The sequence below is a fragment of the Dysidea avara genome, chromosome 2 (genome assembly GCF_963678975.1).
Source record: "Dysidea avara chromosome 2, odDysAvar1.4, whole genome shotgun sequence".
In the NCBI taxonomy this organism is placed as follows: Eukaryota; Metazoa; Porifera; class Demospongiae; order Dictyoceratida; family Dysideidae; genus Dysidea; species Dysidea avara.
This window is the reverse complement of record NC_089273.1, coordinates 25,460,946-25,532,651: the sequence shown is the minus strand read 5'-3', so window position 1 is coordinate 25,532,651 and position 71,706 is coordinate 25,460,946. Positions and strand designations below refer to the sequence as shown.

General features: G+C 37.5%; 2 protein-coding genes across 2 annotated transcripts; both read right to left on the bottom strand.

The window, feature by feature from the left end:
• Positions 1–1,298: 1,298 nt before the first annotated feature.
• Positions 1,299–2,326, bottom strand: LOC136243924 (putative carbonic anhydrase 3). Its single transcript, XM_066035469.1, has one exon. It carries the CDS (start codon positions 2,302–2,304, stop codon positions 1,420–1,422), a length of 885 nt encoding a protein of 294 aa, XP_065891541.1. The 5' UTR covers positions 2,305–2,326; the 3' UTR covers positions 1,299–1,419.
• A 47,945-nt stretch (positions 2,327–50,271) lies between these two features.
• On the bottom strand, positions 50,272–51,435 carry LOC136243912 (putative carbonic anhydrase 3). The gene has a single exon (XM_066035460.1). It carries the CDS (start codon positions 51,345–51,347, stop codon positions 50,463–50,465), a length of 885 nt encoding a protein of 294 aa, XP_065891532.1. The 5' UTR covers positions 51,348–51,435; the 3' UTR covers positions 50,272–50,462.
• Between the last annotated feature and the right edge of the window lie 20,271 nt (positions 51,436–71,706).

Sequence of the window (71,706 nt, the reverse complement as noted above, 5' to 3'; positions counted from 1 at the left end):
TCTTGGTTACAAAAACCTACATGATTAGCTACATAGACTACTAATGTGGAATAAATGTTTGGTGCTAAATTTCATAGTGGTAGCTTAATAATTTAAGGTGCAGAAATTTAATGAGTGATTGGCTTCCTAGTAGCTATCACTTACAGACCTCTATGGTTATACAAGTATACAAGTGTTGTATCAAATTTCAAAGTATACTAATTTGCATAGCTGTGTAGATATCTTGAAGTTCCACGTTTTTCTGTTGACATTTGTGACAAAAGCTGTGCTCAATTAACATTTAGTTTTATAACTATAGTTAATAGTCTACAGTTAATGAGTATAGCTCATAGACTTAGAATTTTTTTAAAATTAATTTATTTATTAATGCTTTACAGCACAAGTGCTGAAGGTCTGTAGGACACCTGGTCCTACAGCCCGCTCAAAGACTTTAGCTACTTAGACTTTAACTACTTAAGGTGTGTTTGAAAAGTTGGAGAAAGGAGAAAAAATCCATGACTGGACCTAGGTAGCCTCGAACCTGCAGCCATCCGATTTATGCTCGAACGCTTACAGGAGTCTACCAGGTGGTCAGGATGTTTTCTCCTTGTTGTTTTCATGTAATTATATCCATAGGAATTCTAGAGAGTAAATATACCCACATCAGTGAATATAGCTATAAACTACAGACAATAACCACATACTGTAGTTAAAATGTTTCATGGTTCTCCTGTCACTATGCTCATGCATGTATAGCCGAGATTGGAGGGAGGCACAGTAATATATGTATAATATACATATGCACTCAAGATCTATGTATCACAAGAAGAAGTACTACTTTTATCTAACTGTAACAGTTGTTTCTAAGTTTCTAAATTATTATAATTATGTGCTTGATATTTACCTGTAAGCATAGAGAACCAGTTTGCTACCAGCCTGCTATCAATGACCACTACACAGATGCAAAAAGTGTCACATTCTATCAAGCCAATAACACCCAGAGGCATAGCCAGCCTTTCATGATTACCAGGGCTATAAACCAGGACTTTTGGCTGATATTAGTCCTGATCAATCCTGGTGTGGCTACGCCACTGATAACATCAGTTGTATATGTTATCAAGTAATTCAATAACATAGTCAACTATACTGGAAATAGTACTAGCACATCTTTCTGCTGCCTAACAGTGTTTATATAAAGAAGTCATAATAGTGTATAGCTATTATCTTCATACAGTGTCACACAACATCAAAAACTTAATCTATATAAAGTGAGCTTATCTTGCTTGTGTTTCCATTTACTGAATAATTTTTATATAGCTAATACAAAAAATTCTAAACTATACTGAATATGCATGGAGTCTGCGAATAAAGGTGAATTTTACATAGCTATAACACAACTAACTTTAATGTTGCCAGTGACTTAGATATTACACACATTAGCTAATGGCAGAGTCCTAGTATAAAAACTGACAAAAGCACCAGAAGAATTATGCTGAGACTATCTTGTCTGACAGGTGATCCGCCAGTTCCTTGTATCATGACTTTTCGACCATTAAGAGGTTGTGTGTCTCGGTAATTCTGTTGTAGGACTGCACCGTCAGCATCTAAAACACTGGTACGCATGGCTTGCAGGAATTCCTCTGGGACAGTGACGGCATTTCTAAGTAAAAACCACTGGACAACTTCACTGCAGGCTGGTGTGGTCAGGGATCCTTGATAATAGTAGTAGCTTAGGTTTGCTGGTAACATATCCATTGGTCGTACTCCACTAAGTGACACAGAGTCTTCGCGTGGAATGTTATCAGCGAGCAAGCTCCATACCCCGGACAATGATACGGAACTGTCACCTCTTAGCAGTACACCCAAGACAGCAAACGCGTCGCCAGCTGTATCACTTCCTGTGGTCTTTCTAGTAACGAAGTGCAGCTCCCCGCCGTAAGTGCTCCCATCAACCTGGTGCTCCGATCCTACCGCACTAGTTCTTCCCCAATGGAAGTGAAATTGCACTAACTGGTAGGTACCCAAATGATTCTGGAATGTTGGCACAAGTGAGCTGGTATCTGGATTGAACTGCAAGGTATGGACAGTGTTTGTCCAGTTTCCGTCGTGGGTTTGGTCGAAATTCGTCAAGACTAAATCAACTAGACCAGATCTTCTAACCAAAGTAGAGGTGACAATATTGATAGGTGATTGGCGTCTACCATCACAATCCCAACCGTCTACAGTCTTCCAAGCGTCTTGGTCGGAGTAGTTCCACGCTACACCAATCGTATTTGCTGCTACCAGGGAAAGCAGAATGCACAGCGACACCTCTAACAGCTTCATATCCACTTCACAAGCTATAATCAACGAGCTGGAAAATCACATTATGCCTGTCTTTATATGCTAATATAACTTTTAATTACCGTGTTTTTCAGGTTTCTTGCGAAAATCAAAGCATTAACGTGATCAAACACGTGATCAGTGCTTCGAACTAGCAAGGCTTACATAACTTGCAGCATACTAGCAATACTTGATATACTTGAACGTGTACAATGATCGGCAAAAGGTGCGAATATTCACTTTAAATGCCTTGCAAGTTCGAGATATTTGAATTACAGATCACGTGTTTGATCACGTTTACGCTTTGATTTTCGCAAGAAACCTGAAAAACACGGTACATAACTTGCAGCACACTAGCAATATACTTGAACGTGTACAATGATCGGCAAAAGGTGCGAATGTTCACTTTAATTGCCTTGCAAGTTCGAGATGTTTGAATTACAGATCACGTGTTTGATCACGTTTATGTTTTGATTATCGCAAGAAACCTGAAAAACACGGTACGTTAAACGTGCAACCGCAACTTTCGCAGGGCAAGGGAAGAGCGGCATTAGTCTGGCATTATGGTGGCCGAGAAAGGTCACCCGCCCGCGCTTTCCGCCTTAGCGGCCGCCCAAATCTTTTAGACGGCCGCTCATGTCGCGCTTAAGGCGGCCGCCAAATTTTTTCGGCGGCCGCCCATCTCGCGCTTAGGCGCCCGCTTATGTAGGTCCGCTCAAGGCGGTGGAGCTACTACTGCTGCTAGCTGCTGCTGCCTCTAGCTGTTAGCTGCTGCAGATATGCTAACTGCTGCAGTTGCCGCTGCTACTGCTAGCTGCTGCTGCTGTTACTGGTAGTTGCTGCTAGTTGCTACTGGCTGTTGTTGCTAGCTGCTGTACTGGCTGCTAGCTGCTGATTACTGCTAGCTGCTACTGTTACTGGCTGCTGCTGCTAGCTGCTACTGGCTGCTACTATCTACAAGTTGCTGCTGCCTCTAGCTGCTAGCTGCTGCTAGCTGTTGTTTATGGCTAGCTGCTACTGCCAGCTGCTACTGCCAGCTGCTAGCTGCTACTGCCAACTACTAACTGCTGCTAGCTGTTGCTGCTGTTAGCTGCTAAGTGCTGCTTGCTGCTGTTGCTACTGACTGCTGCTGTCAGTTGCTGCAGATATGCTAGCTGCTAACTGCTGCTTGCTGCTACCTCTAGCTGCTGCTTGCTGCTACTAGATTCTGCTGTTAGCTGCTGCTGCTGGCTGCTGGCATTCTCAATTTCTCATCTCCATCTTATGACACTTGCTTTTGTTACTACTATACTGTTGGTGGCTGTTGCCTGTGTAGCTGCTGGTTGTTTTAATGTTTCCTCTTGCATGCTACTACAAGCTGCACCATAGTTATAGTATTAGCTAGATGACGACAGCTTCTAGTATCCGACTTTAGTTGGCTAACTACTGAATGACTGCTTGCTATGTAGTACTAGTATTTTATTTAATTCTTTATTAGTACTTTATAACCACATACATGCATGAGTTTGTACAGAGTACAACAATGCACATAGTGGGATACTATAGGTCTTTTAGTAGAGCGGCTTAGCTAGCAAATTGTGCACTTTGTGCAGAAAGTATGAAACTTTGTACATAGTACCTACCTACCATGAAGTGTATTTTGAGATGTGGAGCCATTGCAGATTTGACCTTTGGTATCCTCTACACTTCATTTTATGCTCAAAAATAGTGACCTTTGTCTATATATCACCCATACGACACTCAATTTGTTCAAACTAGGTGCCACATTGAAGATATTTATCCAAGAAACTTGTTGCAAGCTCATAGCCTATTCCATTTCAAAGTTATAGTAATTTTTACCAGCAGCAAATTCATATATATCCAACCACCCATACAATTACACTCTTCATCTACATTCTTGGTTGCCACTCAATTTTTGTATATTTTTTAGCTTACCATGAGCACTGCTGGTTGCATATGCAACCAAAAAGTGGAGAGAGATATCCAGGAGTGGGGCATGTACCCTCCTCTCTTGTGGTAGTTCAATAAAAGAGTTCATAATTATACATAGGTTGCTCTATCAACAGTTTTAACTACAATGGGGGTTCTGTAATAGTTCTTTGGGGGGGATCTTTTTTACCTCCGTTTACAAATGAACTCCTTAATCTATAAATCAAAATCTCAGTGAATACGTCAACAGCAACTGTAATATTTGAATGAAATACATGACATGTGTATTTTTCCTGGTACAATAGCCCAGAACTGTACCTGAGAATACAAGCATGAGATTACTTCTCGTCATTCTTAGGTACTGTGGGTCATTCTCAAGTACTTTAGAGGTTGCACCTGAGAATGGACCTGTGGGAGTCTATACAACATCCTGGATGCATGGCATGCCCTTTTAGATACCATGTGTATAAACTAGCTATGAACACAAAGATCTTTATACCATAATCCCCCATTACTCTCACTGTGACTCCCCTTTAGTCATTTCCTAGATGAAGGTCTGACTGATAGTACTGTTTCTAAAACCTGTATGCTATTGCTGTAAAACTTTGAAAAATGCCTTTTTTTTGAAGTTGTTAGCCTTTTAGTTACACTTACAAACATGGAACACATTTTGCTATATAGAACCAAATTGTGAAACACAACTGAATTGTCTAGTTGGTTATGCCCTCAGACTCCACCACATCTTGGATGTGTGTCTCTCTAAAGGCAAATAAATATTTAAGGGGATACAAGATGTGGGTATAGTTCAGGACCATGAATAATCTCCCCATAGTCAGTTCACAAAATGAGCTATCAATACGGTATGTTAGATAAGTATAAGACTTTTCAGCAGACGTGACTGATAGTAACATGTATAACCTTAGAGTTTGATGCATTAAAATAATATTGCTATATTTATATACAGAAGCAAAATTATAGCCATAAACAACCTTAAATTTGAGTTTAATCTGATGACAAAACTACATAAATTATGATGTTTGTTGATTTATCTCCAGAACGGTTGACTTTATATGAATTTGCTGCTGGTAAAAACTATCACAACTTTGAAATGGAATATGCTATGAACTTGCAACAATTGTTTTTTGTACAAAGATTTTCAATTTTGCGCCTAGTTTGAACAAATAGAATGTCGTATGGGTGATATATAGACAAAGGTCACTATTTTTGAGCATAAAATGAACCGTAGAGGACACCAAAGGTCTAATCTGCAATGGCTCCATATATCAAAATACACTTCATGGTAGGTACGTAGATACTATGTGCAAAGTTTTATACTTTCTGCACAAAGTGCACAAATATTTAGCTAAGCCGCTCTACTATTTAGGCTTGTGCCTATAGCCTAAAAGGGAATAATTATAAGATTACACAATAGATAAAATGTATACTATTACATATATCAGTGTGTAGTTTACAGAGAAATGTTTATCAACACAGACTGCAGGGACAGATGTAATGCAGTCAAAAAGGTCAAAGTTATGTGTAAAGTGATTCTAGGAGCATGACTTTAATCTGTTCATCACAGTGTTAACACATAGATAGGTTTTACATAATAGAAGTGCATTACATAAGCAGCATATCCTGACAAAGTGGAAGTGTCATTGCTTGTCAGTGGTGGAGGGGTTGCAATGTAGTTCAAAGCTACCTAATCTGGAGGGAGGTGAATTTTTTAAAGGAAAGGAGGCAAAGCCTTTAAATCTTTATCAAATACATAAATGGTTAGCACAGTGGTGGTAAGTATTCAAGAAATCAAAAGTTATTTGATTTGAAAAATTATCTAATAGATTCTTGAATTCATTATAGACCATGCTGTAACTAGGTAGTAAAGTAAACTGCAACCTGCTAGTGTGGTTGTAACTGCTAGCTTCTGTTATACCAACTTTTAACTGCAAGTTGCTAGCTAGCTAGCTATATACCTACTAATTTCACAAGTAGCTGCTACTGTTAGCTGTTATAGCTAGTGCTGTGTGGTTACTTGCAGCTAGCTGCTGACTGCTCCCGCTAATTGCTGTAGTGTTCACTGATGCATTTATTATGACTCCTGTCAGTTGCTAACTACATGCTGCTACTTATCAATAACTGCTAGATTTTACTACTAGATACTGGTAACTGCTGGTAACGTGTGCTGCCTTAGTTTCTACTGTTACTGCTATCTCCTGTTTACAACTACAGCTTCTAGCTGCTGTTAACAGTTCTTGATTTATTGATTATTAATCAGACTCCTGTATTCAATATAGCCAACCTTCTTTTATTATACACATGAAATACAGCAATGCTAGAAAGAATGTACACATAGTCAGCAATATTGTGACTTTAGAGTGAATGCTCTTGCTATTACAGTGTGTAAATACAATCTTTGTTGATTTTATTGATGCATAGAACAGTTTCAGAATGCTTGTTCACCAAATGAACTAAAGAACTTACTTTAATAATTAAGTACAACCAATGTCTTATACCTGTGCTATGAAAGGTATGAATATAACTTGAAAGTTTACATTATCTTAGCTGAATAAGCAACCAACTGACCACTAAAAGATGGCACTATATGTGACCGGATTTGCAAAAAGGTACCTTTTTCACACACAAAATTTGACCCATTTTTTGGACTTTAAAGCTTCATAACTTTTTGATCATGGCATATAATTGCTTGAAAGTTTCAATGAATGTAGCCATAGTATCTGGCTACATTTTGATGCTAAGAGCAAGTTAATTGGTATTAGAAGTCAAGTTTTACATCATTTTGTTTGCTGGTATGTCAAATGTGTGGAAAAGGTACCTTTTCGCAAATCCGGTCACATATTATGTTCTAGTATGTGAATGTAATAACAATTATTTTGATAAAACAGTTGATCAGGTTTTGATTACATTTTATTACAGTAAACAGTAATCATTTAAAGAAGAGATTAGCAGCCAACAGCTAGCAGCAGCAGCCAGTAGCAGCTAGTAGCAACTACCAGTAACAGCAGCAGCAGCAACTGCAGCAGCTAGCATACCTGCAGCAGCTAACAGCAGCTAGCAGCTAGAGGCAGCAGCTAGCAGCAGCAGCTAGCAGCTAGAGGCAGCAGCTAGCAGCAGCAGCTAGCAGCTAGAGGCAGCAGCTAGCAGCAGCAGCTAGCATACCTGCAGCAACTAACAGCAGCAGCAACTAACAGTAGCAGTCAGTAGCAGCTAACAACAGCAGCAACAAGCAGCAGTTACTAGCTAGCAGCAGCAGAAAATTAGCAGCTAGCAGCAGTTAGCAGTAGCAGCTAACATATACCTGCAGCAACTAACAGCAGTAGCAACTAACAGTAGCAATCAGTAACAGCTAACAGCAGCAGTTAGCAGCTAGCAGCAGCAACAAGCAGCAGTTAGTAGCTGGAAGTAGCAGCAATTAGCAGCTAGCAGCTAAAGGTGGCAGCAACTAGCAACAGGCAGTAGCAGCTAGTCATAAATAACAGCTAGCAACAACAGCAGCTAGCAGCTAGAGGCAGCAGCAACTAGCAAGTAGTAGCAGCCAATAATAACTAGCAGTAGCCAGTAGCAGTAGCCCCACCGCCTTGAGCGGGCCTACATGAGCGTCCGCCTTAAACGAGAGATGGGCGGCCGCCAAAAAAGTTTTGGTGGCCGCCTTAAGCGCGACAAGAGCGGCCGCCTGAAAAACTTGGGCGGCCGCTAAGGCGGCAAGCGCGGGCGGGTGACCCTTCTCGGCCAACATACTGGCATAGCCGACCCGCGCGCGTACTCGCGCTACGCGTCGGCTAGGATGGCGGGTTTCCTTCGAGAGGCTACAACTCCGCCTCTGGCGATTGATTCCGCATGAAACTTGCAAAAGAACATGGACAGAAGTTGGAAAAGACAAAGAAAATCGTTATTTGGGCATCAGGTTGTTTTTACTAGCCACGTATAGACCATGTGTGTGCTAAGGCGCAGCACTTTATTACATCATCAAAATAACGCATCCGAAATTTTTTGAGGAAAAAAATCGTATGCATGCATTCTATGCCTACGAAATTTTTTAATGCTAATACGAAGAAATCGTGCTAAAAGATAGAGTAGCGCTAGTAATTACTAAATTTTGGATAGAGGCGTAGCCTGTTCATCCAAATCATACACACAAATTAAAATCATACTTTATATTACTACAGAGCCTGTCCAGCAGATTCTTAAATTGATTAGGGGAGTTGGAGTCAATTACTGATTGGGGTAAAGAATTCCAATCGTTAATTACTCTAACTGAAAAGAAGGATGATCTTGATAAGCAATTTGTATGTGATTTTATGTTGTGACCTCTTGTTGTTGTTGTGATTGTAGAAAATGACATAAAGTTCTCTGTATTTATGCTATAGAAATTGTTTATCATTTGGTACAAAAATAGTAGATTTCCTCTGAGTCTTCAGTACTGCAAAGATAGTAAATTTAGATAGTGCAATCAATCATAATAAGACAAATCCCGACAGGTGGTAATCATTCTAGTGGCTCTTTGTTGTGTAGCTTCTATCTTATGTTTATCCATTATGTAATGTGGCCCCCACATTGTATTATTATACTCAAGCAGTGGACGCACTAGGGATTTGTATAGTTTAAGCATAATATCTGAGTCCTTACATTCAAATACTTGAGAAGTGAGACCTAAAATACAGTTAGCCTTATTTGTAGTAAAATCTGTGTGAATGTGGAACTTAAGTTTAGAGTCCATGCAAATTCCCAGATTATGTATGTCCTCCAAAAGTTTAAGCATAACATCATGTAGGGTATACTTGTGGTTGCAGTTAGCAGCAGGATTATCAATATTACACTTATTGACATTAAAAGACAAAAGCCATGTTTCAGACCACTGTTCAAGAATATCTATATCATGTTGTAACTGCAACCAGTCCTCATTGTAGAGAGTTCAGCTACAAAGAAACTACCATGTAGAGAGTTCAGCAGCAAACAAATTGCCCTGTACAGAATTCAGCTACAGACAAATCACCTTGTAGAAAGATCAGCTAGAAGAAGTTACCTTGTAGAGAGTTCAGCTACAAACAAATCACCCTGTAGAGAGTTCAGCTAGAAACAAGTCACCCTGTAGAGAGTTCAGCTAGAAGAAGTTACATTGTAGAGAGTTCAGCTACAAAGAAACTACCATGTAGAGAGTTCAGCTGCAAACAAATTTCCCAGTAGAGACAAACAAATCACCCTGTAGAAAGATCAGCTAGAAGAAGTTACCTTGTAGAGAGTTCAGCTACAAACAAATCACCCTGTAGAGAGTTCAGCTAGAAACAAGTCACCCTGTAGAGAGATCAGCTAGAAACAAGTCACCCGTAGAGAGTTCAGCTAGAAGAAGTTACATTGTAGAGAGTTCAGCTACAAAGAAACTACAATGTAGAGAGTTCAGCAGCAAACAAATCGCCCTGTAGAGAATTCAGTTACAAACAAATCACCCTGTAGAAAGATCAGCTAGAAGAAGTTACCTTGTAGAGAGTTCAGCTACAAACAAATCACCCTGTAGAGAATTCAGCTAGAAACAAGTCACCCTGTAGAGAGTTCAGCTAGAAGACGTTACATTGTAGAGAGTTCAGCTACAAAGAAACTACCATGTAGAGAGTTCAGGTGCAAACAAATTGCCCTGTAGAGACAAACAAATCACCCTGTAGAGAATTCAGCTAGAAACAAGTCACCCTGTAGAGAGTTCAGCTAGAAGAAGTCACATTGTAGAGAGTTCAGCTAGAAGAAGTCACATTGTAGAGAGTTCAGCTACAAAGAAACTACCATGTAGAGAGTTCAGGTGCAAACAAATTGCCCTGTAGAGACAAACAAATCACCCTGTAGAGAATTCAGCTAGAAACAAGTCACCCTGTAGAGAGTTCAGCTAGAAGAAGTTACCTTGTAGAGAGTTCAGCTACAAACAAATCACCCTGTAGAGAATTCAGCTAGAAACAAGCCACCCGTAGAGAGTTCAGCTAGAAGAAGGTACATTGTAGAGAGTTCAGCAGTTTAGCTGCAAACAAATCGCCCTGTAGAGAATTCAGCTACAAACAAATCACCCTGTAGAAAGATCAGCTAGAAGAAATTACCTTGTAGAGAGTTCAGTTACAAACAAATCACCCTGTAGAGAGTTCAGCTACAAACAAGTTATCCGGTAGAGAGATCAGCTAGAAGGATCACCTTGCAGAGAGGTCAGCTACAAAGAAATCACTCTGCTTCATCTTTTCTTCTTCCTGTAGTAAAGAAAAAATGACAGGTTAAAAAGCCCTAAAGCCGGCCATAGGCCGGCTTTGGGGTATACAAATACAAAAAGAAGTGAAATCTAATCCAAAACAGCCAAGCTGTAAAAAAAGAGTGCGGCCCTGAGAAAGGCTATGGTGAAAAAAGATGTGAAATCCAAGGTGGCTGCCAAGAAATGGCTGTGATGGTAGGTTAATGGTAAAAATTTTAATAACAACAATTCAGGTGAATTTGGTGCCGCTTGGTCTCGGCACAAAATTCACCTGAATTGTCGTTATTAAAATTTTTACCATTAACCTACCATCACAGCCATTTCTTGGCCGCCACCTTGGATTTCACATCTTTTTTCACCATAGCCTTTCTCAGGGCCACACTCTTTTTTTACAGCTTGGCTGTTTTGGATTAGATATTTATTACATGTCAATTAATCCCCATAGGATAATTTACAGCTGATCTCTCTACTGGGTGGCTTGAAATGTAGCTGAACTCTCTACAGGGTGATTTGCTTGTACGTAGATGAACTCTTTACAGGATTCTCTCTACAGGGTGACTTGACTCTAGCTGAACTCTCTGCAGGGTTATCTGCTTGTAGTTGAATTCTCTACAGGGTGGTTTGTTTGCAGCTGAACTCTCTACAAGGTAACTTCTAGCTGATCTGTCTACAAGGTGACTTGTTTCTAACTGGTCTCTCTACAGGGGGATTTGTTTGTAGCTGAATTCTCTACAGGGTGATTTGTTTGCAGCTGAACTCTCTACATGGTGGTTGCTTTGTAGCTGAACTCTCTAAAAGGTGACTTCTTATAGCTGAACTCTCTACATGGTGATCTTTTCATAGCTGAACTCTCTACAGGATGATTTATTTGCAGCTGAACTCTCTACATGATGATTTCTTTGTAGCTGAACTCTCTACAGGATGATGTGTTTGTAGTTGAAATCCCTACAGGTGATTTGTTTGTAGCTGAACTCTCTACAAGGTAATACTTCTAGATGATCTCTCTACAGGATGACTTGTTTCTAACTGAACTCTCAACAGGGTGATCTGTTCATAGCTGAACTTTCTACAGGGTGTTTTGTTTGCAGCTGAACTCTCTACATGGTGGTTTCTTTGTAGCTGAACTCTCTACAAGGTAACTTCTTCTAGCTGAACTCTCTACAGGGTGACTTGTTTCTAGCTGATCTCTCTACAGGATGATCTGTTCATAGCTGAACTTTCTACAGGGTGATTTGTTTGCAGCTGAACTCTCTGCATGGTAGTTTCTTTGTAGCTGAACTCTCTACAATGTGACTTCTTCTAGCTGAATTCTCTACAGGGTGACTTGTTTCTAGCTGATCTCTGTACAAGGTGACTTGTTTCAAGCTGAACTCTCTACAGGTGATTTGTTTGCAGCTGAACTCTCTACATGGTGGTTTCTTTGTAGCTGAACTCTCTACAAGGTAACTTCTTCTAGCTGATAATTTTACAGGGCATATTTGTTTGTAGCTGAACTCTCTACAGGTGATTTGTTTGCAGCTGAACTCTCTGCATGGGAGTTTCATTGTAGCTGAACTCTCTACAATGTGACTTCTTCTAGCTGAACTCCCTACAGGGTGACTTGTTTCTAGCTGATCTCTCTACAGGGTGACTTGTTTCTAGCTGAACTCTCTACAGGTGATTTGTTTGCAGCTGAACTCTCTACATGGTGGTTTCTTTGTAGCTGAACTCTCTACAAGGTAACTTCTTCTAGCTGATCTTTCTACAGGGTGATTTGTTTGTAGCTGGATTCTCTACAGGGTGATTTATTTGCAGCTGAACTCTCTACAAGGTGACTTCTTCTAGCTGATCTCTCTACAGAGTGATTGATTTTTTTTGCAGCTGAACTCTCTACATGGTGGTTTCCAGTGTTGGGCAAGTTACTTTGTAAAAGTAACTAGTTACATATTACATATTACTTGCAACAGAACTATTTAGTTACAGTTACATATTACCCATAAAATAAAGTAACTGTAATAATATTACATATTATATTACTTTGTGTCCACAGCCTTAAGCTGTCACGTGTGAAACTACCATTTTATCACGTGACATGATTGCGTTGTTGGATAATGTGCAAATCTTGGTTATAAGTAAGAAGCTAGTGAATAAGCTTCATTCAGTAGGCCTCGTTACTTCATTGTGGTTAGGCGTTACTCAGAGGATTACTAACGAGATTAGTAACTTCGTTACTTTTAGTAATAATATTTCGTCATATTAGACTCTAGTCTGGCGCCGCCCGCCCCTTCGCATAAAGTAAGGGTCTGGTGAAATACAGATACTAAATCATTTCTAGCGCCCAGATTCGGCGCTAGCCAATTAGTGCATGCCAATGACGTTCATACAGAAATCGCCTTGGCAACACAATGCTTTTGTTCGAATTGAAGTGCAATCATCTGACGTAACAAGCATTACGTGCGCTGTCTAATTGAATTCCTTTTGAAATGATTAGGTATTTGTATTTCTCCAGACCCTTACTTTTTGCGAAGGGGCGGGTGGCGCCAGACTAATTAGACTCGTTACAGTAATTATATTACTTAGGTAACGCGTTACGTTTGTAAGTAAAGTATCTTGCGTTATATTACCTGTTTTCATAGCGTATTTCGTTATATTACTTTGTTACCACAAAAGTAATAATATTACGTAACGCGTTACTCCCAACACTGATTGCTTTGTAGCTGAACTCTCTAAAAGGTGACTTCTTCTAGCTGAACTCTCTACAGGGTGATCTTTTCATAGCTGAACTCTCTACAGGATGATTTGTTTGCAGCTGAACTCTCTACATGATGATTTCTTTGTAGCTGAACTCTCTTCAGGCTGATTTGTTTGTAGCTGAACTCTCTACAAGGCAACTTCTTCTAGCTGATCTTTCTACAGGATGATATGTTTGTAGCTGAATTCTCTACAAGGTGATTTATTTGCAGCTGAACTCTCTACAAGGTGACTTCTTCTAGCTGAATTCTCTACAGAGTGATTGATTTTTTTTACAGCTGAACTCTCTACATGGTGGTTTCTTGTAACTGAACTCTCTACATGGTGATTTGTTTGTAGCTGAACTCTCTACAGGGTGATCTGTTCGTAGCTGAACTCTCTACAAGGTAACTTCTTCTAGCTGATCTTTCTAAAGGGCATATTTGTTTGTAGCTGAGTTCTCTACAGGGTGATTTGTTTGCAGCTGAACTCTCTACATGGTAGTTTCTTTGTAGCTGAACTCTCTACAATGTGACTTCTTCTAGCTGAGCTCTCTACAGGGTGACTTGTTTCTAGCTGATCTCTCTACAGGGTGACTTGTTTCTAGCTGAACTCTCTACAGGTGATTTGTTTGCAGCTGAACTCTCTACATGGTGATTTCTTTGTAGCTGAACACTCTACAAGGTAACTTCTTCTAGCTGATCTTTCTACAGGGCATGTTTGTTTGTAGCTGAGTTCTCTACAGGGTGATTTGTTTGCAGCTGAACTCTCTACATGGTAGTTTCTTTGTAGCTGAACTCTCTACAATGTGACTTCTTCTAGCTGATCTCTCTACAAGATAACTTGTTTCTAACTGAACTCTCTACAGTGTGGTCTGTTCATAGCGGAACTTTCTACTGGGTGATTTGTTTGCAGCTGAACTCTTTGCATGATTGTTTCTTTGTAACTGAACTCTCTACAAGGTAACTTCTTCTAGCTGATCTCTCTACAGGGCAATTTGTTTGAGCTGAACTCTCTACATGATGGTTTCTTTGTAGCTGAACTCTCTATTAGGTACCCTCTTCTGGCTGATCTGACTACAGCATGACTTGTTTGTAGCTGAATTCCCTACAGGATAACTTGTAATGTAATATAATTGAGTAAATTATAAATGCAGCTGAATACTTTATTAGGGTGACTGTTCTATTAGAGTATCTCGATCTCGCATTTGTTACACGTAGTTGTCTTTCGAATCATAACTCAGTGGTTTGTAATCCTATTCTTCTGTACTACTGCAAGGATTTTCTATGAGGATTATTCCAGCTACATACTGATTTTCAGCTCGTTGTTCTAAGCGGTTTGCCTGGTAGACACGAAAACTAATAGTTTTTTTATTCATAAAAATCGATCGCGTCATTTTGACACAGGTCGGGTTTTGTGTCATATCTCCATGGTCTTTATCTCGATTCCTTTCAAACCACACAAAGGCACTCCTACGACGGTTGCTCCATCTACATATCAATTTTCAACTGATTCCTCAAAGGAGTTTACCCTGTAGGCGTGACAGACCTTCGACCTTATTTTACGCAAATAATCGGTCATAACTCAGTGAATGTTCATCGGATTCCTACCAAAGTTGGTACGGAGATCCGCCTTAAGGCCAATGAAACTTGATTAGCAGTTTCGCGTCATCGCCCGCATGCTTTTGATACACCCGCATGGAATTTCATTATTGGTATTTCAGATCGAAATACTCTAATAGAACAGTCACTTTTACTCTAATAGAACAATCAGCTATACTATAATGGAAAAATCGCTTGTTATAGATTAGTAACGTACTTTAGCTATTTAATGCAAGAGTAATCAGTGTACATCTCACTGTTTTTTGGCAGAAATCTTCATGTTTGGATGTGTGTGTACTTTTGGAAAAATAATGAATAATGAATAATAACCGCCCGCCCGCATCAAATTTTCAAAAATCTTAGCGAGAAACTGGTAATCAAGTTTTATTGGCCTAATGAGCCCTTTAAGTGTGCCAAATTTCAGCCCGATCCGAGCATGCATTCATGTTTTAGGCTCCAACTCGGTGATTATTAGTTTCTCATCCAGCCTTTCTAATTATTGTGATGCGGGCGGGAGGGTATTACCATTATGCCATTATTTTATAATATTAACACACTAATGTACAGACCTTGTCCAAATTGTCTTTCTTTCTTCTACAAACATTTCCTTCACCAGCTGATTCTACTTTTCGTGATCGCCAACTGTTTTTCGACAGTCAACTGAAAGCCTGCTTTGATGAAGTCGATAGAGCACGATTGCAACTGACACTGCAGCAATTTGTTAAGGAAAACAACAGTTCTCCTGTCGATATATATAGCGCAGTGTAGCGTTCATCAACAAAAATTATAACAGTTTGGTATCGCGTGTTCTTCTGAGCATGCGCAGAGTAAATAATGGCTTACCATGCGGTAGCTTAAGAAGGATGCGGGCGGTGGATGAGAAACTAATAATCACCAAATAGGGGCCTTATGGCGGATTTTGCGAAGTGTGCGAGATTAAGAAGTAAAAGAAGAAAAAACGAAGAAATTAAAACGAAAGTTTGTTCGCTAGTATCTCGGAAATGGCTGGAGCGATTTTCTTCACATTGGTATGTAGACTCCCCTTGCTGGCCAGCACATCTCTAGCGAATTTGGTTCCAATCGGATAAGGGATCACAGAGCTACATAGGTGTGAAAATTGCGTTTTCTTTCTTCCTGTTAATATACTCACTCACGGGTGGCACGCCGGCTTCTTGGGCCGCACGACACACTACCGTGTGTCTTGATATAGATATATACCACTTCTTTTCATAATTTCAAAGCTGGCCTATGTCTGGCTTTGACTTCCTTTGACTTAGTATTTTTTCTTTACTACAGGAATCGTCAAACAGTAAAAGACTCCTTTTTGTGTACAACAATGCATTTATTGTATATTTGAAACTGAATAAAATAATACCATGTATTTATATAATTATTATGAGGGTGACTTAATGTACAGGGTGTCATGCATACAACAGTGTGATTACATGGTTGAATGCTCTACAGCATGACTTACTGGTAGCTGAACTCACTATAGGATGAGTTGTTTGTAGCTGATCTACAAGGTGACTTGTGCGTGGTTGAACTCTCTATATGCTGACTTGATTGTAACTGAATGCTCTAATAGAGTAACTTATTAGGTGGGGTGTAAACTACAGAAAAGAGTCAGGGTCTAAACCATGGAACCATAAAATGGAACACTTTCTTAACTCAAAGCTTGCAGCTTACACTTTATTAGGGACACCTCTAAGTGATCAAACTTGTCACATATATAATAGATGGAAATTATTAACAGATTGATTGTGAGTTTAGTTGCCATATAATTATAAACAAAATATTAATTGTGGGATTAGCTACTGACTGTCTCAGTAATGTCATCTCCTGACATATCAAGTAAGGATGATTCTCTTACAATACATGACAATGCCAATTTTGTTACTGCAGGAGCTATCGGTTGTTAATATTTTATGCTGATTGTTTCTGCTGATTTTGATGTGTTATTTAAAAACCAATCCAATTGGATCTCAATTCCAGCAAATTATTAATCAGTGTAATGTGTCCACAAAAGAAAGCAAATGACACTGGTGACAACTAAGTACACTGCTAAGTTGTAGTCTTCAGATGTCTTTGAGATGAAACCATTCTGGTGGATTCTCTCTATACTTATGGGCCCCAATTCAAACTTCCATATTCAAAAATAAGTTGTACTAGCGAATTTTGTATAAGTTTGTAAATATAAAGTGTGTATAGAAGTTCTTGTTATCTTCTTAATTACTGTATGCCAATGGGTCTTATTAGTTTTGTTTGTTGCTGCTTCTGCACAGAATTGCTATCAATCACAAAGCAACATTATAGAAAAAAAGTTCAGGACTCCTGTGGTGGCTATGTCTACAAAGGTTAGCTAATCTTGCAGTAGCTAGTGGTGTTCATAACAAATAACATCTCCCTTAATGGAAATCTTCCTTGTTTGATGTGCCCACACAATTCTATAGAAACCTAGCTGATTTATTTCATGAAAAATATTGACCAGTTTTAGCCCTTGTAGTGCATAACTCATTCACTTGGTTCAGGTGCCAAAACACATTAAGTACCCATGATGTGTAACAATGATATAACAATGTGTAACATGTAAAGGATGAGATGATATACTGTAATATTAGTCATCAAGTTGTAATGATATCAAGCTGCTGACATCAAGTGACATCACAATGATATGCTCACAAGATATTTATCTAATCCAAAACAGCCAAGCTGTAAAAAAAGTGTGCGGCCCTCAGAAAGGCTATGGTGAAAAAAGATGTGAAATCCAAGGTGGCGGCCAAGAAATGGCTGTGATGGTAGGTTAATGGTAAAAATTTTAATAATGACAACTCAGGTAAATTTTGTGAAGCGGCACAAAAGTTCACCTGAATTGTCGTTATTAAAATTTTTACCATTAACCTACCATCACAGCCATTTCTTGGCCGCCACTTTGGATTTCACATCTTTTTTCACCATAGCCTTTCTGAGGGCCGCACACTTTTTTACAGCTTGGCTGTTTTGGATTAGATTTCATTTCTTTTTGTATTTGTATACCCCAAAGCCGGCCTATGGCCAGCTTTGGGACTTTTTAAACCTATGTTTTTTTCTTTAATACAGGAAGAAGAAAAGATGAAGTAGATGTACTTTAAATATTTTATCAGTAAATGTACAAATTATATATATAATACATATGTGATCGGATTTGCGAAAAGGGGTCTTCCACACACATCCAATTTGCCAACTTTGACAATTGATAACTTCAGATTGCAAAGAGCTATTACCTTGAAATTTGGGCAGTGGTGATTTCTTTGCAGCTGAACTCTCTACATGATGGTTTCTTTGTAGCTGAACTCTCTACAAGGTAACTTCTTCTAGCTGATCTCTCTACAGGGAGATTTGTTTGTAGCTGAACTCTCTACAGGTGATTTGTTTGTAGCTGAATTCTGTACAGGTGATTTGTTTGCAGCTGAGCTCTTTACAGAATGGTTTCTTTGTAGCTGAACTCTCTAAAAGGTAACTTCTTCTAACTGATCTTTCTACGGGGCAATTTGTTTCTGGCAGAATTTTCTACAGGGTGATTTCTTTGCAGCTGAACTCTCTACATGATGGTTTCTTTGTAGCTGAACTCTTTACAAGGTAATTTCTTCTAGCTGATCTCTCTACAGGGTGATTTGTTTGTAGCTGAATTCTTTACAGGTGATTTGTTTGCAGCTGAGCTCTTTACAGAATGGTTTCTTTGTAGCTGAACTCTCTACAAGGTAATTTCTTCTAGCTGATCTCTCTACAGGGAGATTTGTTTGTAGCTGAACTATCTACAAGGTAACTTCTTCTAGCTGATCTCTCTACAGGATTTGTTCGTAGCTGAATTCTGTACAGGTGATTTGTTTGCAGCTGAGCTCTTTACAGAATGGTTTCTTTGTAGCTGAACTCTCTACAAGGTAACTTTTCTAGTTGATGTCTCTACAAGGTAGCTAGTTTGTAGCTGAACTCTCTACATGGTGGTTTCTTTGTAACTGAACTTTCTACAAGGTGACTTCTTCTAGCTGATCTTTCAATAGGGTGATTTGTTTGTAGCTTCACTCTCTACAAGGTAATTTCTTCTAGCTGATCTCTCTACAGGGAGATTTGTTTGTAGCTGAACTTTCTAAATGATGGTTTCTTTGTAGCTGAACTCTCTACAAGTTAACTTCTTCTAGCTGATCTCTCTGCAGGGTGATTTGTTTGTAGCTGAATTCTGTACAGGTGATTTGTTTGCAGCTGAGCTCTTTACAGAATGGTTTCTTTGTAGCTGAACTCTCTACAAGGTAATTTCTTCTAACTGATCTTTCTACGGGGCAATTTGTTTCTGGCAGAATTTACTATAGGGTGATTTCTTTGCAGCTGAACTTTCTACATGGTGGTTTCTTTGTAGCTGAACTTTCTACAAGGTAATTTCTTCTAGCTGATCTCTCTACAGGGAGATTTGTTTGTAGCTGAACTATCTACAAGGTAACTTCTTCTAGCTAATCTCTCTACAGGGTGATTTGTTCGTAGCTGAATTCTGTACAGGTGATTTGTTTGCAGCTGAGCTCTTTACAAAATGGTTTCTTTGTAGCTGAACTCTCTACAAGGTAACTTCTTCTAACTGATCTTTCTACAGGGCAATTTGTTCGTGGCAGAATTTTATACAGGGTGATTTCTTTGCAGCTGAACTCTCTACATGGTGGTTTCTTTGTAGCTGAACTCTCTACAAGGTAACTTCTTCTAGCTGATCTCTCTACAGGGTGATTTGTTTGTAGCTGAACGATCTACAAGGTAACTTCTTCTAACTGATCTCTCTACAGGGAGATTTGTTTGTAGCTGAACTCTCTACAGGTGATTTGTTTGAAGCTGAACTCTCTAAATGATGGTTTCTTAGTAGCTGAACTCTCTACAAGTTAACTTCTTCTAGCTGATCTCTCTACATGGTGATTTGTTTGTAGCTGAATTCTGTATAGGTGATTTGTTTGCAGCTGAGCTCTTTAAATAATGGTTTCTTTGTAGCTGAACTCTCTCAAGGTAACTTCTTCTAGCTGATGTCTTTACAGGGTCACTAGTTTGTAGCTGAATTCTCTACATGGTGGTTTCTTTGTAACTGAACTCTCTACAAGGTAACTTTTTCTAGCTCATCTTTCTATAGGATGATTTATTTGTAGCTGAATTCTGTACAGGTGGTTTGTTTGCAGCTGAGCTCTTTAAAGAATGGTTTCTTTGTAGCTGAACTTTCTACAAGGTAACTTCTTCTAGCTGATGTCTCTACAAGGTCACTAGTTTGTAGCTGAGCTCTCTACATGGTGGTTTTTTTGGAACTGAACTCTCTACAAAGTGACCTCTTCTAGCTGATCTTTCTACAGTGTGATTTGTTTGAAGCTGAACTCTCTACAAGGTAACTTCTTCTAGCTGATCTCTCTACAGGGTGATTTATTTGTAGCTGAACTCTCTACATGATGGTTTATTTGTAGCTGAACTCTCTCAAGGTAACTTCTTCTAGCTGATGTCTTTACAGGGTCACTAGTTTGTAGCTGAATTCTCTACACGGTGGTTTCTTTGTAACTGAACTCTCTACAAGGTAACTTTTTCTAGCTCATCTTTCTACAGGGTGATTTATTTGTAGCTGAATTCTGTACAGGTGATTTGTTTGCAGCTGAGCTCTTTAAAGAATGGTTTCTTTGTAGCTGAACTCTCTACAAGGTAACTTCTTCTAGCTGATGTCTCTACAAGGTCACTAGTTTGTAGCTGAGCTCTCTACATGATGGTTTTTTTGTAACTGAACTCTCTACAAAGTGACCTCTTCTAGCTGATCTTTCTACAGGGTGATTTGTTTGAAGCTGAACTCTCTACAAGGTAATTTCTTCTAGCTGATCTCTCCACAGGGTGATTTGTTTGCAGCTGAACTCTCTACATGGTGGTTTCTTTGTAGCTGAACTCTCTGCAAGGTAACTTCTTCTATTGATCTCTCCACAGGGCGATTTGTTTGTAGCTGAACTCTCTACATGGTGGTTTCTTTGTAGCTGAACTCTACAAGGTGATTTTTTCTAGCTGAAGTACAGTATCTCATTCCATGATTATTATTATTATTATTATTATTATTATTATTACTACTGATCAGTCAGCCCTGCTGGTGTGCTCAGATTTGCCCTAATACATGTAACACAATTACAATAATGATTGTAGTCCAGTTCTAAAAATTTCAGCATCTGTAACTTCAACAAGATCTACTGGTAAGGAGTTCCAATCATTAATTGTTCTTGAAAAATAACTATTTTTTTCATAGTTGCATGAACTCCCTACAAGGTAACTTCTTCTAGCTGATCTCTCTACAGGGTGACTTGTGTGTAGCTGATCTCTATACAGGTTTCTTATTTCTAGCTGATCTCTTGAATTCTCTTCAGGGTGACTGCTCTATTAGGATGACTGCTCTATTAGAGTATCTCGATCTCGCACTTGCTGCACCAAGTTGAATTTCGTGTTATAACTCCGTGGCTTTAAGTCTGATTCTTCTACACAATTGATGAGCCTTTCTAAGATGATTACTCCATCTGTACAACGATTTTCAAAGCATTACCCCTAGCGGTTTATCTGGTAGGCGTGGCAAGCAGTCGTTTTTTTATTAGCTGATCTCGATTGCGTAATTGTTACAGACTGTTGGTTTTTTCGTTGTATTTTCCTGGTTTGTAGCTCGATTTCTTTCAAACCACAAAAGGTTTGAGGTTCAATAGTTAACCTATTCACCCACCGATTTTCAGCTTCTTCCCATGCGCGGTTTACCCTGTAGGCGTGACAACATATTGGTGTTATTTTTCGTGTATATTTGCTTATAACTCTTTGCCTGTTTATCGTATTCCAGCCAAAGTTGGTACCGAGATGCGCCTTTATATCCCCCTTCTGTGTGCCAAATTTCAAGGTAATCGGATATGGCGTTCGAGTTTTATAGCAGTTATTGTAAGTGTGCGACAAGAAAAAGAAAAATAAGAATAAGAAAAAAAACGAAGAAACTGAGCCAATTGTTGAAGTCGCATATCTCGGGAACGCGCTAAGCGATTTCGCTCAAATTTGGAATGTGGAGTGCTGCAGTTGGAGGGCATGTCCACAGTAAAAATCGTCTTGTTTCATCAAGGAAGCATAGAGCTACGGAGGTGCGAAAATTGCGTTTTCTTTCTTCCTGTCAATATACTCACGGGTGTTACGCGCCGGCTTCTTGGGCCGCACGACACACTACCGTGTGTCTTGATTCTAGTGCTTCAGAGTAATCCCTATTCTATCAATACGAAAAATGCAAGGTGTCAATACAGGTGTGTAGTACATACATCACTCTAATATCTATGCATACATAATCAAAATGAAATTTAGTGCCAAATTTGTAGCAATCCCTAATTCTCTTACTACATGATATGCTATACAAGAAAACATAACTTCAAAGTACGTAGCTACTGAATATAATATACATATATTATATGAAAGTTACATAATAATATTGTTATTGACTTCAGTCTTCTATCCTATCCATCACCTCCATGAACGATTCCCGGTAGTAATCATGACTAGCATCATCTCTGGTGTTTGAAGGACTATAATGTAATGATGACAACATTATACACAATGGATGGTAACTGTTACAGTAGACTAAGTAACAGAAATGTTGAAACGTTGGTAAATCACGTACAGAAACTACAGTTTGTAGCATTAGACAATAAAGACATGTACATGTTTTTAAACATCTACTGTGGAATGTCAGTTATCTGGACCCACTAATCTGGATCCTTGGTTAACTGAACTACGGAAACGACTGTTCTATCAGAGTAGTGACTGTTCTATTAGGGTAGTTGAAAATACTGATATTTTTACAAATGTTCTTTATGCTATTTAAAAGTTATTTATACACAATAAATTTTGGACTTTTCAGACTTCTAGACCACCCCTGGTGCCTTCAGATAACTGAGGTTTCACCGTATCAAATATTCAAAATGCCAAACTGTGAAAAGAGATGAAGACCCTTCAGAATGTCAGAGTTCTTTAAAATTTAAAAGAGGCAGCCAAGAAATGGCTGAAATACATAGCCATAAACTGTAATAATTATTGGCATGGAGACTCTGCCACATTTCTTGCATATTTAATTTCAACTATGGTTAACACGAACTTCTTTGAAAGGGCCACACCTTTTTCACATCTTGCAGGTTGTCTTGTCACTTCCTTTTGCATTGTCAACAGGATATTTATTGAATAATCTATACTGTAGCTATTACAAAACAGCTAAATAGGCTATCTTACTAAAAGGCTATAGCTAAAGCCTTGAACAGTAAGAGACTTTTTGTACTACAGAATAATGTAGTCAATCCCCTTACCATTAAGCACATGGCACATGGCATCAACACCAGTAATAATAGAATTTGAGGCAATGGGGTGAAAAGTGATTTAGAATCAATTAATCAAATTTCCTTGCCAGGCCTTAATTGCACAATTTACAGTCATTAATTATGTATTGCTCATAATACACATAATTATTAACATTTAACTATACACTCAAATGTATATGAATAGTTAACACTGACAATTAGTACATGCTTACATTTCACAGATAATGGCATTCTTCCTCATACTATCATCAATGATAATACCAATTTCACACAGTGATGTCCCATTGTTATCATCTATAGTAGCGAGTGGCTTGGTCTTAAAAATAGCAGTTAACTTTTTGGTAATAGTCTTAATGGTTTCTTTGTGTACTATCAGTTCCAGAGCAACAAAGAAGATCAATGGTAGGATCATTATGGTAACAATAGTAACTGTTGATAATTGTTTGCTAACTTTGTCTGCAAGTGGTATCAGTGTAGCCAACACTACTAATTGTAAAATCAACCCATCAAAGATATACAATATTTTATGTTTATAAGGTTTTAGTGTTATTGGTATGAAAGCCAAAACTACACTTGTAAAGATTAGTAAAAATTGAGAGAGGTCACTATTGGATGGATTTGCAATGATTATCACAATGATCACAAGTCGGCAAATCATGTAATAAGCTGCGAAACATCGATACTTGTCTTTGTAACATCCTTGGAATTGATCTAACAGTGGCTTCATCCTGGCAAAGTTGATTTTCTGATTAAGGAATGGTTCAAGCAGGAGTAAAAGTGGTAGACCAATCACAATCACTAGTGTACATAACACTGCTACAATAAAATATGGTAGATGACGTCCATGACAGTACTCTATGTCAGGAGATGGGTAAGTGAAAACCTTATCTACATTATCAAATTTCAGTGATCTCAAGAGCAGCAATGAAGTTGTGGCCACAGATGTGTATGATAACAACAAAAGAAAGCACACAGTGCGGATAATACCTCTACTGATAAATGATGAAAACTTGTGAGATATTCTTGCTGACTGACATATTATTACTACAATGATTGAGACAGCAAGTGGGTGCACGTAATGGATGAACTGTTGGTCAATTCCACTCATGTTCCTTACTAAGCAAAGCTGTCCTAGAAATTGTGGAGTGATTTTCACAAGACTTGAAATATTGATAACAGTTGTAAATAATTCTTTCGATTGATATAAATTTTTGCTCAGTAATATATCCAGTATACTGTAATAGTATGTAATAGCATACAAATAACCAATCCCAACATGGTAGTATGTCATCACAAACACTAGTATAACTATGACTATCCAGTATATCATTGATAATGTGACTACCAGTACTGTCTGTTCAGTTGTACACTTTTTAATACTTACACATTCTACAGAATCAAATGAGAGAGTATAGCCTTCTTCACAACTACCACAAGCAGTACCAGATCTTAGTGAAATACACTGATTCATTCTCACTGGTGAAAGTTCATGAAATCCATTAGTGGTTTCACAACAGGTAAAGTTACAGTAATTGTTGGGACAAACTGTCACTGTTGGTTTGTCATTAACTTCTCCAAACCAATAATCTCTCCTAATAAATGATTTACTATCAGAACAAGTTATAAAATTGTTATCATCGTAGCATACACATCTTCGTATTGTGTTATCATAATAGAAACCAGGGTGACATGGTGATAGTTCAATTATTAGTTGCACTGAAATTCTTTTCAAGTCATACTGATTACCATTATGAGAAGTAAGAGTCATGGAAAAATTTGATGTGCTTGTAACTTGATTTCCGATTACACTGATTCCTTGTAGAATGTCACAGGACATTAGCACCTTAGTTGATGATTCATTAATTTGACGACCCTGATCATTACTGTTTACCAAGAATTGTGTTGCATCAGCTGGTCGATTAAAATAATCCAGTACACAGGCATCAATCATGATTTCTTGACCAAGCATTATGTTGTTCACAAGATATGTACTAGTATCATTGTCTATACATGTAGCTGGATCATGCAATACTAGTTTACTGGGAGGAGTATTAATGTATTTGCCATATTGTTCATAGGCTGAAGATTTCACATAACTTACAATGCTTTTATTAAAACAAACTTCGTCACAAGATGATGGAATATGGATATAAATTAAATCACCTACAAGAGCAGTGTTATTATTAAAGTAAATGTCAGTTGTATTTAGTGTTATTTCCTTGTCAAACCCATTTGTAAGTTCACCATAAATAGCTCCACCATTCCCAGTGGCAGTGTTATTACTAAATGTAATATCAGAACCATCATAAAATGTTGCTGTGAAGTTGTCACTGAGATGTATGGCTCCACCATTTCCTATAGCTGTATTGTTTGCAAAATTTGAAAAGGAGTGAGATGCAAAGCTTATACTGGATTGGACAATAGAAACAGCTCCACCATGTTTAGCTCTATTGTTAGTGAATACTGCTGTTGTGTTTTTATGTAAAAAGATGTGAGAGTTAGATTTAGAGGTAACAGCCCCTCCTGATGAATATATCGCTCTGTTGTTGTTAAATAATACCATTGAATTTCCTTTCAAAAAGATGTATGAACTTTTAGTACAGTCTACAGCTCCACCTGTTACTTCAGCAGTGTTATATACAAATGTTACCAGTGAGCATCCGTGGAATGATATGGTAGAATTACGAGTATACAAAGCACCTCCTTGTTTTGCCATGTTTTTATTAAATGTTACAGTTGAAGTTTCATCAAATGAGACTTTAGTACCCACACTAGAGCACATGGCTCCACCATAACTGGCAGTGTTACTGTTAAATGAAGCCGTAATGTTTCCTTGAAATAGTATGCTTGAATTATATGCATGTAAGGCTCCCCCACTGATAGCATTGTTGCCATTAAAAGTTATTAATGAATTTTCATTAAAGTAGACCAAACCATTAGCACTAGTCCTTATAGCTCCACCAAGTTCAGCAGTATTGTTATTGAATGTCACTCTTGTGTTTCCGTAATATGAAATGAAGGAACCAGCAATAGCATCATCATTGTAATTGTCTCCAAACCCCACACCTCCTCCTCTTACATCAGCTACATTACCATCAAATGCTACCATTGAATGTCCACCAAATAAAATACTAGAATTAGCATTGCATTGTACAGCTCCTCCTGTGTGAGCTGCCTTGTTCTCAACAAATTTTGCTTTAGAAAATCCATCAAATGAAATATTTGAATTAAAAGTTCCAACTACAGCTCCTCCCCATTTTGCATTATTGTTATTAAATGAAACTTTTGAGTTTCCGCCAAACAAGACACATGAATTGATTGTACATCCTACAGCACCCCCTGAACCTCCTAGGGCTCTGTTATTATAAAATGTTACTTTTGAGTAATCATCAAATAATACACAACTATTGTGAGTTGAGTACACTGCTCCTCCTCTACTCTTGGCAGCACTGTTTCCCTTAAATGTTGCTATTGACTCATCTTTAAATGAGATGGATGAAATTGCTGCAGAAAATATGGCACCACCTGACTGGACTGCTGAGTTAATTCTAAATATTACTGTTGCATTCATTTTGAAGAACATCTTGGAAGTAATTTGATAGATGGCTCCACCATTAGTACTAACTGAATTATTATAGAATCTCACATTACATTTGTCATTAAATTTTATAATAGAGTTATTGCTATGAATACCTCCACCAGCAGTAGCTTTATTATGTTTGAATGATACACTGTTATTGAGAATCAGACTGGTGTTTGAAATGTAAATGGGTACTCCACGATTTTGGATAAATGTAGAATTTTGCAGTAAAGATATGACTCTTGGACCATCAGTTACATTATTTGAGCCACCAATGTAAACAACACTTCTAGTGGGCCCATTCAGAGTAAAATTGCAATTGTTAATGGCCACCTGTACCTGAGTACCTTGTTCATGGCTAGATGTATAGTAAATAGCTGCTCCATGCTTTTGGTAGTATTTGTTGTGTGTAAACTGGCAATTGTTGATGTACACTTTTCCCGACACTTTTGACAGTACAACAGCTTGTCTTATTGAGTAACCAAAAGAACAAGAGTCTAATATAACATTGGATGAATGGTAAAACTCAATTCCCGGATAGGCTGACTTACGACCACATCTCTTGAAACTAATACCTTTAATAGTTACATTGCTACAAGAGTCAAACTTTATTGCTCCAACACCATTGCAATTCACCGTGCGATTCCCTTGTCCAATTATTGTAACATTTTCAAGTTTTTGTAATGTGATGATTGAAGACAGCACAGCATCACTTACCAAAGTAACAATAGCATTGCTAGTAACATTAGAGAGTACTTGAACAATTGAATTGAAATGGTGATTACCAAGTATGCAACAAGGAACTTGATTCTTGTCAGTTTGATTGCCTGAACTCTTAGCTATTATACTTGAAGTATTAGTAAGTCCCTCAATATTGCTTAAAAGCAGGATTAATATACCAACACTTATAATCCTTGTTATCAACATGGTGAACTTAAATGTGAGGCTATACAGCACAATAGATACTCTGTGTATTTATAGTCAGTGATAACCAGAAACTGCACTCAGTCAGTGAAAACCATCACTATGGTTTGATTTGCTCATGTACCATAACAAAAGCCTCACTTATGACCTCTCCCCCAATAATGGTGGAAGGGTGGTTTGTGTAGGAAGGCATGCAGCAATGTGTTGTGTTATGTTCACATGTGCTCAAGTTAGCATGTTAATTGGAAACACAAGCAATGGAATAAGTTGTATTGATTTCCAGTAAGACCATTTATCAGCATATTAGGTGCTCTCAACATGGTAGCATACCTGGTCCAGTTCTTCAAGTGAGGCAATACAAATTGTGACTGGATTTTGGATAATCAGCCTTAATATACAACTGGAATATTTATGATTAAAATAAGGCATTACAAACTTTACCCAGCCTTACAGTAATTAGATCAGTAGTCAGTACCCTGAATTACAAGAAATTCTGTGAAATATTTGCATAATTGCTTTAGTGGTGATAAATACAAGTGTAGATTTCTATGTATTTCACAATTGACATTAAGACTGATTTTCCTTAGCCTGGTCGCAATTCACCTGAATTCACCTGAATTCTCATTATTATATTTTTGCCATTTGCCATACTAATAGAGCTATTAGACTTAGGTTAAATATCAAAACCATGTAATAGTGTATCATTACCAATTTTTGCCAAGAAATGGTTGTGATGGTAGGTATAGGTCACTATCAGACTAACTGCAAATTGTTAGGTATAATAGTTGGCTCAAATGTACCACCTGATAGATACATACATATATATATACATACCAGCCATCTACTGTAGATAGGCCAGAAGAATAAACAAATAGGACAACTACTGCATAAGCGAGTTAGTAATTTTAATCCTCTTGTGCTCCATATTCAACTCTGACTTGCTACAGCAGTTGTTCAAACTACATAATTCGCTAGTAAACAGCAGCTAGCTAAGTACTTCTGGAAGTGTTGCAAGTGTTTTGTATATATTATATACTAAATAGTGAGTCTGTAGCTAAATCAATTCTGTTTGAATAAATTTGTACATGACTTCTGTGTTTGATATCAGCGTTGAAACTGGGTCGGGTCATCCGGGTCAACCGGGTCACATTTTCTCCAGGTCATCCGGGTCTGACCCGGTTTACAAATTATCCGGGTCTGACCCGGATTGGATCACGTGAGAAACGAAATTGATCGTTTGGCGACGTGGAACCTATAAACGCCAGTCGCGTAGCTCTTTCATGAGCCACGCCCACTTATTGCGTTACAAACATACGCTCAGCTACGCCCATTTATTAGTAAGTGCAGTCTGTAGCATGAAACTGTGTCCGTTTCAGTCTGCAAGTTAACGTGGAGCCCACTAATCGATTAATGTATGAGTTGTATATAGTCTAGGTCTAGTCTTGCAGCAGGATATTAAGTACTTTTGTGAGCCACACCCATTTTAATATAATGGGAAATTGCAATACTAAGTATGTATGAAGCCACACCCAATTGCTGTCTGTAAACTCACAGTAGCTACGTGGAACCAAACCCACTGACTGATTTTAAATTATAAACTTACCGGCTTAGTTATCACATAACTACTCATTTACTCAACACGAATCGAACGCTCAAAACGTAGTCTCGCTCGCTCGAGAATACCCGAAACATAGCTCTTATCGCGCGCCTCGGCTTAATTTAATCTGGGTCAATCCGGATTGCTATCCGGGTCAGTGGGTCATCCGGGTCAGCAGTAGTGACCCGGTTTCAACGCTGTTTGATATTGCGAGGGTTTCTGTTCTGGCAAGACACCTAGCATATCTTGTGGATTCCTAATTAAATTTCAGTCTCACAAGCCCAAACAACTACGTAAGACATGCATTGCTAGGATTAATCAGTGGATAAACCATGATGATGAAATAATCAACTCATAAGGACTTACTGGTATTATTTGAGTTGTTTTTCCACTGAAAAATTCTAGTATTATACTGTACTATAAATTAAAGTAATGACCTGATCTGCGAAAAGAGGTCTTATAGCCTTTCCAAACTGTCAAGTTTTACTAATCATAACTTCTCATGTTTTCAACCCATCACCTTCATATTACACCAAGCCATAGTGCTATGTTAGGGGTATAAGGGGACTAACGTTCAGGATGATACCACATTACAAGTCAAGTTACAGATTGCCAAGTACATGGATTTGAAAAGGCTATAAGACCCCTTTTCGCAGACCGGATCACTATCAATTTTATGATACTGACTGTGTCTAAATAGAACTCACAAATTTTAAGGATCTCTTATGGCAATGTTGACCATTGAACTCTTTTAAGCAAGCTAAACTGAAAATTGCTACCTAATATAATTATGGCATGAACTAATCCATTGTTTTAGTACTTGTATAAGATGGTTTCCATTTATGGCATGTGAATGTAGTATTATTATAGTCATGTGAATGAGAATACTTGTGAGTGTATACACCATAATAGTTAGACTTCAAAACACAAAGTTCTGTGGAATTCAACCCAAAGGCTTTTTGTTTTTGAAAGCACCTGAGGCTGCATGTCATGTACGTAATGTCATGTGTCCTGAACTGGTGGAGAGGATAATGTACATTGGTACCATACTGTCCCCCATCTATACTGTGTTTAGCAAATGTGTTGACAGATGACATTTACTGACATTTCCTATACAGGAAATTTGTATTTTGACACCACCTATCCTGAGTGCCGGAAATGCCAAAAATTTATGGAAATTTGATCTTTCCTGTGTTTCAGAAATGTCAGTAAATTTCATCTATACTGCATTAGGAAATGTCAAGAAATACCATCAATCCTGCTATTAGGAAATGTTATGGAAATTGTGCCCTATACTACTTCAGGAAATGTCAAGGAAATGTGCAAATTTCATGAACACCAGAAATGTACAGAAATATGGAATTTCTGTACATTTACTGGGGATTTCCGAATACCTGAAATGCAGCTTTTCTTCCTGTGATTGCATCTTGCAGATGATTATTGGCAGATTAAGGATCATGAAAATAGGATCATCCAACATGGATTGCATGACTTCAATGTGATGGAGTGATATGCACCTGCAGTGTTCCAACATTTGATGCAGGGAATGTTAACAAGGTTACGACTGGTCACGGTAAAGAATTTGTATCTGTTTTGTATCTGCTTAATCCAAAAAATGCAAACTTGTTTGTGAAGAAGTAGTCAACTGGTCACACCAGCTAGATTAAAATCAAACCAGTGCTTGGATTGTAAAATAACATGAAGGTATACTAATTTCTCAGTAAGTTAGCTATCACTTCAGGGTTGTAATTTTAACCATCAGAGTTTTAAGTCATCAGTTTGCAATATTAAGTACATATGTATGGTGTTTGTCTCAACATCTTACAACTACTCTATTAGAATGTATGTTTGACTGTTCCGTTAGAGTAAATCGATCTGGGACCAGATCGTGTATTCTTACATACACTGTTGGGGATAGCTTCAGATAGCTCTCAATTTTTCACCTGTGACATTAACTACAGAAAACTTTGTTTCATGAGTTTTTACATTATATTTTAAACTGCTGCAAACTTGCAATTGCCAAGCAGCTAACAGGGTATTATAATTTGTGAAAATAAAATTAACAAAGTATACTTTGTATACTCCCATATACCCTCAATTTGAGCTCTGAACCAAACTGCCGAAACCGACAATTTGAGATATTCACAACATGTTTTTGATTCTAACATTTCAGTATCAGCATTTAATATTTATGCTAAGATTGCTCATCCACTATATGTATTAACTAAGAAAGGAGCAATGTTTAATAGAAGTATAATTTAATAGGTGTTTGGATATAATAGTAAGTTATTAACAGCACTTGTGTATTTAAGCATGCCATGGCACTGGTGGTGGCAGAATATGTATTGAGCTATATCCAGAATCCAGGTGGCAGAATATGTATTGAGCTATATCCAGAATCCAGCTGCAGAATTATACTTAGGGAGTGTATAAACAGTGGAATGGACTACTGGAATGGTGGAATACTGGAATGGTGGAATGGGATTTTTTAAAGTTCAATATAATTTTTTACATCCAAATAAGTACAACTCCTCCCGTTATGTAAGCGAATAAATAGGATTCCCCTCAAAGTCAGCTCTTTTAGCATACTTTTCCTCAACACAACACTTGTATGACTTATAACTCAATACTTTATTACTTGTCTGAAATTAACTGTGGTTCAGTTCAGTGTGCAACATGGCACTGCCATGATGAAGTTTGGCTTAAATTTTGTTCTGACATAATTGTGGAAAAGGCCCATTGTAAATGCTTACAAGATAGTCGCATTTCACTTTTCCCAAAGATTTTCACTTAGGTTCCTAGGTTAGTGGTAAACAGCTCATACAGGCTCTGCCTTCTGTGTTTGTCCTCCAGTGCCTAACTGGTAAAGTTGATAATAAATGAATACCATTATACAGTGAATGTACTTTTACAAGCAATCAGCTAGCTAGCTATTATAGTAACTTTTTATCATTTGGGAACAAGGGTTAAGTCAGGAGTCTTCTTGATGTTCCCAATAAACTGCTATTGTGCATGTTCATAACTGACTTTACACTACAATATATTGGTAAACTTTGTCTATGGTGAGGTGAATTATGCTAAATAAGCTGACTTCAAGGGGAATCCTATTTATTTGCTTACATAAGAGGAGGAGTTGTACTTATTTGGATGTAAAAAATTATATTGAACTTAAAAATAATTCATTCCACCATTCCAGTATTCTACCATTCCAGTAGTCTATTCCACTGTATACACTCCCTTATATTTATGTGTGTTCAGAGTGGACAGACTCTGAAGATTATGTTATGGGAACATTACATAATTTTGGTGTATTATGGTACACATTAGGGCCCAAACGAACTTTGATGAATTCGAAGGTTCGTTCGAACGAACATTCGAATGTGGGTTGAACAGTTCGAACTATAGTTACTAATTAGATAGTGATACAGTTAAGCTATCCATTTTGCTTTGCTGCATAATGTTGTGGGGGAGGCCAGACATATGGTATTAGGAATTTAATTAAGTTATGTGTTGATGGTTTAGTGGTAGTCACAGGCCATGCCTCTATGAGGTTTTAAGGTTTCTATGTGGTGCCATCACTTGTCTCAACTGTATAGCAGTAATAAAATGTATTGTAATCACAAACATTTTTACTTGTGGTATTCAATTTCAAGTTTTCTCAGTAAAACTGTTGAGTCAGTACAACTGCATGTGTGTGTTGCAAACTTGTGAGACATGCATTTAACATTTAATATGCTGTGATTTATAATTTATAAACAGGAATCAGCTCCATTTAAAAGTTCAAAAGATTCGTGAACTTTAGTTGATGAATGTTCGAACCCTGACAATCCAAGTTCATTTGGGCCCTAGTACACATACCTGTCAGATGTCCTCTGGACTTTCTATTCTTTGGATTTGGTTGCCAATGAAGCTTCCACCTTCACTGAAGCTGACTGAAGTTGCAGATTATCCAGAATAACTGATGTTTCTTTGACAAAGAAGTCTATTTTGAAGGCTCAGCCACAGCAGAAGATATGGATTACATTCCACACCAAGTTAGGGATGGGGTCTTAATTCACTTCCCATTTGTAACTGTTTTGACAGCCTGCCAGGCTTAACCCACTTTGTCCCATACTAATAAAGTCACTAAGGAACCCTGCTGGACACCTATTTATGATTGATTGATCTGTATAGGAAGATAATTTGGGAAAAACATTTTTACTGTATGTCAAGAGGTAGCTATAGTACAGTTAACCAAGATCTCTACAATTTATGTTGTTTCCCTGTCTCCTCTAACAACTCAAAGAAGTAGATGTTCAATTTGGGAAATAGATGACAAAATAGTAATGGCAGAGATCATGTTAATGAAAAGGAGTGTGGGAACCAAAAACTGTTAGTATGAATTCTATACTGATCAAGGCATTGAACATTACTCATTGGATCCAGAAGATGATATAGCAGGAGAGAATCAAAGAATCTATCAGAGAGGTGATGTTAGGTGACTGCTGGTATCTTAACAATATTACAAATATTGTATATTATGTATTATGATGTCATGCACTTGTATAAAAGCAATTAACTGTGAGAGTGCTTGTGTAATTTGTAAGAATGTTTTGCTGTGCTGCTCTTTTGAACAAGAATCTTTAAGTATTATATTTTAGCTTGCAGCAGTAGAAACACCAGACTATCTTAGTTTGGTAGAGTAACAAATAGTTATACAAAATGAATGGGTAAAGGACAGGTTGTATAGCATATTACAGTGCAATAGGAAACTTCCATTGATTCTACAAAAGTGGAACAAGGGTATGCCTATGCTGCATAAAGATCTATTATATACTCTAGTAAAGCACTCATCTGTATTGAACTACTCTAATAAAATATAATGTTTTAAAAAATGAGAGTATAACTTGAAATTTAAAGAACAATCGTTTTGAGTAGCTATAGTTTGTGTAAACCAGTACATGTTTTTGGGACACTACTGTACTTGCATGACCAGCCATAAACCATAATATGACATTAATTTTAAGACTTTCATGAAACTAATATATACACTATCCTTGAAATTATGAATCTAATACATTTGGAAGCATTTCAATGATCAAAAAGTGGCAGAGGATGCGCCCAGGCTCCTATAACTCACTACCAAATCTGGAGACTACCTTGGGTATTCCCCTGAACTGTACATGTATAGATCATGTCTAAAAATAGCTGCCGACCAAACAATCTAGCAAGGTCACAATATTGTTTTAAAATAAGGCATTACAAACTTTACCCAGCTATACAGTAATTAGATCAGTAGTCGGTACCTTGAATTACAAGAAATTCTGTGAAAATATTTAACATGTGCGTAGTTGCTTTAGTGGCGATGAATTTAAGTGAAGATTTCTATGTATTTCACATTTGACATTAAGACTAAACCTGGTCGCAATTCACCTGAATTATGATTGTTAAATTTTTTGCCATTTACCTACCATCACAGCCATTTCTCGGCCAAAATTGATTACGATACACTATTAGATAGTTTTGATATTCAACCTAAGTCTAATAGCTCTATTAGTGTGATAGGTACACTACCAGGCTAACTGGAAATTTTTAGGTATCATAATTAGCTCAAATGTGCAACCTTATAGATACATACATATACATACCAGCCATTTACTGTAGATAGACCAGTAGAATAAACAAATAAGACAACTACTGCATAAGAGAGTCAGTAATTTTAGTCTTCTTGTGCTCCATATTCAACTCTGACTTGCTACAGCAGTTGTTCAAACTTACATAATTCGCTAGTAAACAGCAGTTAGCTAAGTGCTTCTGGAAGTGTTGCAATTGTTTTGTATATATTATATACTAAATAGTGAGTCTGTAGCTAAATCAGTTGTGTTTGAATAAACTTGTACATGACTTCTGTATTTGATATTGCAATGGTTTCTGTCCCGGCGAGACACCTAGCCACAAACTTTCACAAACACAGTAAATTACATATCTTGTGGATTCCTAATTAAATTTCAGTCTTGCAAGCCCAAACAACTATGCATTGCTAGGATTCATCAGTGGATAAACCATGATGATGAAATAATCGACTCATGAGGACTTATATACTGGTATTATTTGAGTTGTTTTCCCACTGAAGAATTCTAGTATTATACTGTACTATAAATAAATTAAAGTAACGACCTGGTCTGCTAAAAGAGGTCTTATAGCCTTTTCAAACTGTCAAGTTTGACTAATCATAACTCCTCATGTTTTCAACCTATCACCTTCATATTACACCAAGCCATAGTGGTATGTTAGGAGTATAAGGGGACTAACATTCAGGGTGATACCACATTCACAAGTCAAGTTACAGGTTGCCAAATACATGGAATTGAAAAGGGCTATAAGACCCCTTTTTGCAGACTGGATCACTATTTATGATACTGCATGACTGTGTCTATCATACTTTTGGGATCTCTTATGGCAGTGTTGACCACTGAACTCTTTTAAGTGCTAATTAACTGCTAATAACTGTGTACAAATAACATTTAAAATAGCACAAGCAAAAGTTTAAAAATATATCAGTATTTTCAACTACCCTAATAGAACAGTCACTACTCTAATAGAGAAGTCATTTCCATAGTTCGGTTAACCGAGAATCCGGATAAGTGAGGTCTGGATAACTGAGGTTCCACTTTATTATACTGTACTATTTATGATGCTGACTGTGTCCAAATAGAACTCACAAACTTTAAGGATCTCTTATGGCAATGTTGACCACTGAACTCTTTTAAGCGAGCTAAACTGAAAATTGCTAAAATAATATAATTATGACATGAACTAATCTATTGTTTTAGTACTTGTATAAGATGGTTTCCATTCATAGCATGTGAATGTAGTATTATTATAGTTATGTGAATGAGAATACTTGTGAATGTATACACCATAATAGTTAGACTTCAAAACACAAAGTTCTGTGGAATTTAGCAACCCAAAGGCTTTGTGCTTTTGAAAGCACCTGAGGCTGCATGGAACTATGTTTTGACATCTACCAACCATAATTAAGGCCACAGTTTGTTGTATCTGAACAGCTTCAATGAAAACAATGCAAAATGCAGCACTATTTACAACCATTCATATCAATTTACCATCCATGCGTTGCCAGTGTTGTGGGTATACGTTTCACATCACTTCATGTGGAGTACATGCAGGATGCTTAGATGAAAACATGGGATCTATATTTTGGTAGAATAAGTGCAAAGATGCCTGATAATTAGGAGACCATGTTCTTCAGAAGATAGAATCATGGAACAGTATGCCATGAAAAGAATTTGCTTCATATATAATTATGTACATGCATGTACAGGTATATGCACAGTTCGCATGCATGCACACACATACGCACATATGCACAACCCACGTACGTGTATTATTTAAATACATGTGTGTACACGTGTACATCACATTACAGTACCTCACAGTAATAATAATACAGCTGTACAATAGGATAGAAATACTGTTGCATAAGTACAAACTACATGTATTATAATAAGCATTAATATACAGTAACTGTGAAGCTGGGAGACATTTTTCCCTTCAAAGCATCATATGCAGTAGCTGTTATGGTCTGATTAAGTACCTATTCAGCCAAGGGTGGAGGAATTAAAAGAGGCTGACCAGAGTATAGAATCTCTGGCAGCAGGGGTCTGGGGCCCTAGAAGCTGTAGTCATATTAGCTTTCATGATGTCTCAAACTTCTCTGGGCTCTGGCATTAATTTATGATACAATTTGAAAGATTTCAACTAAAGCATCTACTTTTTAATAAGTCAAACATATTTAAAACTTTCAGAATACAAAGCTGTTGACCAGTGACAGGTGGAGGCCAAGGGCTACATTGGATTTGACTGAAATCCCCTCAGACAATAAGGCATACGTGTGTGCCCGTAATCAGTTTATAGAGTGGGTACAGGCATGTGAAACTATAGCTAGCTAGTAGCAGCCAAGTGGAAATTATAATTATGTACTATATATATTTATTAAAAAAGTAAATAAAAAGTTAAAAGTGATGTAGGGATCACTAATGCACATGCTACAAAAAGTAAGGAAAATAGTCAAACAAGATTTGATGGCTGCTTGCTAAAATGAGATACGTAAATTTTATAGCTGAGTTAATTGGTAAATCACAAAACTATTCAGAAGTTGCTAAAAAATTGTTCAATACAGAGGTAAAATTTACAGAGGAACAACTTAGCTTGTTTAGTTTACAGTCAGATAAAAGTATTGAGCAAATGAAGTGGAGACAGTATAATGCTTAAGGATTTGAAGAAAAACTTACCAGGAGAATACTTACCTTTAAAGCAGTTGTTAGCAGAATACCATGAGATATTTAGCTTGGAGGAAGGAGAGAGAGGTGAAGTAACATTATTTTGAGATCAATACTGGTGATGATCTGCAAGGAAGCAACCTGTTTGAAGAGTACCTAGGCAGGAAGTGGCTGCAGACCAATTGGATAAGATGCAAAGGAATGGAGTGATAAAACCATCTCAGAGTCCATGGTACAGTCATGTGTTTTAGTGAAGAAAAGGGATGGAATACTGATTTTGTGTTGATTGTATCGTGTACTGAATTCTATAACTAATTCAGATGCAGTATTACCTTTACTCCTTGGGAAGATCCAGGTATTTTACAGCATTGTATCTCGCAGATGGTTATTGGCAGATTAAGGATCATGAAAACAGCCAGCATTCATCACCCAACATGACTTCAATGTGATGGAGTGATATGTACCTCCAATGTTCCAACATTTGATGCAGGGAGTGTTAACAAGGTTACAGGCTGGTCATGGTAAAGAATCCGTATCTGTTTCATACCTGCTTAATCCAAAAAATGCAAGTTTGTTTGTGAAGAAGTAGTCATCTGGTCACACCAGCTGGATTAACATCAAACCAGTGCTCGAATTGTAAAACATGAAGGTACGTATACTAATTTCTCAGTAAGTTAGCTAACACTTCAGGGTTGTAATTTTAACCATCAGAGTTTAAGTCATCAGTTTGCAATATTAAGTACATACAGTATGTATGGTGTTTTGTCTCAACATCTTACAACTGTTCTTAGACTATTAGAACGTATATATATGTTTGATTGCTCTGTTAGAGTAAATCAATCTGGGAACAGATCCTAGCTGTATTCGTTTCTTACATGCACTGTTGGTTGGGGATAGTTTCAGATAGCTCTCACTTTTCCACCTGTGACATTAACTGCAGAAAAATTTGTTTTATGAGTTTTACATTATAATTTTAATCACATATTGATTTAGTTTGCTGTACATTAGTCTCAATAGTAGGAGTGCAATTAATCCCAAATCCCATGGTCTTGTTTCTGTAATTGCACTGTAAAGTAGCCAATAAAATAGCAGAATAACAGAAGCCTTTTAAGTGCAACAGGAAAGTGATATGATGGATAGCCAATGAAATAAGCTGACAATAGAAGCCTTTAAGTGCAACATATGTAGACATTTTGAGTAGCCAATCAGAATTGCTGACATATGAAGCCTTTTAAGTGCAACAACAAATGATGTAATACAAAGAAGGATGATGCAATCACCTGGTAGAAGTTAATGGCCACATAGAACTGGATAGATGTGTACTACAAACCATGAAGGGTGGTCACTATGTGATTAATAGGCAATCACACACATTTGAGTGCAATTTTGGCTGTTACGAGTACAATTATTCCATAATTGCACGAAAATGTGTGTGATTACCTATACAAACTGCTGCAAACTTGCAATTTCCAACACAGCATAATTCATACACAAATACTGACTGTATTTATTCCATCTATGTTTAGGTGTTGGAACTAAAAGTCCAAATATTCAACCTTGTTTCAAACAAAAACAGACCACAGCCCCCAGTAATGAATAACATTAGAGTCATTTATAGATTTGAGGTTCGTTTTGTCTCGTTATAAGGAGTTATTAAAAATAGTTGTTCCAATACTGAATAAAGACGGGGTTAGAATATGTAGTATTGGAACACTATGTTTGCTGTGCAAGCAACTAACAAGGTATTATAATTATGTGAAAATAAAAATTAACAAAGTATACTTTGTATACTCTCAATTTGAGCTCTGAACCAAACTGCTGAAACCAACAATTTGATATATTCATGACATGTTTTTGAATTCTTACATTTCAACATCAGCATTTTGTAAAGGATTATGCTAAGATTGCTCATCCATTATATGCATTAACTAAGAAAAGTATAATAGTGTTTGGATATGATAGTTAGTTATTAAGAGCACTTGTTTATTTAAGTGAGGATTTTACACTAGAAGGGAGTAGTACTATCACAATAACAAGAAGATAAGAAACTACATCCAGTTGTGTATGCTAGCCACTCTGTGTTGGTTGCAGAATCCAATTATGCTATCATCAACATGGAACACTAGCTGTAGTTTTGACAGGTACTCATTTTAAGTACTACATTTTTTTATGGACATTATGTGACCCATCATTACAGACCATACTGCTTTTATATCCATATTAGGCACACCAAACCTGTCAGGATAACATGTTGATGCACTGTTGTGACAATCTGTATTACCAGCACCATCCATCTCAGAAATCAGTTTTGAAGTTCAAACCAATTCTGAAGTTCAAATTGCACAGATTTCTAGCAGTAAACCTGACTGCATTACCAACTTACTGAGCTAGGGTCATGATAACAATAATGAGAGTAACTTTCCTTATGAAAAGTTTGAAGGATCCAATTCTACAGCAGATCATTTTGCATTTGTTGAAAGAGTACTTACTTTCAACAGAACCAGTAAAGACAATTGCTCAATCCTCATTGCATACTATGTTGGATGGTATCCTTTATTATGTTGGACAGACAGACAGACAGACACCCCTGCAAGAGAAGTTGCACCTTGCAGAAAAAGCATGATGGAAAATTACCATGGTGGAATCATGACAGGACAATTTTCAGGTCCAAAGGTTTATAATTATAAGGCCATGCCACGGCAATGGTTGTGGCAGAATATGTATTGAGATATACCCAGAATTATGAATGTTCAGAGTGCTATAGTTTCTGGTTAAGGGAGGAAGCAGCAACCACTGATGCAGTATATTCCTGTGGACCATCCTTTCCATGTTATTGGAGTAGATGTTATGGAATTGCCACTAACAGCAAATAGCAATAAGTATATATACCATTGTGTTCCAGAATCTTTTCACAAAATGGCTATTAGTCTTTGCCACTCCAGATCTGAAAACAGAGAAGATTGCTATAAGCTTCTTATGGTACCCATGTTTGGGGTACGCGTACCTGAAGCATTGTTGTCTGATTGAGGCACAAGTTCTTTTATCTTATGCAGGATGTGTGTAAGTTGTTTGGAATCCAGAAACTTAATACCACTACACACCATTCCTAATGCTACAGAATGGCAGAACAGTTCAATTGGACTCTGAAGACTAGGTTATGAGCATCATTCCAAGGTGTATTATGGTACACATACCTGTCAGGTGTCCTCCAGACTTTTCTATTCTTTGGATTTGGTTGCCAATGAAGCTTCCACCTTAACTGAAGCTGACTGAAGTTGATCTAGAATAATTAATGCTATCACTGTCTTCTGCCAGGAATTTGACAAAGAATTCTATTTTGAAGGCACAGCCACAACAGAAGATATGGTTTACACTCCACACCAAGTTAGGAGATAGGGTCTTAATTCACTTCCCATAAGAGGAGATAATGTAATTGTTGAGATCTTGGCATACTGTACTATATCTAGATCTCCTAATATTACAGTAGTGAAAATGTTTTTCCCAGATGATCTTCCTATACAGGTCCATCGATCATAAGTGAATAGGTGTCCACCTTAGTAACTTTATTGGTATGGAAAAAAGAGGGTTAAACCTGGCAGGCTGTCAAAACCATTACAAAACAACTCAAAGAAATAGATGCTCAATTTGGGGAATTGGTGACAAAATAATATCAAGAGTACATGATTATGTACTCTTGATAATATTAATGGCAGAGATCATGTTAATGAAGTGGAGTGTGGGCACTGCAAAACTGTTAGTATGAATTCTATACTGATCAAGACATTGAACATTACTCATTGGATCCAGAAGATGATACAGCAGGAGAGAATTAAAGAATCTGTTGAACTTAACTGATGAGAGAGGTGATGTTAGGTCACTGCTGGAATCTTAACAATAAACAACTACTGTATATTATCAAGAGTGAACCTCTTTTATTATTCACTCTTGATATTATGTATTATGATGTCATGCACTTGTAAAAAAAGAAATTAACTGTGAGAGTGCTTGTGTAATTTGTAAGGATGTTTTACTGTGCTGCTATTATGAACAAGAATCTTTAAGTATTATATTTTAACTTGCAGCAGCAGCAGCAGCAGCAGCAGCAGCAGCAGAAACACCAGACTATCTTAGTTTGGTAGAGTGGCAAATGGTTATACAGAATAAATGGGTAAAGGACAGGTTAACATAACTACAGTGCAATAGGAAACTTCCATTGATTCTACAAAAGTGGAACAAGGGTATGCCTATGCTGCATAAAGATCTATTATATACTCTAGTAAAGCACTCATCTGTATTGAACTACTCTAATAAAATATAATGTTTTAAAAAATGAGAGTATAACTTGAAATTTAAAGAACAATCGTTTTGAGTAGCTATAGTTTGTGTAAACCAGTACATGTTTTTGGGACACTACTGTACTTGCATGACCAGCCATAAACCATAATATGACATTAATTTTAAGACTTTCATGAAACTAATATATACACTATCCTTGAAATTATGAATCTAATACATTTGGAAGCATTTCAATGATCAAAAAGTGGCAGAGGATGCGCCCAGGCTCCTATAACTCACTACCAAATCTGGAGACTACCTTGGGTATTCCCCTGAACTGTACATGTATAGATCATGTCTAAAAATAGCTGCCGACCAAACAATCTAGCAAGGTCACAATATTGTTTTAAAATAAGGCATTACAAACTTTACCCAGCTATACAGTAATTAGATCAGTAGTCGGTACCTTGAATTACAAGAAATTCTGTGAAAATATTTAACATGTGCGTAGTTGCTTTAGTGGCGATGAATTTAAGTGAAGATTTCTATGTATTTCACATTTGACATTAAGACTAAACCTGGTCGCAATTCACCTGAATTATGATTGTTAAATTTTTTGCCATTTACCTACCATCACAGCCATTTCTCGGCCAAAATTGATTACGATACACTATTAAATAGTTTTGATATTCAACCTAAGTCTAATAGCTCTATTAATATGATTGGTACACTATCAAGCTAACTGCAAATTGTTAGGTATAATAATGAGCTCAAATGCAGGGGCGGATTTAGGGGGGTTTCTGAGGTTTCCAGAAACTGGTCAAATGTATTCAGGTAATCAAAATTATATTTTACAGTGATTTGCAATGGTACAAAAGTTCAGATCGAAATACTCTATAATAGAGCAGTCAACCACTCTAATAGAACAGCCACATTTTGTATTTCTCTTAGTAGCTAGCTAGCTACTTTTAATTATTTATCTCTGCCAACACAGTAAAAAATAGCCCAAAATCTTATAACACAGTGTTAAAATCTTCCTGGGGGCATGCCCCAAGACCCCCAAAACAACATCCATGTCTGTTGTATGCTTCAATTGTCAAATTTTCTCTGTCCCTTAACTCTTTAGTTTGCACCTGATACTGTACCAGAAACAAGTACAATTAAGCAACCTACATTATGCCTAACATAATTCTATTTTTAAACTGTTAATATTACTACCAGATTCAATTTCAAATTACACGATTTTCTGGAAAGTCTTTCCCCCATACCCCCTAGATTTAAATTTGTGTAGAGCAAAAGTTTGGAAACTAGTCACCAAAATTCCTGGGGCTGCCCTTGAAATGTGACACCTTATAGATACATACATATATGTACATACCAGCCACCTACTGTAGATAGGCCAGTAGAATAAACTAATTACTACTGCATAAGAGAGTCAGTAATTTTAGTCCTCTTGTGCTCCATATTCAACTCTGACTTGCTACAGCAGTGGTTCAAACTTACATAATTCATGATCACTAGTAAACAGCAGTTAGCTAAGTGCTTCTGGAAGTGTTGCAAGTGTTTTGTATATATTATATACCAAATAGTGAGTCTGTAGCTAAATCAAATCTGTTTGAATAAACTTGCACATGACTTCTGTGTTTGATATTGCAAGGGTTTCTGTTCTGCATGGCAAGACACCTAGCATATCTTGTGGATTCCTAATTAAATTTCAGTCTCACAAGCCCAAGCAACTACGTAAGACACGCATTGCTAGGATTATAAACCATGATGATGAAATAATCAATTGCAACTCATGAGGACTTACTGGTATTTTTATTTGAGTTGTTTTCCCACTGAAGTATTATACTGTACTATTTATGAATTATGATGCTGACTGTGTCTAAATAGAACTCACAAACTTTAAGGATCTCTTATGGCAATGTTGACCATTGAACTCTTTTAAGCGAGCTAAACTGAAAATTGTTAAAATAATAAATGACATGAACTAATCTATTGTTTTAGTACTTGTATAAGATGGTTTCCATTCATAGCATGGTATTATAATCATGTGTGAATGAGAATACTTGTGAATGTATACACCATAATAGTTAGACTTCAAAATATGTGCACCCGAAGCTGCATGGAACTATGTTTTGACACCTAGCAACCATAATTAAGGCCACAGTTTGTTGTATCTTGACAGCTTCAATGAAAACAATGCAAAATGCAACAAAAATTAAAACCAATTCATATTAGTTTAGCATCCGTGCATTGCCAGTGCTGTGGGTATATTGTATGTTTTGCATCACTTCATGTAGAACACATGCAGAAAACATGGAATATATATATATATATATTATATTGGTAGAATAAGTGCAAAGATGCCTGGTGATGAGGAGACCTTGTTCTTCAGAAGATATATATAATCATGGAACAGTATGCCATGAAAAGAATTTGCTACACATAGACGTACATGCATGTATATGCACAGTACACATGCATGCACACACGTACGCACATATGCACAACACACATGTGTATTATTTATATCAAGAGTTCATAATATTAAAAAAGAGGAGAGTGTCCTACTACAGTATAGCCTGTATATTAAACGTGTATCTCAAAGTAATGCAGTAAAACTTTGATTTCCTTAGGATATCACGTCAACACGTAAAGTGTTAAGGAGTGTTGACAATGCCATCAGTGGACTGCTTATTGAAGCCATAACTACAACAGTTATTGAAACTTAATGCTGAGTGCATACCTGACCAACTAACACATTGAAAGTGACTATAGGTATTGCATCATAACTTCGAGATAGGCTTTTATACAGGCTATACTGTAGTAGGACACTCTCCTCTCTTTTTATATTATGAACTCTTGTTTATATGCATATGTGCACTCACATTACCTCACAGTAATAATAATACAGCTGTACAGTAGGATAGGAATATAGTTGCATATTAAGTACAAACTACATGTATTGTAATAAGTTTTATTATACATGAAGCTGGGAGGTATTTTTTCCCTTCAAAGCATCATATAGCTATTACGGTCTGATTAAGTATCTATTCAGCCAAGGGTGGAAGAATTAAAAGAGGCTGACCAGAGTATAGAATCTCTGGCAGCAGGGGTCTGGGGCCCTAGAAGCTGTAGTCATTTTAGCTTTCATGATGTCTCAAACTTCTCCAGCATTAATTCATAGATACAATATGAAAGATTTCAACTAAAGCACCAACTTTTTAACAAGTCAAGCATATTTAAAACAGGCTATTTGAAGTCAATAAAGTTAAGGCGCTTTTGGCAAAGTTTTTAGAATGAAAATCTCTTTTGGCAAAGCTTTCAGAATACAAAGCTGTTGACCAGTGGCAGGTAGTGGCCAGGGGTTGCATTGGATTTGACTGAAATCCCCTCTGACAATAAGGTGTGTGCCCATAATCAGTTTATAGAGTGGGTACAGGCATGTGAAACTATAGCTACCTAGTAGCAGCCAAGCGGAAATTATAATTCTGTACTATATATTTATTATTTTAAAAAATTAAAAAGTTAAAAGTGAAGTATGGATCACTATTGCACATGCTACAAAAAGTAAGGAAACAAGATCAACAGCTGAAAAGTGAATAATCCACACAACAAAAAGTAAGGAAACTAGTCAAACAAGATTTGATGGCTGCTTGCTAAAATGAGATACATAAATTTTATAGCTGAGTTAATTGGTAAATCATAAAACTATTCAGAAGTTTCTAAAAAGTTGTTCAATGCAGAGGTAAAATTTACAGAGGAACAACTTAATTATAACTTGTTTAGTTTGCAGTCAGATAAAAGTATTGAGCAAATGAAATGGAAAAAGTATAATGCTTAAGGATGTAAACAAAAACTTACTAGGAGAATACTTACCTTTAGAGCAGTTGCTAGCAGAATACCATAAGATCTTTAGCTTGGAGGAAGGAGAGAGAGGCGAAGCTGACTGGATAGCACTATTTTGATATCAATACTGGTGATGATCCATAAGGAAGCAACCTGTTTGAAGAGTACCTAGGCAGGAAGTAGCTGCAGACCAATTGGATAAGATGCAAAGGAATGGAGTGATAAAAACATCTCAGAGTCCATGGTACAGTCATGTGTTTTAGTGAAGAAAAGGGATGGAACACTTTGATTTTGTGTAGATTGTATCATGTACTGAATTCTATAACCAATTCAGATGCATGCAGTAGCTATTACCTTTACCAAGGACTAATGGTCTCTTCATTCTCTTGGGAAGATCCAGGTATTTTACAGCATTACATCTCGCAGATGGTTATTGGCAGATTAAGGATCATGAAAACAGCCAGCATTCATCACCCAACATGGATTGTATGACTTCAATGTGATGGAGTGATATGCAATGTGATGGAGTGATATGCACCTGTAGTGTTCCAACATTTAAGATGCAGGGAGTGTTAACAAGGTTACAGACTGGTCAAGGTAAAGAATTCGTATGTTTCGTATCTGCATGCTTAATCCAAAAAAATGCAAGTTTGTTTGTGAAGAAGAAGTCACCTGGTCACACCAGCTGGATTAAAATCAAACCAGCTAGTGCTCAAATTGTAAAATAACATGAAGGTATACTAATTTCTCAGTAAGTTAGCTAATACTTCAGGGTTTTAATTTTAACCATCAGAGTTTTAAGTCATCAGTTTGCAATATTAAGTACATATGTATGGTGTTTGTCTCAACATCTTACAACTGTTCTATTAGAATGTATGTTTGGCTGTTCCGTTAGAGTAAATCGATCTGGGACCAGATCGTGTATTCTTACATTCACTGTTGGGGATAGCTTCAGATAGCTCTCAATTTTTCACCTGTGATATTAACTGCAGAAAAATTTGTTTCATGAGTTTTACATTATGTTTTAAACTGCTACAAACTTGCAATTTCCAAGCAGCTAACAAGGTATTATAATTTGTGAAAATAAAAATTAACAAAGTATACTTTGTATGCTCCCATATACCCTCAATTTGAGCTCTGAACCAAACTGCTGAAACCGACAATTTGAGATAGTTACGACATGTTTTTGATTCTTACATTTCAGTATGAGCATTTTGTAAAGGATTATGCTAAGATTGCTCATCCACTATATGCATTAACTAAGAAAGGAGTAATGTGTAATAGAAGTATAATAGTGTTTGGATAAAGTACATTATTTTATTAGCATTATTTAATTTTGCTGTGAAAACTTCACAAACAGAAGAATATACACAGATATAATATAATAAATAATGTTAGCTATTGATTGCAAAATAATAGTTACGTAGCAGAGATTTGAATATGTCAGTGTTTTCCGCTTCAAAGATGTAGCGAGGTAGTACGTTCCATTGCCTTGATGTTGATGGTATAAAGGAGTATTTGTAGGTGTCAGTGTTACAAAATGGTTAGATGAGTCTGAACATATGGCATGATCTGGTCTGTAGCTGGTACTGTGATGTCTGTAGATGAAACTCAGGCATGTATTCAGGTGGTAAATAGACATTTTGTTTAGAATGTTGTATAGCATAGTTAAGGAGAGCTGTTCTCTTCGAGACTCTAGTGATTCCCACTTAAGTTCATTAACCATCTGTGTTACACTAGCATGATAGGAGTATATACCTTTGACATATCGTGCAGCACGCCTCTGAACTTTTTCTAAAGCGATCTTGTCAGTTGTTAAAAGAGGGTTCCAGACTGTAGTTGCATATTCAAGTTTAGGGCGTACTAGGCTAAGGTAGGCTCTTTCTCTAAGGTGAATAGATGATGTCCTCAAGTTACGCTTTAGCAGACCAAGCATCTGATTTGCTTTGGAGGTGATAGATTGGATATGTAGGTGCCACTTCAAATCACTCTGAATAATGATGCCTAAATATTTGTAATGTTCAACAGGTGAGAGGAGATGATTGTGTAGTCTGTAGGGAGTAATGATTTTATTTCTTCTAGGATGTAAAACAGTCATGGTAAAGCACTTTGATACATTTAGTCTCATCAGCCATCTCTGCTGCCATTCTTGTAACGCACATAAATCTTCTTGTAACCTCTCAGCATCTTCAGGGGTACGGATAGCCCTATATATTATACAGTCATCAGCGAAAAGTTTAATAGAACTATTTAAAATGGATTCCGGTAGATCATTGATATAGATGGAGAAAAGAGTAGGGCCAAGGACTGTGCCTTGAGGGACACCAGACAGTACTGGGCATCTGGGAGATGAAATACCATCTAGCACAACACACTGCGTTCGATGATTCAAAAATGAGGAGATCCAGTTTTTCAAATTTCCTCTAATGCCATACCAGTCTAATTTGTACAGCAGACGTTGGTGTGGTACTGTGTCGAAAGCCTTTGCAAAGTCAGTGAAGATAATATCTGTCTGTATTCCAGTATCATAGCAACAGGATAGATCATGTAATAGTGTGATAAGTAATGTTTCACAAGAACGAGAATGACGAAAGCCGTACTGATGATCACTTAGGATGTTGTTGGTTTCCAAATGCATTCCAGTTTGCCCTGTTGTACATGTAGATGGATCGTGGGATTTGTCTGGTATGATCTACTTTAGCATTTACTTCAAAGCAAACGATATCATGGTCACTAATTCCAGCCATGCTTTGAATGTTGAGTATGGTGGAAGGTTTATTTGAAGATACTAAATCTAGTGTGTTGAAATGTCGTGTAGGAAAAGTGACAAGCTGTTGAAGTCCATGATCTTGCAGGATTTCTAATGAATATTCATGTATTGCTCTGAACGATGAGCTATGTTTTACGAGGCTTTCTGACCAGTCGATACCTGGTAGGTTGAAATCACCAGTTAATAGGATAGTGGGGTTGTTCGTAGTTTCATTTAATTGGTGTAATGATAAGTCTTAGACTAGTTCATTATTATGCAAAGTAAGTTATTAACAGCACTTTTGTATTTAAGCAAGGATTTTACACTAGAAATCAAGAAGATAAGAACTACATCCAGTTGCTAATGCTAGCCACTCTGTATTGGCTGCATGCGGAATCCAATTATGCTATCATTAACTTGGAACACTAGCTGTAGTTTGACAGTTACTCATTTTAAGTACTACATTTATGGACATTATGTGATCCATCATTACAGAGTTAAAGCCATATTAGGCACAACAAACCTGTCAGGATAACATGTTGATGCACTGTTGTGACAACCTGTATTACCAGCACCATCCGTCTCAGAAATCAGTTCTGAAGTTTAAACCAATTCTGAAGTTCAAATTGCACAGATTTCTAGCAGTGCACCTGACTGCATTACTAACTTACTGAGGGTCATGATAACAATAATGAGTTACTTATGAAAAGTTTGAAGGACCAATTCTGCGGAAGATTATTTTGCATTTGTTGAAAGAGTACTTCCATAAGAACCTGTGTTTGCAGTAAAGACAGTTGCTCAATCTTCATTGCACACTATGTTAGATGGCATCCTTTATTATGTTGGACAGACAGAGACCCCTGCAAGAGAAGTTGCACCTTGCGGAAAAGCATGATGGAAAATTACCATGGTGGAATCGTGACAGGACAATTTTCAGGTCCAAAGGTTTATAAGGCCATGCCACAACACTGGTGGTGGAAAAATATGTATTGAGGAATTACATATGTTCATAGTGTTATAGTTTCTGGTTAAAGGAGGAAGCAGCAACCACTGATGCATATTCCTGTGGACCATCCTTTCCATATTATTGGAGTGGATATTATGGAATTGCTGTTATTTTATTCCAGGATCTTTCCACAAAATGGCCATTAGTCTTTGCCACTCCAGATCTGAAAACAGAGATGATTGCTATAGACTTTTTACAGTACCCATGTTTGGGGTACCTGAAGCATTGTTGTCTGATTGTGGCACAATTGCAAGTTCTTTTATCATAATTATCTTATGGAAGATGTGTGTAAGTTGCTTGGAATCTGGAAACTTAACACCACCACACACCATCCCCAATGCTACAGAATGGCAGAACAGTTCAATTGGACTCTGAAGACTAGGTTATGGGAACATCTTTCCAAATTAATTTTGGTGTATTATGGTACACATACCTGTCAGTTTTCTATTATTTTGAGTAGTTTATATAAACCAGTACATACACGTATTTGGGACACTACAGTACGTGCATAAACCTTACTATGACATTACGACTTTCATGAACTAATACACTATCCATGAAATTATGAACCTAGTAAATTTTGAAGCATTTCAATGTTCAAAGTTTGCCTGTGGCAGGGATGCACCCCCAGCTCCTGCAAAATCACTACAAAATAACTCACTACAAAATCTGGTGGGGGTATGACCATGAACTGTACATGCATAGACTAAAAATAGCTGCCTACCAAATAATCTAGCAAGCAAAATTGAGTTCAAAGGAAGGTGTTAAGAACAAACAGAATAAGAAGCCAGGTGTCTGTCTGTAGCATTACCGAGAGACAAAATTCCCTTACAACACAAAACTTGGTCGGAGTTGTCTTCAGCTTCATCTTTAGTTAGCCTCGTATTAAAAATCACATGTACAATAATAGTTTTACATGCTTTTTGAGTAATTTTACTGCAGTATAGTCTGACTGTTGTTGGTAAAGTTTGTATAAATGATACAAGTAATGTGATAATGACACGGCCTAACATATACACAATGGCCTAACATCTACATATGTATCTCTAATGCTACACAATACGCAGTTCTTTAGTGATTGAGTCCTTGTATCATCAATGAAACCAACACAAGTAGGGTGATAGTGAAGCTACTTTGTCCAAGTGGAGATCCGCTGCCTCGTATCATGACCTGGCGGCCATTGAGAGATTGTGTGTCTCGGTAATTCTCTTCCAGTACTTCTCCATCCTCATCGTTGACTGTTGTACGTAATGCCTCCAAAAAATCTGCTGGGACACTGACAGCATTTCTGAGAAGGAACCACTGAACAGCTTCACTGCATCCTGGCGTGGTCAGTGAGCCTTGGTAGTAGTAGTAGCTCAGATCATCTGGTAGGAGGTCCATAGGTAGTAAGTCTTCAAGCCATGTGTAGTCACCATAATCCTCTGGAATAGCATTTGCTAGATCTTCCCATATTCCAGACAATGACACAGAAGAGTCACTTTCCAGTAATACACCTATTACAGCATAAGCGTCACTATCAGTAGCACTCCCAGTGGTTTTTCTGGTGACAAAGTGTAGTTCACCGCTATAGGGACTTCCATCCACTTGATGCTCCGAACCAAGTGCACTGCTTCCTCCCCAGTGGAAATGAAACTGTGATAACTCGTAAGTGCCTAAATGGTTGACTACGGTAGGGGCATCATCGCTAGTGTCCGGGATAAATTGTACGGAATGTCCGGTGTTCGTCCAATTTCCGTCATATCCCTCATCAAAATAGGTCAGGTTTAGGTCGACTAAAGTGGAGCTCCGTCTCAAATTTGAGGTGACCACGTTGATGGGTGATTGCCGACTACCATCGCATTCCCAACTGCTAACAGACTCCCAGGCTTCCTGGTCGGCGTAGCTCCACGAAGTTGTTGCAGTCACTATGGATATAGAACACCAAAAAAGCAACATAATACGCAGCAGTTCCATCTTCGTTACCAGAGAGCTAGGTGTGACTATTCTATTAACACGTCTGGCATGGTGTCTTACATCTTTCCGATCTCGCAGTTGCCTAGTAACCACGTGACGTAAAAGTAAAACTCTCCACTGATGATACTGAGCTATGGGATATTGACTGAGAGTTGGAATAATAGCTGGATTATTTTCAACGTGTCACGCTGGATTAGCTATTTCCAATGTGTCTATTTGATAGGAATGTGGTGTTGCTACCCCAGAGATGTCAACCTCTGAACAATTTTAGGAGTGAGACCTCAAACACTACCAGCAATGTTGACCAGACTCAAGTGCAGCTCCAGGATTTTTTGGTAGTGAAGGCAAAAAAAATGGTCGCTACATGCTCAAAGTACAAAAATAAGTACAGGTCTGTCCAATTTTAAGCACAGGGCTAATCATGAAGCAGATCAGGTGTGAGAAATGCGTGAGAACTAAGCTGAAAGAGTGAGAAACAGAGGGTTAGGTGTGAGATTACTAGCCAAAGAGTGAGACTCACGCCTAATGCGTGAGAGTTGGCATGTCTGCTACCCTTTAGGCCACTGCAATGAGATAACTTGTTTCATCAACTGCCCGCACCAAAATTTTCTTTTGCCCATTCACACTCATTATCAGTTGCACGAGATTGTAGCATAACTTTTTTGAGTGTTGTGGTAGTAGGTTCATCACATAGAAAAGCACTATTTCCATGGAAAACTGCAATCCCATTGAGATACAAACACCATTTATGAGTGTTTTTTATTTATTTTTACTTCTGTGTTGATTAGAGTGCTTTCTGGAGCATCAACAATCACCAAGGCATCAACAGTAAGTGCTACTAGACTATACATTAGTATTGGTACTGTGACCTGCATGCCCTATGTGCAGGGCCATCGTATCTGAGAGTCATAGTAGCTTTAGTGTTGCTACTTCTGCCACAAGCTTGCACAGCCTCCTCCCCCCCCCCAGACTGACCAGCCTACACATGCTGCTGCTGCTGTACTGGGGTATAGTACATGACCCCAAGACTGGTGGAACTCTTGTAAAGGACTTGAAAGCTTTGTTTACTGAAGTCAAAGTTTATGTGCACTAAGAGTCTTATCCTCAGTGTGCACCAGTGCTTGGTGTGCACCCTGCCAATAACCTAAAATAAAGGATTGTTATACTGGTTTTGTACAAATATGCTATGGCTTGTGCAAAAATGAGATAATCCGCCCACCCGCATGTGTTAATCTATGAGAAGTTGATGAGAAACAAGTTATCTCATTGTAGTGGCCTTAATTTTGTTACTAGTCCAGGACCGGAACACCCATAACAGCAGGTTTGATTTTCTTACCACAAATAGCTACAGGAATACAGCATCAAATTTCACTGTCAAAATTGGCGGTTTGGCTGCTTGCCTAGTGGTAGGCAGCCAAATAAATGAAGATACAAAGTTGAGTAAGCTTTTATACAGTTAGCTATGGCTGTGACTTGGAAAACAATGGCTTAGAAAGCTGCCAATCTTACAATGGAAATGGACCATCTGCCCACATGCAAATATGCCTGGGGGCAGGATGATTTATTTGGAGTGGCCTTAAGGATTTGGGTGCTCAGTATGATGCATGGTCCCTGTTTCGAACTCTGGCAGGTTATTTTTTTATGTTTTTCAGGCCACCGGTGTCTGTTGTACAGAGAGCTATCACTTCATCACAATGCATCTTCTTTGCATGTGACTGTCCTGAATGGAACACTTAATTGTAATTTATAGCTTTGTCTTGTGTGTTCATTTGTATGTCATGTTCTGGTTTATTTTTATACTTTCCTTGCCATGTTTGTACTTTGCATTTTGCATGTGTAGTCACATGTGTCTGAGGTATTGTAACTGTGTGTTTTAAACATCCTAATGATGGTATTCTCTCTCTTAGAGTACTTCATGCAACCTGTGATTTACAGTGGTTAAATTTTTGCTTTGCATCTTTGTAGTTAGCCGTTACTTCTTTGTTTTTCAAACCACCAAAAAGGCACTGTTACAAACAGTGGCTAGCCTATGTACACACCTACTGTAATTTCATTTTATTCCCATTATGTGGTTTACCCTCTAGCTGTTTGATTGTTTTAACATTCATAACGCCATGGATATTTACTGTATCAGATTCATTGCAAACCTGATTCATCTTTACAGGTTCTTTATACTGTACCTGTATCAAATTTCAAGATACGTATACTATCAAATTAGAATGTGTGTTTGTGTTATAATGAAGTTTGCAAAGTGTTTGAAAACAATAAAGTGCACCTCCATAGACTCCTTAAGAAGATAAATGAACTTTGGCCATTAACATCTCACAAATATATGTGACCCAATTTGCGAAAAGGTACCTTTTTCACACATAAAATTTGACCCATTTTTTCAACTTTCAAACTTTGTAACTTTTGTATCATTGCAAGCACGTGTCTGTACTTTTTCATGAGTATGCCTACATTATGTGACTACATTTTGATACAAAAAGAAAGTCAATCAGTGCAAGGAGGCAACAGTTATGACATTTTGTTTGGTGGTATGTCAAATGTGTGGAAAAGGTACCTTTTCGCAAATCCGGTCACATATTAAGTTGAATGAATTCAATTAATATAAAATTTACTGTGTGGCCTACCCTACCTGATAAACAGTTGTAATGCAAAAATGCTGTACTTTGGGAAGTTACCACAAGCTATGGAAGTGTGAAAACATGCACTTTTTCTTTCTTCCTGTCAGTGTACACACAGTATGACATGCTGACTTTCATGGCCACATGACACTATCATGTGTTTTATATATGATTATTGGTTGTCTGCATATCTATATGTTCTCAGTTAACTTCATAGTGTTGTATACGTACTTGTTAATTTTCAACAGTAACTTTTTTAAAAATCTTGACATGTAGTGATGTAAAAATTATAAGGAGGGATCCAAGTAGTGCACAGCACATTAGCTAATTTTTGTCAGTGGGGACTGTTCAGTGGCAGAATCTTGTGTGAAAATTAGAGTTATTGTGTCATGTATTGAGATGATGGATCCCACTTGCCTGCATGGAGAAAACAGAAATTCACTAAAATCATGTTGAATAGTGGTCAAAATGGTAAAAATTGTGATGAAATTTGCAATACTAAGATAATGAATATAGTTAGTTATAATTATGCAGTACTCAGTATTAGTTTTACTACATAGCAACAATTGATAAATGTAACACTTATTTTGCCACTCTTTGTCCCACTGTTAACCTTATGCAGTAGCTATGAGAGACCAAAAATTGGCTCCTTATAAGAACCTGAATATTTCAGAATCTGAAATATTTAGGGGGCATTCCTCCTAGACTAACTGCCTTTGGCAGCATTTGGTTTACCCACTCATCACTTTTACTTTAATTTAAACATCATCCACACCTTAAACTGCACACTTTAGTACATTGAAATTTTCACTATCCACTTTTCATTCTTTCTTGACATAGCTATTGTAATAAATTTTTAATGCTGTTCTGCTATAACATGTAATTTACTGTAGTCCTTAAGGTTACTTTGTTGTAAAAGTTACAGCACGATATTTTGGTACTGAGATGCATCTATTGTGTGATGAGTTGTAGCAAGAGTAAACCAAGTTTTATCATGTTAAACAGCCAATTTGAGAGCAAGACTTCTTATTTTACAACATTGAGTTGTCACAATTTCAGAAATTATGAATAAAATGTACACAAAAACTATACAAGTTTCAAGAGCACAATTTTATCAGTCAATTACTCTAACAGAACAAGTCGCCACATACGTAAAATAATTACCAAGTATGTTTAAAGGTAGAGAACTGTCTTAGTGACTATTCTTACTCAGTATGTCATTGTGCTACAAATGTATGGTTGTCAATACATACCATAGCAGTTTCACTGATATGTCAAGTTTGCATTGAGTCTGACATGCACTAAATATAAAGCAGGAAGCATACGGAAGAGAGTTCCTGCATATATAATTTTTGGCTTGTGGGCTTGCAGCATATTAAATAACAAACAAATCAGTGCTATAAAGTGTACTGCAATGAAGAATAGGTTATGAATTTCTCTGGGGCATATACATAGAGGGGATTAATTAAAGACAAATGTGTCCACTTGCATCTCATTCATAAGAAAAATCTGTAGCTGTGCAGGGTATTGCATTACACGTTACAGTATTGTGCATGGGGGCCATGGCCCTCCACTTTTATTGTGGCAAAAGATCAAGATAAACCAATTAGTTGAGCAGTCAACTACTCTAATAGAATGGTGTGTCTTGTGAAATCAGCTTTCAAAGCACTTCTAAGACTTTGCTATAAGGCCACTGCATCTAAATGTTTGTTTTTCAGGCCAGAGATATAAAGTATTTGTGTTCACACAAAATCACCTTGCAAGTAGAGATATTGCCTAGAAGGGCCAGGATTGCATTGCCAAGTCACCTTTTGAGCTCATCACAAAGTAAGGAATACTTGATATTTCACCATACAGGTGCCTACTGAAAAGTGGTACAACAATCATAATGTAGCTTATGAGCTACGTACATTATGACGCAGATCATGAATTTTGTGAGTCAAATGAAAGCACTCATTTGACTCACAAAATCCATGATCTTCATTTAAAATTACTGGCCTACTGACCCTGTAGCTATCTGGCTGAGTTTAACCTAAGATTTAGTTGAAGTGCATGGCCTAAATGGCACCCATATCTGTTGTTTGTGTGCTTCAAACTCCACTATGTAACTTTCATTGTCAAAGTTATGGACACAATCTGGCAAAGGCTACCAGCCTATTAGCTAACTCCTTTTGTGTGCATGTACAACTTGTATGCACATGTTATGTTATAATAAAAAGTTGTCCTCTCGGTTTCCCCACCATGCATGACTGATCTCAAAGAACCTCCATGCAAAAGTGTGGCTTTCCTAGTTAGACAACTAGACAAGCATCCATGCACAATCCATTAGTCTAGTCTGGCAGCATCATAGAGAGAAGGCGCCACCAGGATTGATAGCGTCTTTTGCATTGTGCAGACTAAAAATCACGTGATTTTGCTGGGCGTGGTAGATAATTATTCCGTCACGTATTTACTAAGACACGTCAGCAACTCTGACCCGATGAGTATGGATCAGGTAACAGTTCTTCGTGTAAAACAAGACGTTAAAAGTGAAGTAGTCAAGTGTCCACAAGTTGAACTAGATAAGTGCATAAAATCGAATAAGATCACTGCTGAATCACCTGGTCATATCGTTCAGTTATCAGCACCAAGAGACAAACTAGTTTACGCTTCTCCTAAAGGATTAGTAGATGTCACTACTATAGCGTATAATCAACACCATGATCTCGTGTGGCGACCTGATGATGTGTGGCAAGCTATCCTCACTCAGTTTTCCTTGTATGTAATGAAGAATGCTGAGTCATTGCGTGACAAGTTTGTTGACTTCAAGGGAAAGAAAGAACTGACCATTGAGACAATTGGTACATTGTACACTGTTGACTTTGGTGATCTTGCTAAGAGGATGGTTGACGAGCAGATTATTAAAAACATCAAAGACCCAACTATCGCTGATTGGATCCTACCAAAATTCACAACCACAACCGAAAATGATCGTATTGTGTCTTCTGTGACTATGATGGCTACCCTTAAGGAATACTTTGAGTATAGTCTAATGTTGAGTTGTGGACTACCATCAGTTACTTTCCTTGGAACTGTTGATGACTGGAAATTGTTACGTCAGAAAGTAGACCGGCTGTTGGAGTTTGATAATAATGATGGACACATGACAAAATGGTGGCAATTATTGACGGTGGTTTTGGACGAGTTTATCATAACCAAAACTGGAGAGGACAATAGCAAATTTTGGGAGAATATTTGCCACTATTCATGTGGCAGTGGAGTTCCCTCACTGAGTGGCTGGATCAGTGTATTTGGAGTGTTTTGCAAAGACGGAAAATGGCAAGGAGATAATAGAATATTATTTATACATTTTCATCGCATTAAGACAGATTGGCCAGTCATTGAAATAGCTGATATTCCATCAGGAGCAATATCAGTTCCAGTTCACATTGATGACAATGGCACAGAATATGATGGGTGTATGATGGCTGGTCAGTTTGCATTTGATGGTGAAGGGACAAGCGTCCAACCAAGATCAGACTGGTGTATTGCTGTTAATGGTCCACCAACTGTGAAAGCTTAAACCATATTGCTAGTGGTTGCACATTAATTATCTTTTAGTTAATGTATTTTTCTTATGCATGATATTGTCTTGTGCTCCTTGCAGCATGCAAAAAGATAAATAATTATATGAATTGCACAGTGGATAAGACTAGCCATACACAGTGCACACACGTATATACCATTATTTACTTTGTTAAATACTATGGCATTTATTACCTTAGATCTTAAAAATCGATGCGGCAACTTCAAATTTGACTGCCACTTGATGTTCGAAAATTATGCTGAAGCCCTTATTCCCTGATTTTCAAAATCGACTACTCGAGTGTGGCTACTAGTATGGTGAGTTTTGAAGAAATTGTTACAAAGCGGATAGAAGCACCAATTTATTCTCAAGGTTTGTTGAAGCATTTGGACCATTTTTAGAAGGGGTGCCATGTCCCCATTATTGTTGGTTGCTGCTTGTAACAAACCACTCACAGATAATATACGGCGTATATCTCCTTTAATAAACTGTAGCTAACTACTAATTTATCTGTAAATACATGCAGTAAGAACAGTCTAGTAAAATGCTACCATAAATGTACTACACTGGGCTACTTTGTCCAATGTCCATAATAGCTGTTTTGTTTTTAGCCACGCATAAGTATAAGTTTGGTGGGCACTCCTTAGGGGGTTCATCTGAACCCCCTATTTCACAGTAGCATTTTTATTTATACATGTACGCCATCCAGTGCCTAACTGGTAAAGAGGATAAGAATAAAGAAGAATGATCATTTCAACTAATAATAATTTTATGCATTCTAGCATTCATTATGTGGCTTCCATGACATACCAGCCGAACTGCATAAGGCAGCTGTTATCTATAGCACTTCAAGGTTATCTGTGTAAATGGAAACCACTTTAGTCATGCCATGAATACAGACAGTGGTTTTTTCTATCATTAAGGTTACGGAATAGTTTAAAATGCGTGGGCGGAACAAATTACAAAACCTGCTTTAAACCAAGCAGGGATAAATAATTTCAACAACTGTGTTGTGTTAGCAATACAACTAATTGTGCTTGTTTGTTTTTACTACAGAACAACGACTGTTCTTGGGTGTGTGGTCTACAATAGAGCGATGTTTTATAAAAACGCGCCGCCAAAAACCAGACTAACAGATTACTGAATCCTTATAATTTCAACACAAGTGGCTAAACAACTAAAATATCTAGGTCCTGTTTAAGCGATTTTTTATGTTACTGGTAGTATAGACGTTTTATTGAACTTTTAGTAGTTTTTTCGGGTGAAACAAGCTCTTTGAAGGCTTGTATCCGAGTCACTTGGGAGAAACACGCCAAAAACGCTTCCACAGGACCTAACAAATTTAATATACAGTATCACTATGCCCCAGAAAAGCCAATAAAGCCTACAGCTTTTGCTGTATTTGGCGGAGGAAAAACATGGTAGTGACAGCTGGAGCTGAGCGATGTACGGGCTGGCTTACCTGTGTTACTACAACAAATTGTAGTGTTCCACCTGCCTCAAACTACACTGTAGCTACATAAAAACATTAAATATGAAGGGCTTCATCTTCATTTAAAACTTTTCACGCTGCTAGACTGGTTTTATGGGCTTCTCAAAAAGTATCGATAGGGATTCAAAATTTTGAATGTCTTGTCTTAACCAATCATGTGTATTTATATGCAGCATTACTTCCAATCATAGTTAATTTTGTTAAATATCTTTTAATAGCTAACAGTAATAAGAGCCCATATATAATGGACATCACTGGTGATACTGTTAACAAATGAAAGTATGATTTGCTGCATCCATTTTTCTCAATGATACTACCAAGAGTGTGTGCCTGTCAGTTGCTTTCATTATGTAGTGGTCATTCTAATCTTGTGGTGTGGACAATGCCACATTGGTAGTAGTACCGATGCATGTAAAGGATTAGCTGCCATAGCTTATAGTACAATAACAGGGGCGGATCCAGGGGGGGGGGGGCTTTGGGGGCTGAAGCCCCCCCCCTTCATATTTAGGTTTTACTTGATCAATATGCTGAGTATTATAATGAAATTTTGTCTTAGCATAATTATATGATCACTAATAATACAAATACTCATAAAACCACCTTATAAACATCTTTCCAAGGTATTATCAGTGGATTTATGCTAAAGTTTATGCAACAAGGACCCGGATCAGCATTGGAGGTGTAGATACTCTAATAGAGCAGTCAGCTAACTACTCTAATAGAACATTCACCGGAAACATGTAGTTGGTTCTGTTATGGAATTTTTCAAATCTGCCTGCACCTATACATACAATGAAGTGCATTGGTCTGTTTAAAGAGCTTCATACATCTACTTGTGTGGTTAATATATGGCAATACTTAATTCAGGTACACAATTTCCATTGAAAATGCTCTCAGATTCAATCTTATATTGTTCAAATTTCAAAATTTTCCACTTTCAACATTCTTATTCTAACATGCACCTATTCAGTGTTGTGCAATTGTGAGAGGGTGCATCATGTACTTGGTTGTCTGTACCTACCCAAACTTTTCCATTAGCAAAATGCTTCAGAGAGCCATACCTATAATCTAAAGGCAGTATATAAAATATCTACAGGTATGAATTTTATGTGGATATGTCTCCAAATTGCAGTATTTTAGCATCTATTTTTCAAAATTTTCCTGGGGGGGCATGCCCCCAGACCCCCCTAGTTCCAGCATGCGAAGCATGCTGGGAAGTGTGCTTTGCACACCTCTACCCAAGACATTAGTACCTTGAGTTAGCCCCCCCTTTTATAAATCCTAGATCCACCCCTGAATAACCCTGAGAAAAATGATGGAATGTATAGCATTAATTGCACCAGTGTATGATGGGTCCATGTCAAGAGTAGTTATTTATGATATAAATCAGTGTAATTATTTTTGCATTTGGGGAATTAGCTACTGCATTTTGAGGTTATTGTCAGGATATCTAACATTGAACGTTTCTCAGCGTCTGTGGACACAGCCCTCAGACTCCTACATCTTGGATCACCCACTACTTCAATTTAGAGCCCCTGGACCTACTTATAATTATCACATAATATTTACATTTTCTAATCCATTAGAAAATTTCTTTTCAGCTCCACCTGTATTTCGAGGTGTAGATAGGGATTGAACTTGGCTCTAATCAAGTTAGCCAAGCTTTCAGTGTCCTATATGGTGCCTTTCTTTTCTGCGGAATATAAGCATGTCCCCATCCCATGGCCATCTGCCAGCTTACCAAAGGCTGTATTTAGTTTTGAAAAAATTGACAAAGTCAGTGGGGGTTTTGTTAAACCTCTCGAACCATCCTATAGTTATGGTCCTGAAACAATATTCACCTTTAAATAGGTATGTTACTTTTGTAACAGTCATGCATTTGTGAACAATGTCGCACGAAATATTTTATAATAATTGAACATGCTACTACAAAGACTGCTTCAACTAGCTGACCATGTCATGGAGTTAATTTTTCAATAGCAATACACCAGTCTGATCTTGGTTGGATACTCGTCCCTTCACCATCAAATGCAAACTGACCAGCCAACATGTGTGCATCATAATGTTTGCCATTGTCATCAATGTGAACTGGAACTGATATTGCTCCTGATGGAACATGTGATATGTCAATGTTTGGCCAATAATGTTCAATTTCATATCCCCAGCCTCCTTGCCACTTTCCTTCTTTATCAAAAGCTGCAAATGCAGTAATCCAGCCATTTAATCGGACAACTCCACAAAGCCGATCATCAATATAAGACATTCTCTTCCAAAAGTTACTGTTGTCAATACCACTCTTTGTTTTGATAAACTCATCCAGTATACCAGACAATATTTGATACCATACTGTCATGTCACCATCATCATTATCAAATTCCTGCAAATGGTCTACTTTTTTACGTAATAATTTCCAGTCAGTTAAAGAACCAAGAAGAGTAACAGATGGCAATCCATATACAATTCCAAATTCATACCCAAAGTATTCCTTCAGGGTAGCCATCATTGTCACAGAAGCCACAATATGATCATTTTCAGTTGTGGTTGTGAATTTTGGTAGAATCCATTCAGCGATAGTTGGGTCTTTGATGTTTTTAATGATCTGCTCATCAACCATCCTCTTAGCAAGATCACCAAAGTCAACAGTGTACAATGTTCCAAGTGCCTCAATAGTCAATTTCTTATTCCATTCAAAGTCTACAAACTTGTCATGAAGTGCCTCTGCATTCCTCGTCACGTATAAGGAAAACTGAGTGAGGATAGCTTGCCACACATCATCAGGTCGCCACACAAGATCATGGTGTTGATTATACGCTATAGTAGCGACATCCACAAATCCTTTAGGAGATGGGTAAACAAGCTCATCTCTAGGTGCTGAAAGCTGAACAATTTCACCAGAGTAATCTTGACCAATCCGATTATTCTTGATGCTTTCTTCCAGTGTAACTTGATAATCTTGTTTAACTATATCAGCAGTGATATTACCATTCACACGTAGATAAGTAGGTTGGTATTCTTCCAAGTTGCCCATCATCTCCGCTAAATCTGAGGGTGCTTCGTAAATGGTTCGAGCTCTGTTGTCTCCTTCAGTTACATGTGTTCCACAACATTGCAGAAATAATAGAGCAAACAGAGATGTTGTGGTAACTCGCGAAGTGTTTGATATAAATACTTCTCTTCTCCTGCAAGTTGCAATCGGGTGCAGACGAATCATTTTTCAGCCAGCTAGTCCGAGATCCAAGACTAAGGACCTTGCTGAAATGGCTCAGTACTGAAAATCTTGAAGTGGGGGTATTGATTGAAGAGAATTATAAACTAAATTTCGATACTTTAAACCAGTGGGATTGACCACTTGGGGCGTGGCAGTTTTTATTTTATGGTCGGCATAATCACGTGAATTTCGTTGCGCGCGTACTCACATGTACGTATTTAGGTGTACAGGTAAAGCCTGATCTTTACGAAAATTGCTTATTAATAATTACAACATAAACTGTATAGGTTATACAACAAGAGTTACGTAACTAATTAGTAATCATTAAAAAAAATTAAAAAAAAAAAAAAAAAAAAGGGTAGACCAGCTATACAGCCAAGTAAATTTTTAAAGTCCCCCTTCCAGTGGCCCGGCGTCTTTATTTGCAGTCAAAAAAAGTTAGCCCTATATTAGTCCAGTAATGTTCAAAGTATAATAAACATTTAGATACACTATCTGTCCAATGTAAACTAAAATCATTAGAATCAAGTTGTAGGACCTGGAATAGCTACTACCCTGTACTTGGATGCAACCCAGGTCAATTTTCCTTTATTTTAAGTGCTGCCTCTGATACTCTTCCAACAGCAGTTAATTTACAATGTTGGCACATTCAGTGTAGTGCAAAGTGTACTTTGTGTGGTAATCTAAATGGTCAGCCTACAACAGCTCATGTATTGGGTGGCTGTCCCTGTGTTTCTCACAGGGTCATTTTACATACCGTCACAATAAGGTCTTGCATTGTTTGGCCACAGAACTTTCCAAGTGATTCACAGGATCATCTGTGATATCATTGTATGCTGATTTACCTGGAATGTTGGCAAATGACTGTCCCCAGTCACCGTCCATATCGGCTTGATCTAGCTATTTTCAACAAGAGTAACAACTCGGTGGCTATGCTGGAGCTAACTTGTCCGTTGGACTCAGTTAAAAATCTTGAGTCTGCAAGGGAACGTAAACAAGGGAAAAAGGAATACCAAGAAATACAGTCTAAATTTGATCGACTGGGAGTTTGTTGTTTTTACAGCACAATTGTCAATGAGCTAAGTGTATTAGGTCACTACCTATCACCTTCTTTGTCATCCCTTCAAAACTGTATTAATTTTGTTGATGAGACCACCATGACATTAACTGTATTAATTTTGTTGATGAGACTATGCTACCAGTCAATGCAAGCTGTAGGTCTGGAGAATTTTTGATTTGGCAGCTTCAATATCTATCTCCGCTTCCAGAAGAATATTTTTGGCTAAGGATTGCTCTGAATGGACTCTTAAATGTTGACACTTGATTAATTATACATATATAATATATTTTTATTGTAATTTTTCCTTGCCACACCCACTCTTGGGATATAGCCACGTGAGTGGCAGTGTGTGTCTGAGGATTCACCTCACATTATTGTTGTAACACTCAATTTTCATCAATAGAATGATGGTCTTTCCCATTCAACGAGGGTACATTAACTACGTGATGAGGTAGGTTATTCCAATCAATGTATGGCTCTCACAATAAAAATGAAGATCTTACTCTTGTTGTGGCTTAAATAGTTTGTAATTATGACACCTAGTTATTGATGAACTATTGCTGGTTAGTAATTCTGATGGATCTAAATTAAGATTATTATGTAGAAGTTGATAAATCATTATCATATCCCCACAACGCCTCCGGTATTTTAGTAATGGCAAGTTTAATTCAACAAGATGATCACCATATGCGTAATCCTGAAGGTTGTGGATCAACTTGGTTGCACTTTCTCTTTTTTTTGTGATTCGGAACATATATGCATATGTATCTCTAGATCTAAAATGCTGTTCTTAATAAAAAGCCATAAGAATCACCGTTCACAAAATAGAGTATCAAAGTGCATGTGACATAGCCAGGGTGGTTAATCTAAACTTGTGTAGCTAATACTAGAAGGATATGTTCCACAGGTATCAAAGCAGTGAATGAAATGACAAAATGGTCAGTTAATATAGGTTTGTAATGTTCAGGGTGAATATTCCATTAAAGATGATGTCTTCATTGTTGGTGATTATCAAATCAAGTATGTTGCCAAAATTGTGTGTTGCATGGTTCATTGACTAACTGTGTTGAAAACAGCAGATCACAGAATTTGTTAGATCTCGAGGAAGGGCCACTGAAGTGGCAAACATCTTGTAATCTCAGAAGAGAAGTCTTCACTTCTGAATCACTCAGCATTGATTGTAAATACTTATTTGATTCAAGACATGATGCTATAGGGCATGGCACTACAGATGATCATAAATCTACAGTTGATACTCTAATAGAGTACTAAATATGGTATTTTAATATAATTGTTATAATATTACTGGGCAGTCAACATGCCACGAGCTAGACCCTGACAAAATTTACAATTAACTTGCATTCAATAATTAATTGTATATCAGACAGTAATATTATTAATTGATGTTGTATATTTCAGTCCTGAGCTAACCAGCTGTGCTGATTGTTCAAAAATAATATATAAACAATAAAATTATTAGAGTACAACATTGTAATGGAATAGCTACCTACTGTACATTATTGTTGTACACAATTCCATTAACATTTCCTTTTGATATGGAATATTGCACATGCATGTATAATTTTGTATTCTACGGTTATGCGCGAAACCCCAGGAATCATGCATTTTTGCCAATATTCTACTTTTTGTAGTATTATACAATACGAGAATTTAAGTATATGGTCATTTAGATATTTGTGTGCAACATTACTCATTTGTCAAAGCTATTAGAATAACTCTGACTGACTGGAATGTAAACCAATAATTTAAAAATTCTCAAAATATCTTCCTGTATTATTCATGGTAATAGAAGAGTGTAAACACAGAAAATAATAATAATGGACGTTTGCTGTTGGATCTATATTAAATAAAATGTATTGCCATAACTTGAGTCAAGTTCAGACTTTTTTTTGTGCCTAATACCATGCAGAGCCATCAGCCATAATGGTCTAAAACCACCAGATCATCACTATACAGATTGTCAGTGTAACTCGTACAACCCAACACTATTATTAATAATAGAAACCTGGACTGCATGGATAAGCTTGTTTATTATGCTAATAATTATGGATGTTGCTGTAATATCTGAAGCCAATGTATACATATGAAATAATTAATACTCACTACAGACACATCTGCAAGTGCATAAAGCCTATATATATGCTGACAATAATATTGTGGTCACTTACAGTATAGTGTTCATCCTTTACTTTGAAATGCTAAAGGGACCTCTTCCATGAGGCATATACCCTGTACCTTCAGTATGACCTGCAATAGTCAGCTTATCAAGCAACTTATTGACTGCAAATAATATTATGTATCAAGTACATGTAATGGTTGTAACACTGTAAGGAGTGCATTGCCTGATATGTACGCACGAGGCCCGAGTAAAAGTAACTTCAAAGGGTTAAAACTACTTAAAAAGCACCTTCAAAAGCTTAAAAAGCTACTTTGAAGTGTAACATATTAGTTGCAACACTGTAAGTCGTGCATTACCTGATATGTACGCACGAAGTTACTTTTACAGTAGTTTTAAGCTGCTAAATTCACGTTTAAGTTAAATGCCTTTGATGTGGTTGAGGGTGCCTTTAATGTGGTCTGGCATTTGTCCAGGATCCTTTGTGGTGGTTGAATATATCATTATGGTTACTATATCAAAGCTTCACATTAGCTCTTACTATAACACTAATACTTACTATGTAAGGTTTTCAAAATGTATAAGAAACCTTATCACCATGAGACAGTTTTGATTGTGGGATTCGGTTGGTCTCAATTGAGAGCCACAGGAGGGCTCAATTGTAGGCCACAGGAGATCACTGAAGCCCACAATGTAAAGTGGATGTCGCTCATATAGGTTTCATATACATTTTGCTACAGTATTCAATAGTAAGAAGCATTAAAGCTGTACAGTTTATGGAATGCAGTAATGAGTTGTCAGCAGTGCGACATCTAGATGTTGCACTGATAAGTGTGCTACATCACATTTGTAGCATAAAGAATTCCTTTGATCTGAGGTGTGAAAGTGTTACATTATAAAATGTATTAACCATGCATAAGAAATGAATGTGCATGCTATTCAATGTGCATACGTTAATAGAGCATGTAATGAAACATGTGGTAGATTTCTTCTCTAGGTTCTAAATAACATATAATATTATGATATATATATATATATACATATAATCAAAAACAGCCAAGCTGTAAAAAAAGGAGTACGGCCCTTGAAAAGGCTATGGTGAAAAAAGATGTGAAATCCAAGGTGGCGGCCAAGAAATGGCTGTGATGGTAGGTTAATGGTAAAAATTTTAATAACGACAATTCAGGTGAATTTGGTGCCGCTTGGTCAATTGGCACAAAATTCACCTGAATTGTCATTATTAAAATTTGTACCATTAACCTACCATCACAGCTATTTCTTGGCCGCCACCTTGGATTTCACATCTTTTTTCACCATAGCCTTTTCAAGGGCCACACTCCTTTTTTTACAGCTTGGCTGTTTTTGATTAGATTTCACTTCTTTTTGTATTTGTATACCCCAAAGCCGACCTATAGCCAGCTTTGGGGCTTTTTAACCTATATATTTTTCTTTACCACAAGAAAAAGAAAAAGATGAAGCAGATTTTATAAATACTTTAACTCATTCTGATTTTATCAGTAAATGTACAAATTATATATATATAATGCATATATCAAGAGTTCATAATATAAAAAGAGAGCATATATTTAGTACATGTCAATTAATCCCCACAGGATAATTTGCAGCTGATCTCTCTACTGGGTGACTTGAAATGTAGCTGAACTCTCTACAGGGTGATCTGCTTGTACGTAGATGAACTCTTTACAGGATTCTCTCTACAGGGTGACTTGACTCTAGCTGAACTCTCTGCAGGGTTATCTGTTTGTAGTTGAATTCTCTACAGGGTGATTTGTTTGCAGCTGAACTCTCTACAAGGTAATTTCTTCTAGCTGATCTGTCTACAGGATGACTTGTTTCTAGCTGGTCTCTCTACAGGGCGATTTGTTTGTAGCTGAATTCTCTACAGGGTGATGTGTTTGCAGCAGAACTCTCTACATGGTGGTTGCTTTGTAGCTGAACTCTCTAAAAGGTGACTTCTTCTAGCTGAACTCTCTACAGGATGATCTTTTCATAGCTAACTCTCTACAGGATGATTTGTTTGCAGCTGAACTCTCTACATGATGATTTCTTTGTAGCTGAACTCTCTACAGGGTATTTGTTTGTAGCTGAAATCCCTACAAGGTAACTTCTTTTAGCTGATCTTTCTACAGGGCGATTTGTTTGTAGCTGAGTTCTCTACAGGGTGTTTGTTTGCAGCTGAATTCTCTACATGGTGGTTTCTTTATAGCTGAACTCTCTACAAGGTGACTTCTTCTAGTTGATCTCTCTACAGGGAGATTTGTTTGTAGCTGAACTCTCTACAAGGTGATACTTCTAGGTGATCTCTCTACAAGATGACTTGTTTCTAACTGAACTCTCAACAGGGTGATCTGTTCATAGCTGAACTTTCTACTGGGTGATTTGTTTGCAGTTGAACTCTCTACATGGTGGTTTCTTTGTAGCTGAACTCTCTACATGGTGGTTTCTTTGTAGCTGAACTCTCTACAGGGTGACTTGTTTCTAGCTGAACTCTCTAGTACGGGTGATTTGTTTGCAGCTAAACTCTCTACATGGTGGTTTCTTTGTAGCTGAACTCTCTACAAGGTAACTTCTTCTAGCTGATCTTTCTACAGGGTGATTTGTTTGTAGCTGAATTCTCTACAGGGTGATTTATTTGCAGCTGAACTCTCTACAAGGTGACTTCTTCTAGCTGAACTTTCTACAGGGTGATTTGTTTGTAGCTGAATTCTCTACAGGGTGATTTATTTGCAGCTGAACTCCCTACAAGGTAACTTCTTCTAGCTGATCTATCTACAGGGCGATTTGTTTGTAGCTGAGTTCTCTACAGGGTGTTTGTTTGCAGCTGAACTCTCTACATGGTAGTTTCTTTGTAGCTGAACTCTCTACAATGTGACTTCTTCTAGCTGAACTCTCTACAGGGTGACTTGTTTCTAGCTGAACTCTCTACAGGTGATTTGTTTGCAGCTGAACTCTCTACATGGTGGTTTCTTTGTAGCCGAACTCCCTACAAGGTAACTTCTTCTAGCTGATCTATCTACAGGGCGATTTGTTTGTAGCTGAGTTCTCTACAGGGTGTTTGTTTGCAGCTGAACTCTCTACATGGTAGTTTCTTTGTAGCTGAACTCTCTACAATGTGACTTCTTCTAGCTGATCTCTCTACAGGTGATTTGTTTGCAGCTGAACTCTCTACATGGTGGTTTCTTTGTAGCTGAACTCCCTACAAGGTAACTTCTTCTAGCTAATCTTTCTATAGGGTGATTTGTTTGTAGCTGAATTCTCTACAGGGTGATTTATTTGCAGCTGAACTCTCTACAAGGTGACTTCTTCTAGCTGAACTCTCTACAGAGTGATTGATTTTTTTGCAGATGAACTCTCTACATGGTGGTTTCTTTGTAACTGAACTCTCTACAGGGTGATTTGTTTGTAGCTGAACTCTCTACAGGGTGATCTGTTCGTAGCTGAACTCCTTACAAGGTAATTTCTTCTAGCTGATCTTTCTACAGGGCGATTTGTTTGTAGCTGAGTTCTCTACTGGGTGATTTGTTTGCAGCTGAACTCTCTATACATGGTAGTTTCTTTGTAGCTAAACTCTCTACAATGTGACTTCTTCTAGCTGAACTCTCTACAGGGTGACTTGTTTCTAGCTGAACTCTCTACAGGGGATTTGTTTACAGCTGAACTCTCTACATGGTGGTTTCTTTATAGCTGAACTCTCTACAAGGTGACTTCTTCTAGCTGATCTCTCTACAGGGTGATTTGTTTGTAGCTGAACTCTCTACAGGCGATTTGTTTGTAGCTGAACTTTCTACAAGGTGATACTTCTAGCTGATCTCTCTACAGGATGACTTGTTTCTAACTGAACTCTCAACTGGGTGATCTGTTCATAGCTGAACTTTCTGCTTGGTGATTTGTTTGCAGCTTAACTCTCTACATGGTGGTTTCTTTGTAGCTGAACTCTCTACAAGGTAACTTCTTCTAGCTGATCTTTTTACAGGGCATGTTTGTTTGTAGCTGACCTTTCTACTGGGTGATTATTTTTGCAGCTGAACTCTCTACATTATGGTTTCTTTGTAGCTGAACTCTCTACAAGGTGACTTCTTCTAGCTGATACAGGGTGACTTGTTTCTAGATGAACTCTCTACAGGGTGACTTGCATGTAGCTGAATTGTCTATCAGATCAACTGTTTGTAGCTGAATTCCTTACAGAATATCCTGCAACGTAATATAATTCTGTAATGGAGTATGTTATAATCGTAGCTGAATGCTCTATTAGGGTGACTGTACTATTAGAGTATCTCGATCTCGAATTTGCTACACGTAGATGCCTTTCAAATCATAACACAGTGGTTTGTAATCCGATTCTTCTGTACTACTGCAAGGTCTTTCTATGATGATTATTCCAGCTACACACTGATTTTCAGCTCATTGCTCTAAGCGGTTTGCCTGGTAGTTGTGAAAACTAATAGTTTTTGTTATTCATAAAAATTGATCGCGTAATGTTGACACAGGTTGGGTTTTGTGTCACATCTCCATTGTCTTTATCTCAATTCCTTTCAAACCACAAAAAGGCACTCCTACGATGGTTACTCCATCTACATATAAATTTTCAACTCATTCCTCCAAGGCGTTTACCCTGTAGGCGTGACAGACCTTCGACCTTATTTTACTCACATAATAGGTCATACCTCCGTGTATGTTCATCGGATTCCTACCAAAGTTGGTACTGAGATCCGCCTTAATGAGCCCTTCAAGTGTGCCAAATTTCAGTCCTATCCGAGTACGCATTCGTGTTTTATGTAAATATTGTAATAACGACAATTCAGGTGAATTTGGTGCCGCTTGATCTTGGCACAAAATTCACCTGAATTGTCATTATTAAAATTTTCACCACTAACCTACCATCACGGCCATTTCTTGGCCGCCACCTTGGATTTCACATCTTTTTTCACCACAGCCTGTCTGAGGGCCGCACTTTTTTAACAGTTTGGCTGTTTTGGATTAGATTTCACTTCTTTTTGTCTTTGTATACCCCAAAGCCGGCCTATGGCCGGCTTTAAGGCTTTTTATAACCTATCATTTTTTCTTTACCACAACAAGAAGAAAAGATGAAGCTGGGTGATTTCTTTGTTGCTGACCTCTCTACAAGGTTATCCTTCTAACTGATCTCTCTACCGGATGACTTGTTTGTAGCTGAACTCTCTACAGGGTGATTATTTTGCAGCTGAACTCTCTACATGGTAGTTTCTTTGTAGCTGAACTATCTACAATGTAATTTCTTCTAGCTGAACTATCTATAGGGTGACTTGTTTCTAGCTGATCTCTCTACAGGGTGACTTGTTTCTAGCTGAACTCTCTACAGGGTGATTTGTTTGTAGCTGAACTCTCTACAAGGTAACTTCTTCTAGCTGATCTTTCTACAGGGTGATTTGTTTGTAGCTGAATTCTCTACAGGGTGACTTGTTTCTAGCTGATCTCTGTACAGGGTGACTTGTTCCTAGCTGAACTCTCTACAGGTGATTTGTTTGCAGCTGAACTCTCTTACATGGTGGTTTCTTTGTAGCTGAACTCTCTACAAGGTGACTTCTTCTAGCTGATCTCTCTACAAGATGACTTGTTTCTAACTGAACTCTCTACAGTGTGATCTGTTCATAGCGGAACTTTCTACTGGGTGATTTGTTTGCAGCTGAACACTTTGCATGATTGTTTCTTTGTAGCTGAACTCTCTACAAGGTAACTTCTTCTAGCTGATCTCTCTACAGGGCAATTTGTTTGAGCTGAACTCTCTACATGATGGTTTCTTTGTAGCTGAACTCTCTATTAGGTACCTTCTTCTGGCTGATCTGACTACAGGGTGACTTGTTTGTAGCTGAATTCCCTACAGATTAACTTGCAATGTAATATAATTGAGTAAATTATAAATGCAGCTGAATGCTTTATTAGGGTGACTGTTCTATTAGAGTATCTCGGATCGATCTCCCATTTGCTACACGTAGTTGCCTTTCGAATCATAACTCAGTGGTTTGTAATCCGATTCTTCTGTACTACTGCAAGGACTTTCTATGATGATTATTCCAGCTACATACTGATTTTCAGCTCATTGCTCTAAGCGGTTTGCCTGATAGACACGAAAACTAATAGTTTTTTTATTCATAAAAATCGATCGAGTAATTTTGACACAGGTCGGGTTTTGTGTCATATCTCCGTGGTCTTTATCCCGATTCATTTCATATCTCCGTGGTCTTTATCCCGATTCATTTCAAACTGCAAAAA

Coding starts and splice junctions, on each gene's coding strand:
- LOC136243912 (XM_066035460.1), bottom strand. CDS start 51,347: ATGGAACTGCTGCGTATTATGTTGCTTTTTTGGTGTTCTATATCCATA.
- LOC136243924 (XM_066035469.1), bottom strand. CDS start 2,304: ATGAAGCTGTTAGAGGTGTCGCTGTGCATTCTGCTTTCCCTGGTAGCA.